General features: G+C 55.9%; 1 protein-coding gene across 1 annotated transcript; it reads left to right on the top strand.

Moving 5' to 3' along the window:
• The first annotated feature begins 26,778 nt into the window (after positions 1 to 26,778).
• CALCOCO1 (calcium binding and coiled-coil domain 1) lies at positions 26,779 to 43,475 on the top strand. The gene is given in 16 exon segments (XM_055337167.1): positions 26,779 to 26,999; positions 29,183 to 29,362; positions 29,692 to 29,794; positions 30,595 to 30,785; positions 32,958 to 33,116; positions 33,893 to 34,041; positions 36,008 to 36,098; positions 38,382 to 38,537; positions 38,763 to 39,017; positions 39,474 to 39,599; positions 40,060 to 40,155; positions 40,490 to 40,598; positions 40,750 to 40,946; positions 41,323 to 41,429; positions 42,411 to 42,463; positions 42,466 to 43,475. Coding segments are annotated over 15 exon segments (2,070 nt in total). The 5' UTR covers positions 26,779 to 26,999; positions 29,183 to 29,206; the 3' UTR covers positions 42,588 to 43,475.
• Positions 43,476 to 53,618: the final 10,143 nt, after the last annotated feature.

Below are 53,618 nucleotides of genomic sequence, written 5' to 3'. Positions count from 1 at the left end.
ATTTATCAAGTGCCTCATCCCGAAGGAACTCACCTTGAGACCTGGAAAGGGGGTACCGCTGAAGAGTGATGGAGGGACCTTCCCCCAGCCCATCCCCCAGCGCCCCGGCAGTCGCCTGCCCACCCACCTTGCTTATTGCTCTCCACAACCCCCAGCAGGAAATGAAAAAGGTACAGGAAATTGCACTTTAAATCCCCCAGCTCCTGGCTCCCTCCATCAAGCCAGGGAGCTTGGGGGGGACTAACCTCACAGGCCAGGCTTTCTGTTTGTAATTAGTAAGCAGCCGCGAGGAGCCGAGGTGCCCTGCAGAAAGAGCCCCTCCCTCCAGAACGGCTAAGTGGGTTATCAGAAAACGTGGTGTTAGGGGAGAGCATTTGGGTTTGGGGAGAAGGAATCAGAGGATCTTGAGAAATATAAAGAGGGTCCGTGAGACACCAGGCTGGACAGGGGATAGCCTCCTTTCTGGAAGGGCGGTTAGAGCGCCACCCGTGGCAGGGCGAAAGGTGTGTAGCCAAAGGCTGGGACGGGGACGGCGTGTAGGACGAGAACCCTCCAGAGAAGTCCTGCAGGCAAGACCAGGGAGCAAAACCCACCAGATCCATCCCACCCCCACGGACACTCAGAAGTTTAATAAAGTGCAGAACATCCAGGGCTTACATGTAATTAAAGCCAGGAGCCGGGTAATTCCACTTCTCCAAGTTCCACCCTCTACTCTCCTCCTCCCCCTGGACACACGCCTTTTATGAAAGACACTGAACCACATACGGGACTTTGAAAAGTGCACTGCCTCCACTAAAGATGGGCTTAACTTCAGCAAAAGAAATTTAGAATCCACTCTGGAAAGGATTCCTCAGAGCCAGGGTTGGTAAAGGCTGGAAGAAGATAAACATACGCATGCGAACACACGCAGGCACACACGTGACCCAAACAGGAAAAGGAAAGCCCTCCCTTGACTGCTCTTCCTTTTCATGTGGGATTGACCTCCAGATGAGGTGTCCCACATCAGGCCACAAAATACGGTCGCTCTAAACACTAGGAAAACAATTCCCCTCTAACCCTTAGCCCCAGGAGGGAGAGGACTGTTTCCCTCCCCCAGTCAAGGCAAATACTCCGAAGAAGGATGACACAGCCTGTAGGTAAGAGCCCCACAGGCTGACACCTAGTTTGCTGTCCTATCCCCCAATGCCTCTCCTGCTTGGACCTCTCACTGTCCATTCTTTGGACTCACCCTGTGAACCCGGCCCTAGGGGGAAGGAAGGCATCCCCAGGAAGGACAAGACAGGGCCCTGTTCTCTGGGATGTGAGAAGAGAGACACACGAGACAAGAAACCCTGGCAGAGGGGATCCCTGGGTGGCTCAGCGGTTAGGTCTGCCTTGGGCCCAGGGCATGATCCTGGAGACCCGGGATCGAGTCCCACGTCAGGCTCCCTGCATGGAGCCTGCTTCTCCCTCTGCCTGTGTCTCTGCCTCTCTGTGTGTGTGTGTGTGTCTCATGAATAAATAAATAAAATCTAAAAAAAAAAAAAAGAAACCCTGGCAGAGAAAAAAAAAAACACATATAAGTTAATAAAGTGTAAGCCAGATCCTTCAAGCCCTGAGGGACCTATGGAAATAGAGATTGAGAATATAAAGCAAGATCAGAGGGAAGGAAATGCCAGATTCAGAGGCTGGGGGTTACATAGGGCTTGGGAGACAGGAGGCTGATGTGCTCAGCGGGTCTGGAGAGAAGCTGAGAAGGTATCAAAGATGAGGATGAGGATGGTTTGAGAGGCCTAACATCTGTGGATTTATAAAGCTTTACAACTATTCACAGTTCTTTCACACAGATCTCATTGCATCCTCGATAACAAACTACAGAAGCAGGTGTTACGACCGCTATTTTACAACTAATGGAACTAAGGCACAGAGAGGGTCAGTAACCACCTCAAGTCACAGAGCTGGTAAGGGGCAGAGCAAAGAATCAAACGACTGCATTCGTGCCCCCTCCTGCAGGTTCTGCCCTGGGAAGCAGCCAGGCTTGGGGTTCCGTTGTAGAAGGGAGAAATCACCACCCAGAGGGCGAAGACATGCCTGCTGGCACCCTTTCCAGCATATTCAGCCCAGGAGCGCTTTGCCAAGTTTAGGCCTCATCTGCACACTGGGGATATAATGCCCCTACTCTCTGAAGATGAAAGGCTAAGCCAGATCATTTACTGAATATTGTTTAGCTTTAAAACACATAATTCAATCTACGGAAAGGCCACGTAAAGGGGAGAGCCAGGATAAAAGTCTCAAAGCCTTCAGTCTTCCCGCGACCCCTCCCCATCCCCATCCCTGCCTCCCTCTCCCTCCTTCTGCCTACTGACCCCCAGAGGCCTCTTCCCCACATTTCACGGCCTGAGCAGCTGTCTCCACCCAGCCATGGCTCACTAGCCTATGAAATCCAGGCTCATCCATCCTCCCAGCGTATGAGGACACATCAAGGCCAGGGAAGTCGGCCTAGCTTCCCAGCCGTGGAGCTACAAGCTACACCCGTGGCACATTTCTGCATCGCCGCCCCACATCCCCCACCACTGCCACCCCATCACACCGCACCCCTGCGGGGACGGCCCTCCAGGCCATCTCAGCCCCAGCTCTCTGCCCCTCTCTCCGGCTCCGGCTCCCTGCCTCCTCTGGCCTTCTGCCTCCAACACACACACACACACACACACACACACGCACACACGCACACACACACACACGCACACACACGCACACTTCCTCCTCATCTGTCTCCAAGGTTTATATTCCTTACCCGCAAGATAATGCGCTTACTGAGAGCTCTGACTTATGCGACGGTCTCCTCTCAATTTTCCTGCTCCTTGTAACTAACTGAGTATCATTCTCCTTGTCTCCTAGGAAACCTTCGAGCCCTCTGTGTCTTCTTCCATGTTCCCTCCTTTGGTCATTGCCAGTCTCCCGTCAACCGCGTCATGGGGCCTGGTCCAGTTGCCCTTGACCAACTCGGTTCACGAACACTTGCTGGGGGAGCGCCCAGGGCACCGGGCCTCTGCCTCTCTGTCCGGTGGCGTCAGAAGCTCCCCCAGGGCAGGGCCCCTGCTCCTCCCTCTGGATCTCCCCTAGGTGTCCAGGACACACAGACAGGGTAGAGTGGGGGACTCACGGATTCTGCTCCCTAGGAGAAAGAAGGGAACAGAGGGGGGAAAAGCCCCAAGCAGGAGCAGCATTCTGAGCCTCCACTGCCTTGTGGGTTTAGTGTCAGGGAATGGCAGCTGCAGGGAATAGTCCATCTCTAGGGGGTAGTGTTTCCCCTTAGAAGCCCCGGGGCACCTGTGTGCATGCATGTGTGTGTGTGTGTGTGTGTGTGCATATGTGCATGTGGGTGTGTCACATGCATGGAAGAGACAGGAGGATGTAGGTCTAAGGCTCTCGGAGTCCAGGTCCTGTCTGTAGGTGAGAGTTTGGGGGAATCTAGGCTCCCAGACCCACTGCAGCCTCACAGCAGACACAGGCCTGCGACCACTCGCAGAGGGCGGCCAGTGCAGGCGGCCGGGCCTCCGTCCTGCCTCCGTATCAATCTGCTGCGTGCGAGGCACCAATGGTTGCCCGTGTTCTGGGTTCAGCGCAGTCCCCAAGCTCCCTTCTTTTTTTTAATTTTATTTATTTATTTTTTAATTTATGATAGAGAGAGAGAGGCAGAGACACAGGCAGAGGGAGAAGCAGGCTCCATGCACCAGGAGCCTGACGCGGGACTCGATCCCGGGACTCCAGGATTGCGCCCTGGGCCAAAGGCAGGCGCCAAACCACTGCGCCACCCAGGGATCCCCCCAAGCTCCCTTCTTGTCCACACTCACAGGCATTTCCTGTGTTCAGACCGTAGAGCACGGTCAGGCCGAGCCCTGTGAAATGCCTGTTATTTGAGCGGCTCTGGCTTATACGCTCGATTACTTTGGTTCTTCTCTCCTCTAAACATTTTTTTTTTTTAATTCCACGCTAAGGACAGAGGGGAGCAGACTGAGGAAGGGCAAATCATGAGAGTCAGTGTTTATCGAGCGCCTACTGCGTGCCAAGTGTGTTACATTCCTCCCGTGGTGCCGATTCTCACTGCAATCCCACCGAGCCCCTAAAATGATTTCCCCTATTTCACAGGTGAGCCAGTAGGTCCAGGTTAGGAGGCTGCATGGCGAGGAACAGGGTCAGGGTCCGGACTCAGCCCAACAGCACCTTCACCCGCGCCACCCCCAAACAGGGCCAAGTCCTGGCAGCGACTGAAAAGCAGCAAGCAAGGCCTGCAGCTTCACAAAAGGAAGGGGGCGCAACTGGAGCTCGGCTGGGCCCCCAGGGCCCTGGGAGAGGGCAAGGCCCAAGCCCAGGGTCCAGAAAACACACGGAGGCCGCGAACCCGCAGAGCGCGGGGGGGGGGGGGGGGGGAGGCGGGGGGCGGGGGGATGTTCCAGGAAGGACCCGGCGGGTGTGGACGGGCCCGGGGCAGGGACCCGAGAGGCGAGAAGCGGCTACGGGTCAGCGGCGGCCTGGTCGGGGGGAGACTAAGTGGAGGCTCAAGGCCGACCGCGGGGGAGGGAGGGAGAGCCCCGGGGAGGAGACGCGGGGACTGCGGCAAAGGGAGGGGCGAGGCCTGCAGGCTGCGGCCGCGCAGGGGGAAGGGGAGCCGGTCCGCAGCGCAGAGGGCGGGAGAGGGGGGCCCCCAAAGCAAGCCCGGAGACCCCCCCCGGCCGGCTGGCGTCGGGGGGTCGGGGGGGTCTTCATCTCAAGGACAGCGAGAAAGGCAGATGGACGGGGGGGGGGGCGGGGGGGCACCGGCCTGGCCTCGCCGCCGCAGGGTGGCCTGCCCCGCCTGCAGGCCCCGAGCGCGCCCCCGCGGACCCCCCCCGAGCGCGCCCCCGGCCCCGGCTGCGGCCTGAAATTGGCTGCGGCCGTAAGGATGGGCGCGGCGCGGGGGAGGCGGGCCGCGGGGAGCCCTGCGCGCCTCGTTTGGCTTGTTTATTGTTCAGGCCTAATTAAAACGTTCCGCGCGCGGCGCTTACATCCGCCCCCCGCTAAGGAATCCTCGCCGCCGGGCGATTTCGGAAACTGCCGCGGGCGGAAGGGGGGCGGAGGTGGCGCGCCGGGAAGGGGGGAGGAGGGGGCACACGCGCGCACCCTCCCACGGCCGAAGGAGCCCGAGCCCCGACGGAGCGCCCCGGGCCGCGGCTCTGGAGCTCTGGAGGGACGGGAGGCGGGGACGCAGGGCCGGAGGGGGGCGGCGGAGGGCGCGCGACGGCCCGGGGGGCGGGGTGGGGGCGGCCTCCTGCGCGGGGCGGGCCCGCGGGTGCACCTGCTGCGGGGAGGCCCGGGCGTGCGGGCCCTGCTGCGCCCTCTCCGGGCGGGTTTCTCCCCCGGGGAGGGCCCGCGGCGCCGTGCAGCGTGTCCGGCCTGCGGGGCGCAGCGGTTTGCAGTCTGCTGTTTGCCTCCTTGTCACGACCTCGGCGAGGGCAGATGGAGCCAGTGGAGGGAGAGAGACAGACGCGATGCTTGGGCAGCCAGGGCTCCCGCCGCCGCTCCTCCCGCACACGCGCACACGCGCACACACACATGCCCGCACTCCAGCCGCACTCCCCCGCATGCAGCCAAGTAAGACACACAACAAGCAACCGAGATGCCATCCATACGTGGCCGCATGGAAACACACAAATGAACAAACAAACACACTCAGACGGAGCAACATGCCGATCACGCGCACAGACGGAGGGGTAAGAGCCTGGGGCACAAAGCCACCTGGATGTACACACACACACACACACACACACACACGACACGCGACACGCAAACTTCAGTGCTCTCTTCTCCAGAAACTGCGCGCACACATCACCGCCTAACACATGTGGGGGCACCCTCCCCTGGGCACCCTCTCCAAATTCAGATCCCCCAGCCTGGCCTCCAAGATCTGCCCCTCTCCATCCCCTGCACGCTGCTTCCCCAGCCCAACGGCGGCGTATTCCAGGCCAGCAGAGCCCCTGCCCGGCTTATGGGCTGCTCATCCTGCTTCCGAAGCAACAGGGAGAGGTTCTCTTGTTCCTTTCCCACCCCACTCCGGCCCCGGTGGATTTCCCCTTCCTCACGGCACACGCTCTCCTCCTCCAGGCAGCCTTCCCTAAACTAACTGCCCCTGACTCTGAATAGCCCTGGTCCTTTGCACTTGTAGATCGAGCTGGGTGAGTGTCTCCACGTTACTTTGCGTAGTAGTTGGCAGGGAGGGGGACTGTAAGCTCCCCAAGGGCAGGACCCTTTGACCAAGTATTTCATGCGAATGCCAGACCCTGCTCCTCCAGTGACAGGCCTTGGATGATCCCCCAAGCACTACTGCGGTTCTAACAAACAGAAAGAAAAATTAAACTGGGGCTCGGGCAGCCACCAGGAATGTCTCCTGTCACATGCTGCAAGCTTCTCCTTCAGAATGACCTTTCAGAGCTCTGGAGGAGGGCGCATCCTCCACTCTGCCTTCCCACGTTCACTTTGTTTTTAACTGAAAATACGGCTTCCCAGCTGGGTCCTCACCTTATTCTCCAGCCTCGGAGAAAATGGCAATTTTCAAAAATTAGATCCCTCCTAAAGGATAAAAATTGGCCTCTGGTGAGGATGCTCAGAGCTGTACCGCAGGCTGTAAAGGCGATCCCCGAGGAGGAATGCCAGGAGTGACCCGGGCACCTGCAGCAGCCCTTAGAAGCGCTGCCTTGAAGCAGACGCAGGCCTTGGAATAGGTTCATTGTATTTAAAAAACAGAGACAAGGTCATCCTAAAAAGCACTCGTGGACCTACCCTACCTCACCATAGGGATGTTGTACCCTGGGCTGGATGACCTGGCCGTCCCCAAAGAGGGGAGACAGGCACCCTGCTTGCTTCCTGCCCCCCTCACCATGCCCACTCCCTGCCCCTCTCTACCTCCCTGTCTCTCACCCACACACACCCCCACCCCCCCACCCCCGTCATGGTTCTTTCTCCACCACTGCCCTTCTCTGTCTTCTGTCCCTTTCCCTACTCTCTTTTCCACTGTCAGTCTCTCTCCCTCTGACCCCGGTCGGGGCCCTGTCTTGTCTTTTCCTATCTCAGTCTTTCTTTCTCTAGCCTCCACCTTTCTGCTGTCCCCCCCCGACCCGCCCCTGCACGTCTTCTGCAGTCGCTGCAGAGGGAGGGTGTGTGGAAGTCCCAGCACCTGATGACTCTGGCACTTTGAATAGAGCCCTGAATGGCCGTGTCCACACACGCACCCCTAGGGGCCTCTCTTCCCGCGAGTCCCAGGTCCGGAGGCCAGCTGAGCTCCCATGCGCAGCCTGCCCCCGCCCTTTGCCACCTCCACCTGCCCTTGTCCCCGCTCAGCCTCTGCTCCCCCTTCCCTCTCTGTGCGCTCCGCTCCGGCGTCCTCCAGCCCTGGGCCGGGGGCCAGCTCCTGTCTCGGGGTCGCTGGCCTCTGGGGGCCTCTGGGGGCCTCTGTGCCCCGCCCCGGCCTTCCTTCTCTGCTCTGGGGATGCTCCTGCTCCCGCCCGGCCTGCCTCCACCTCTCCCCGCCTCTCGGAGACCGTATCTGCCCCTCCAGGGTGCTCGGCCGGGCCCTGCTCCCCGTCCCTCCCCGGCCCTGTCCGTGTGTCCGTCCGGGCCGCGCGGGGGGCGGCGGCGGGGCGGCGGCGGGCGTCCCTTTGTGTGGGAGATTGACGGCGGCCTCGCGGCCTCCGCAGCGCTGATTAGGATGCAGCGCGGGCTCCGACTGCAGCAGCGTCCCCGTCCCCGCCGAGTGCTCCCGCCGCGCCGTACCAACCCCCCCCCCCCGCGACGCTGGCCCCAGGCGAGGCGACCCTCCGCGTCCCCAGGTCGTGCACCCGGCGCCCCTGGAGGATCTGGGAGCGCCCCCGGGGTCCCCGCGGCCAGGGCCTTCGGGGAGCAGGGGGGAGGCGGGGGGGGGGCCGCAGGGGCAGGTGCAGGTGGGACGTGAGCGGGCCCAGAGGCGCCCAGCAGCGCAGCGGCCCTCGCACGAGCACGCGTGAAGCAACAAGTCCACGGGGGACACGCGTGCGCCTCTTGCCCGCGCACAGCCTGCAACCCTTCCTGGCACAGAGGAAGCTCTCCAGCGTCCTTGGCTCCTCTTACACCCGTTCTCCCCAAATGAGCGCCCACATCAGTGCAGCCCAGCTCCTTTAGGGACCCCTCCCACTCGCCCCCCAACTCGGCCTCTGCCCTCGGGGCAGCCTCCCCCGCCAAGCCTTCCAAGCACCCCAGGGATGGTCGGGGCCCAGCTCGAGTCCCGCCTGCCCACCACTCCTGCTCCACGCTCACCTGCCGCCCCTCCCGCCTCCCCCCTCCGCCCGCCCCACCGCAGCTTGGCCGCCTGGGTTGCTCCCCAAAGACAGCCAGACGCTAATGAGCACCGAGCGCTAGAAGGGGAGGGCCAAGGGCAGCCTGGTGGGTGGGAGGGGATTCCGAGCCTAGCAAATAACGAGTCCTGTCAGCATCTGTCAAATATGCCATCTCCGTCCATCATCCTGTCTCCTGCCTCCCGGCGCCTGCCAATCCATCTCCCTGCTGACGGCTGAGCTCAGGTGCAGGTTCGCGGAGGCCGGGCGCAGAGGGCCCGCTCGGCTCCAGACCCAGGCCCCTTCCCCAGGAATGTCAGCCGCCCCTGCCGTCCGTGAGAGCGCGCTGACCCTGGGAGGCTGGGTGGGGTGTAGACGGATCCCAAGGACGAAGAGCTGCAGCTCTCCGCGCAGTTACTCGGGCTCAGCCCCAGGTCTCCACTGCACGCCCCCCAAAGCAGAACTTAAACCCGCAGGCAATGGCAACGAGGGCGAAATCTCGGGAAGGCTTCCCCAGCCTCAAGGAGGTCGTGAGCGCCTCCGAAAACCGGGGGAGCCCTTCGGGGCGGCCGACCCGAGATCGCTTCCTGTAATGCGCGCAGCTTCCACCAGGGGGCGGGCGCACGGGCCTGCGGCCTCGAGCGGGAGCGTCTCCGCGGGACGTGCGGAGGGCTCGGCGGCCACCAGAGGGCGCCAGAGACGGCTGTCCCCGCCGGGCGGCCCAGGCGGCCTCGGCTCCAGCAAGAACCCAGGGGGCTCCGGTTGGGGACACCCGCCCGCAGCCCTTTCCACTGGCATCCCTTGTTCCCTTCGGCCCCTGAAATGCCATCCCCCGCCCCAGCCCCTTTCCCTCGTCTGGTCCCCTGCACTGGGGCTGCTGGCACAGAAGGGTCACACGGCTTTTCCTTCTGCGGTTGGACAGCAGATGACATCCCAGCACAAAGAGGGTGATGCTTCACAGGATCCCACTGGGAAGCCAGCTCACAACCCTAGGTTTAAAAATCTGATGTCAAAAAATAAATAGATAAATAAATAATAAATAAAAATAAAAATCTGATGTCAGGGGCGCCTGGGTGGCTCAGTGATTGAGCGTCGGCCCTCGGCTCAGGGCCTGACCCCCGGATCCTGAGATCGAGTCCTGCATCGAGCTCCCCTGCTTCTTCCTCTGCCTGGGCCTCTGTCTTTCATGAATAAGTAAAATCTTAAAAATAAAAAGCTGATGTCAAAGCTACCCCATTCCCCACGTGATACATGTTCACGTACCTAACTGGTACACACAGGACACAGGACTCCTAACCACAGAGCACCCAGGGGTCCACCACAAATCCCCGTTGTGCAACACCCACACTCACCCGGGCCTCGGCACACACACCCCTCTGGTCCCCAGAGGCCCACAGCCCCTGCCCCTCTCTTGCTACTTCCTGAATTGCTAGAGGAACTTCATTCATCATTTGCTCCTTTCCCCGTGTTTACAGAGGCTCCTTGAAGCTGCAGACGGGGCGCATCTTCCCAGTTCTAATCTCGGTCCCTCCTACCACAGCCCTGTACACATGGAGACGAGGAGCCACCAGGGGGGCCACCCAGCGTCCCCAACTCTCTCTCCCCAAGGATCCTTTCTCTTGGGCCCTTCACTGCTCCTTGCCTCTGCCGTCCCTCTGCAGACCCGCCTACTCTGCCTCCAGATCCTTCTTGCTGCCACTGGTTCTCCTCTAACCTCAAACGCTGGGTCACTTAGGGAGGTGAGCACAGAACAGAGAGAAAAGGAAAGATAAGAGGGACGGGGAAGAAAAGCTAACTGCAGAGCAGGGGAGGGCTCTGTGCTGTTCTCTTTATCCTCAGCTGGGCAGCTCTGCTGTGGGTAGGACTCCGGTCTTCGGTCTAGCCCTTACTTCTTCCCCTGTCCTCGGAGCGAAAGGCCTGATGACAGTGATAGTAACTGGACTGCAGCATGGACTCAGTGGAATGGAGCGGGGTGGGGTGGGGGAACCTGTGCAAACTTGTGAGCTGATGGGCTGAGTGTGTGCACACAGGCCCACCCCGCCCTTTCCGCACAGCACCCCTACATGCACATGAACTCCATGCTCTTCCCCAATCCGGGATTCCTTCCTTATAAAACAAGATGAAGAAAGAAAAATAAAAACCCACAGGTCAGCCTCTCAAACCCCTTATTCTAACTTTCATCCCACAGGGAAAACCGGAAAAGACAAAACCCTCTCCTTTTCTTTACCTCTCCCCATGTGCCCCCCCCACCCATGTTGGCTTTTGCAATTCCCCCCTCGACCCTCTGGGTGCAGCCCCCACACAGCTTCCCCAGGAATGGAAGAGGCCCCAGACAGAGCCTCCTCCCTGCAAAGGACTGAGACAAACGCCAATCAGGCTGGGGCCTCTCACGGTGCCCATTGTGCTATGAATTCCCAAGGTCAAAACCATTCTGGTGTTATTAAAAACATAAATGTTGCATACCAGGCAGCAGGGGAAAAAATTATAAGGCAGCCAGACGAGAGGGAGACGGAGGGGCCGGTAATTGTCTTCGTCTTCCCAGAGTCAAGCTCCACGGGGCTGGAGCCGCACACAGAACATTGCTTTTTAATTTAACTCAGTAAGGTCAGCGGCAGCAAATGAGGCAGAGGAGGAATGGCACCTCCGAGGGAGGGCGGCGGGCCGCGGCCCCCACCCTGGGCCCTCAGAGCCAGGGCTCCGGGCCAGGATCTCCGAGCAGTGATGGAGAAACGGGCGGGGGGGGGATTCGAGGACCCTCAGCCCCTTGGCTGCTGCTAGAGGGGGCGCGGGGTGGAGGAGGAGGAGGAGGAGGAGGAGGAGGAGGAGGAGGCATCACCGTGAGGGCTCCTGGGGGACGGGGATGTGGGTGCCAGGGAAGAAAACGTTTTCAAAGGGACCCTGAGTGAGACCAGAGGGACTCAGGCCCCAAGCCCGCTCCCCGAGATGCCCTCTGCAGGAGACAGCAGGGAGGGTCTGGACTGGAACTCAGAGCTTCCCACTGCCCCGGCACCTGTGAATCCTGAAGCCCAAGCAGAGAGCGGTCCCGGGTGAAGGGTCCCAGTCCGTCCCACCTCCTCCGTCCCCAGGGATCCGATGGGCAGGGGAAGAGGCTGTGAGGGAAACCGAGGCAGCACCGCCCTCCCTCAGAACCTTCCTCACAGGGTCCCTCCTCTGGCCACCTGCCGTCCCTCTTCGTCCTGGTCCTGCGCCACGGGAAGGACCGCAGCTAGAGCAGAGAAGGGACTGCCCAGGCCGCAGCCACAGGCCGGCTGCGGGGGCCAAGCGGGCTGAGCAGAGATCAGGGGGCCTGGGGAGGGCGGGACAGCTCAGTGGGAATGGGGGGGGGGTCTTTGCAAAAGCTGCGCGGCTGTCAGAAGCAGCGGCATCCAGGTACAATTTGGGATTTACGGGGAGGTTCTCCTGCAGGCCAGGTATCAACTCCGGCTGTGGTTTCAGACCGTCTCCCTGTCAGGGCTCTTTTGGGGAGGGGGGTTGAGCAGGAGCCTGAGACTGGCGGCGGGGGTCTCAGTCCTCTCTCCGGCTGGGTGTCCTCGTCCCTGGCCTTCCTCCCAGGGCCCTGCTCCCGTCGGTCAGGAATCCCAAGGCTCCCGGGAAACCTCCACGGTCAGTTAGGAATTCTAAGGCCGCCGCCCTGGAACCCCCCCACCCCCACGCCCTCAGCCCCCCTCCCCACCCGTGCGCGGGGACCCCACCCTGCAGTTCTCGATATGGCCACAGGGTGGCGGCCAGGGCCTCGCGCGGTCCCAGCCGGGACCCTGTCCTGCACCCAGGCCTCTGCTATTCCCACAACACAGAAAAGGGCCCGGTCAATTGTCCTGCAGTCCTAATCCTCTCGGTGCATGGGGAGGGGGGGGGACCCAGCCCTGCCTGTGGGGGAGGCACAGGCCCTGGGGACGTGGAGGGGGTGTCAGAGGAGGGAACAGGGACAAGGAACACAGCCAGGAAAGAGAAGAGAGAACAAGAGGCCCTCAGGCACCTTGGCAGTTGTCTGGAAAGAAAAGATTTGGGATCCAGCACGGGGAGAAATAATCAAGGAAGACTTCCGGAGGAGGAGGAGAATAGGGGGTTATACTGCAAAGGGCCAAGAGGCTGGTCCGCAGGAAGAGGAGGAGAATAGATGGTCCACACCGGACGCTGGGCTTGCGGCGCAGGTGCAGCTGAGAGGCCAGATCCAGGGCAGGCAGGGAGGGCAGGAGGGAGGGCAGGAGGGAGGGCAGGTGGCAGCGGGCCAGAGGCCCTGAGGCCCAGTGCAGGAGTCACTAGGATCTTAAGCAGGAGGAAGGGAGACGGCCTAGTCTTGCCTTTCTCGCCATCACATCCGGCCTAGAGGATGGCACAGAAGCAGGGGCCTCCGGATGGGGCACGGAGAGGACTCTGGGACCAGCAGTCGCGGCAGACACCGGTGCTCCCACGTGGAGGGCCTCGGCTCCCATCCGGCAGGCAGGCTGCTGCGCCCGCGCTTCTGAGCTCCCGCGCCCGACACCGCCCGCGGACCGCTGCCCTCCCGCCCAAGAACGGCCTGACCACCCGGGACCCAGCAGGCCTTAGCCCCCGTCCTCCTGGGAGCCCTGTACTCCAGATCCACTTTCCTATCCAGGGGAAATGTCCTCCATGCTTGGTGCTGGGTTCCAACCTCTTCACAAACTCAGCCTGGGCTTATTTGGCACGAAATGCAGCAAGGGGGTTTCGGGTTAGACTCAGCAAGAACTTCCCAGCACAAGGGGTCTGACCGCTTGCATGACCTTCAGGAGGAACGCATACGTGGCCTCACCAGAGGCCTCCAGGAGACGAGGACCCGTCTCCGACCTGTCTGGGTAGTTCTGACTCCAGAGAGAGGTTTTCACTGGGCTTCTGGCCGTCCCAGTGTCAGAGACGGAATATGGGGACTTCTGGGGACCCTTCGGTTAGGAATCGCAGCCTCCTTAGAGCATTTCCCGAAACCTGGTGGCGGGGAGAGCAGGCCCGGACCCTCCACTGTCTGGCCCTCCCACCCTAGCCCCCCTTCTATGCCCCCCACCCCCCATCAGCGGCGGCCTCTGAGCACTTCCAGTGCAAGCCGCGAGGGCAGGCTCGGGACCCAGTGTCCACCCAGCCTCACACTCAGGACCCTGACGCCATGCCCCCGTGCCTGGCAGGGCAGGGGTCCCCGCTGCTCAGGCTCCCAGTACCCCACGTCCCAGCACAAATGGCCTTCCTCTGGTGGCCTCCCACCACGTCCCAGCACATACCACAGCCTCAAACCTGCTAGACATTTGGGCAAACCAAATCAAGGACATCTTCAGCTCGGAGTCCCAGGCCCCCCTGGACATCGCACACATGTACACACACGCCTGACACATGCAGACACACACACATGCTTACACTCATACATATATACACACTCTCAAAATACGTACATATACACACCCAGAGGTCACAAGCGTTCTCACATGTGTGCAACACACATACCCACAACCTCATACATTTACAGACAGGCATCCACAAGCAAAATTACAGACACTCAGACACAAACAGCCTTGTGCACATATACACATGCAACGCCGCTCCTTGATTCTAAGGGTCCAGAGCCCCGTCCTGTAGATTCTAGGGGTCTGGGATCCGGGAGAAAGCAGGGAAACCCACAGGAAACCTATTTCCAGTTTCCTGACCCCCCGTTGGAACACTTTTGCTCTATTCCTCTTCCTGCCACCAGAGTCTGTAGGACCCTGGGCCACGCCATGGAAGTGAAACCTGCAAAGATAATTTATTCCTTCATGCAGTGAGCATCTGTGGGCACCTGTCTGCCTCCCCCACACAACCCATCTCACCCCCCACCCCAGGTCTGAAGCTGAGGCAGACACATGGGAGAGTGAGGCTTTCTGCCCTCTTTCTGGAAAGAGGAGTTAAGAACCTGAGTTCATATCCTGCCTCTGCCTCTTAATAAGCTTGTTACCTTGGGCTCTCTATGCAACCTCTCTGAACCTCAGTCTTGTCACCTGTAAGGTGGGGTTCCTAAAGTTGACCCAATCATTCTGCGAGGATTAAAAGACAGGGAAAGCTTCCATCAGCATCCTGTCGGCCGGCCATTGAAAGCCACCACATTGCCATCCCCAGCCCCCTGCTGAGGTCTCCCCAACACCTTTCCCAGCCTACTCCCACGTCCTCCAGCCTCAGACCCCCAGGTGCGCACACCTCGGGCAACCTGATCTCCACCTCGGCCGGCTCCGACCCCTGCCCACGGCCCAGCCCCCGCCCCTGCTGGTCCATCATGCCTCTCGCCCGTTTGCAGGTCGCGTTTTCCGTAATAACCTTTAATGCGGCTGGCCGCGGCCCAAATGTTCGCGGTGGAGCGCCGGGCCCCGCGCATCAGATGGACGATGAAGTGTTAATCATCCCCCAGGGAGCCGTCCCGCGGAAAGTCGTCATTAATTTCTCTGAATTACACCAATTCCGAGACATTCTTTATGGACAGACAGTGCGGGAGACAGTTATATGACAGGACTTGCTGTGCTAAGCAGATGTGGGAGAGATTGCGTCGCCCCATGAATACTAAACAATCGCTAGGAAGAAACCCCACCAGCTCCTGCGCTCCGAGCTGGGAGGCCGGCCTGCACCCCCCCCCCACACCCTGCAGGTGCCTTGGGCTGGGGGGGACTCGCACCCCTACCCCTGCGTCTCAGGCGCCTGCTCAGCTCCCCCCAGAGTCAGGCCTCCACCCACCCGAGCGGGCAGTGGCAGTGGAGGTCTCACCCTCACCTTCCTGGGACCCTCCGAGGACCTAGACACCCCTGCCTTCCCGGCCGCGGCCTGAACGCCCCGCTGGACCCCTCCGGGGCTCTGACCCGCCCGGAGCTGTGGCCTCCCCTTGTCCCATTCAGGTCTTCCCCACCCTCCCCCCTCCAAGTCCCGGGCCTCTGTGTTCCCGTCTGGTGTCGCCGGGTCCTGGTCCCCGCACCCCGCCCCGCCCGATAGCCCCCCTCCACCCCCCAACCCCTCACCCCCCCCTCCTGGGGTCCTGGTCCCCGCACCCCGCCCCGCCCGATAGCCCCCCTCCACCCCCCAACCCCTCACCCCCCCCTCCTGTCCCTGCTCGTTCTCCTCGCCCACAGCCCCACCTCCCGGAGGGGCGCCTTCCCACTGCCTCCACCTCCCCAACCTGCTGCATCCCCCCATTTTGCCCCATTTCAGGTCATTTCTACATCGGCGTCCACACCTCTCCGCCCTCCCGCACCTGGGGAGGAAGAGCGGGGTTCAGGGCCGAATGAAAAGAAGGAGGGGGCCCCCTTCTCTCTCCGCTCCCCCCGCCGACCCCCCTGCCCCTTCTTCCGATGGCTCCAGACGGCCCCAACGGGAGCTAAAGAGACCTCTCCCCGCGGCGGGTACCGGGCGGGCGCGGAGGGACGGGGTGACCCGGGCACACCCGCGGGGCCGGCCCCCCTCGCAGGGGACCCTCGCAGCCCGGGGACCTCGGGGCAGCCCGGTGACCCGGCCACTGCAGAGCCACTCGCTCTGGGGGAGGCCGCCCATGGGGCCGTCGGGCCGCCGCGTCCCTCGGGCTGGAGGGGCTCCCGGCGCGGGCTTGGGGGGGTTGGGGGGCGCGAGGGCAGCGCGCAGCCTCGGCGGCTCCTCTCCTCGCGGATAATTTATGTCTGCGGCCGAGCAGATGGCGGGTAATTTAGCAATTACCGTGCGCAGGAACGGGCCGCGCGCCTCCCTCGGAAGCCCAAGATCCCGCCGCAGGCTCGTCCCCCTCCGCCCCTGGCTCTGCTTGTCTCCTCCCCCCGCACCTTGCTGAATCCCAGCACCCAAGGGGAGAGGACCTCCCTCCACGGGTCCCCTCTCATCCCGAGCCTTCCCTGCATGAGGCGAAGGGTTTCAGCTCCAGAAGCCGAGTGGCCCCGGCAGATGCTGGAAGTTCTTCCTCTGCTCTCACTTTGACCTTTCTTGCTGCCAAAAGTAATGATACTGTCCGGGGAAATGCGGGGCCCTCTCCCAACCTTCCCCTTCCTCCCCCCACCCCCGCCCCACTTCTTCGGGTTCTCCATGGGATGTCCTGAGTATCTAGGTGCAAGATTCCAGGCTTTAGAGGAGGCCCCTGGGCCCCCAGATCAACCCCGGGATCTGCGAGGGCAGCAAGGGGACGAGGGGACGGTGGGGGTTATTGAGGTGGGAAGGGCCAAAGGGGAGCTCTGCGTGGCAGTGAGTGTGAAAGGCCTGCTGGGAAGGGGAGGTGCAGAGGCGCTAGCGTGAGTGGGTTCTCTCATCCCATCCCAGCCCCCCCCCCCACCTGGAGAGAATGTGCCAGAACACAGGCCTAAGCGGAGCCTTCCTTAGGCCGAGGGGGTGCCCTCCCCCTGCGCCCACCTCCACCAAGAGCCCAGGCCACACTGTCCCCCCTGCCGTGCACACACCCCCTCCAGCCAGGGCTCCAGGACACGGCCCTGAACCCCCCCATTCTGCCGGAATCCTAGGTGACCCCTGGCCTCTGAAGAGCCGGACTCTGGGGCCTTGAGACACCCCCGCCCCTCCTCCCCCATCCTCCTCATTCCCGACACCAGAGGAGCACTAATTAATTAGCGTGTGCAACCAGCCATAGGCACCATCTCGTTACTCACCACGGGGACCCGCTGTTAACACGCCAGACCCCCGGGACGCGGGCACACACCAATTACACAGCCAGCAGCTCGGCTAATCACCGCTCCCGGGGACACTGGGGCTCACGAGGAATCCCCAGCTGCCCCGGCGCGCCCCCGCCCAGCCCCTGCCTCCCAGGCCCGGGATGCCGACCCGGAGGAGGCGCAATCTGCTGGGGAGGTTGACACTTGCGGGGGACAGGGGGCAGCCGCAGGGTAGCTGGGGGCCCTGGGAAGGGAGCTCCAGAGGAGCATGTTGCCACCGACCCCTTGGGCTGTGAAGGGCCCTCTGAAGTCCGGTCACTCGGTCACTCGGGCAAGAGGAGTGCTGGTTAGACTGTGAGAAGGACTTCCTTCGGGTGCCAGCGCGGGATGCGGCTGGGCAGGGGCCGCCTTCCTCCTTAGGAGCAGGAGGCTCGGCCGGCAGGTGTCCAGCCCCGCGGCCGCCGCGCTCCCAGGGTCCCAGAGCAGGCCCCGCACCGCAGACGCGGCCGCGCCCCCACGCACGTCCCATTGACTTTGCCGCTCCGCTGTCACTCCACGGCTTCTCCGAGATTTAGCATATTGACTCTCCGAGCTGCAGAAAATTGAATTTTCTTCATTACGACTGTCTCCCGACAAAAGCAGCTCATAAATTCTCCATCTTTTTCAGCCTTCCCGCCCCCTCGCCGCCGGCATCTCTGGGGTTCGCACACGTGAACACCCCGCTCCCCCGGGCCGCCCTCGCCGCGCTTGCGGGGCGCGGTCTACACCCGCCCAGGCCTCCACTGCCGGGGTCCCCGTGGGTGGTGGCTGTGGGCCCCACGGAGCGGGTACAGCGGGTGCCTCTCCTGGGGCTGAGGGCCCCACGTGTGAGCCTGTGCTTCCCCGCACCCTGTAGCCTCAGCTGTCACCCCCACATGGGGCAGACTGGGGCACCCCGACCTGCGGTATTCACTCCAGGTCACCCTGGCACTGTCCCTCCACCAAGGTCCCCTCCATCAGGGATGGGAGCCCTGCCCGCAGCCCTCCTGGGAAACAGGGGGGGGGGGGCACAGGCTGTGCGCAGACCAGGGGGGCCTAGTAGGGAGTCATCCCCTCCTGCACTGGGGGAGCCCAAGGGCACATCAGGTGCTCCCCACCACCACTCCAGCCTCACCCTCACTGCCCTCCCCGGCCTGCAGCGCCCCTTTCCAGCACCCAGGGCTTTGTCTCGGTATTGGTTTCGGGCCCAGCGTGTCCTCTCTTCGTGGGACTCCCCAGCACTCTGGCCTCGGGAACAGAACTGGGGGGAGGGCAGTAGAGTTCCTTTTACTACCTGTGCCAGCCTGGCAGCTGAGGCTCTAATGGGTGGGCAAGAGGCCAGGCTGATGGACAGCACCATGTGGCTTGTGCCAGGGCCAGCTTGGGGCGGGAAGTAGTGGGCCAGGTGCCCGGGCACTCCACCCTCCAAAATGCCGCACAATCTGTGATGGAAAGAGACAGAAAGAAGGACTCAGACAGATAAAGACAAGGACATGCCCTGAGACCACGCTAAGCTCATCTCCATCCCTATCCTGGCCCCCTTCCCCCCACAACTCTGACCCAGGCACAAAGGAAAGGTCCCCCTCTTCTCACAGGAGGGACCCCAACTGGTTGCTTCTTTTCAAGCATGACCAGCCGGACTTTAAACAAGAACTAGGGGCTGCGGGGGGCATAACTGGAACAGAGGAGGAGGAGGAACTCCAGGTAGGAGAGGGGCTGAGACTTGGGGGGGTCTCCATGTATTTTTATGTGTGCTAATTAGTGTGCAAATGTTACGCACAATGCAGATGAACATCTATTGTCTTTGCAATCCCAACCTGCTCCTAGTGGTCTTTACACACACACACACACACACACACACACACACACGCAATCTTTCCCTGTTTTATCGATGTTTGGCTCCTCTGCTTCTCCCAGCATCTACATATCTGAACCACCCTTCATCGTCTTTAAGAGCAAGTTTGGAGCTTCAGAAAGATGGCAGGTGGGGGACTGGCTGGCTGGGGGACTGGCTGGCTCAGTCAGTAAAACATGGGATTCAATCTTGGGGTCGTGAGCTCAAGCCCCATGTCGGGTGTGGAGACTACTTAAAACATTTTTTAAAGATTTTTAATAAAAAGAAAGATGGCTGGGGAGGCTGAGCTCCACAGTACCAGGGATGGCCTTCTGAAGACCAGGAAGTATTTAAAATTCCTATATCCAGAAGTAGAGGAACAATTTCCCCCATCCCAATTCCACCAGACCCACCCCAAAACCTGCTCCCACCAAATGCCCTATCTCAAAGAGGGACCACCATCCGTGTAGCCACAGCCAGGAACCTGTGATCAGCAGGACTCTTCCTTCCCCTTGGGTTAGAGATGGGACAAGACACTCTGCTGCACACGTTAAGTGACTTAAGTGGCAATTTTCTTTTTTTTTAATTTTTAAAAAGATTTTATTTATTTATTCATGAGAGACAGAGCACAGGCAGAGGGAGAAGCAGGCTCCATGCAGGGAGCCCGACGTGGGGCTCGATCCCAGGATCTGGGATCACGCCCTGAGCCAAAGGCAGACGCTCAACCGCTGAGCCACCCAGGCGTCCCAAGTGGCAATTTTTTTAAAAGCTAAAAGTTGAACTTTTTTAGGGTCACACAACCACAGGCATCAAAATGACTTCACAAATCAAAATGCCCTGCTCCCCTCTCCCTCACCGCCCCCACACCTGCCCACCTACCTCCTAAATCACTCTTGAGTCTATCCACTTGGCTCCATTCTCTAGCTGAGGAGGAGAGTGAGTTCTCAGCAAGACACCTGAGCTACCTCCTGCCAGTTTTCCCAGGCTCCAGAGTTAACCCTCTCCCTTCCCCCTGTCCTGGGGAGGCCAGGGAAGCAACAGTTTCCCCCGAGGTAAGTGCTGTGAAACCCCTAGAGAGCTAATGGAACTGTCAAGGACACGAAGTCAGCCACTTAAATAGGGACCGACCGCCACAAAGCTCTCGTCTGTGTTCTGCAGTTAAACATTCTCAAGCTTTTCAGTAGAGCATAAAAACAAACTACAGAACGAGGAGCCGCCTCTTGAAGGGACAAGACCACTTCCATCCGCAGTCAGCCTGGGCCTGATGCCCCCAACACTTTGGCTGCCTGGGCTCGGCTGCTCTTCAGCCAGGGGGGCTTTGCCTGCGAGTGGCTCACAGGCTGGCGCTGAGCTCCGGCGGGATGAGTGAGACACGGATGGGGCCTGAGCGGGTGGCAGATTAGGATCGCTCTCTGCGGAGGCCTCTCTCTCCCAGGATAACCCTATCAACTCAGGAATGTTAACTCAACCCAGTGTTGATAGAGAGTGGCTAAATTTGATCTCCAGCCGCTTTGGAGGGAGGGCGAGGCCATAGAGCTGGTTATCGCCAAGGGAATACACATGTCCTGGCCGAGGAAATGGAGAGTGGTGGTGCCCTCCCCACCCGTTGGCTGGGTGACACCTGGGCCACCTGAAGCCACATATTTAAGATGGCAGATCCACAGCTTGAACAGCTCTGGACTCCTGAGTTACCTGATCACAAATATCCACATTGGACTGTATAATACATAAATCTTTCTCATGTTAAGCCACTGAAATCTGAGGATTGTCCTTTGCACCTGTAACTAATACGTGAAACAAGGGGAAAAGGTCATCAATGCAGGCAGGGAGGCCGCAGGCACTGCAGAATTTGGACTGTGATGGCTGTGGAGGGCAGAGGAGAGCACTTGGAAGTCAGAAATTCTTGATTTGAATCTCATCCTAGCTGTGTGACTGTGGACAAGTTATTTAGTATTTCTGAACCTTGGTTTCTTCAATGATGGAAAAAAAGAAGGCATGGTAATAATATAACCCACTTCGTGGTGTTGGTTGTGAGGATCAGATGAGTCCAAGAATGTAAAAGGCCTTTGACACCAGACCGCTGCAAATGTCAGCTGTTATTCCAACAGGTGACACGTAATGCTTATTTTTAAAAAATCTGTTGAATGTGGGTACCTGGCTGGCTCAGTTGGTAGAGCATGTGACTCCTGATCTCAGGGTCATGAGTTCAAGCCCCCACATTTGGTGTGGAGCCTATTTTAAAAATAAATACAAAATGAATAAATACAAATTTAAAAATAGAAACATTTTTTAATCCACTGAAAAATAGATGGATGAGTCCTCGGAGCCATATCTTGCTCCCTACTAATAGAGGAAGGACCAAGGCAATCTGAACTCTGTGAGATTAGAGTACATCTGTGGGTCCATGAGGCGAAGCAGGACCTGAGAATTAGTGAGAACCCCAAAGCACCCTTCCATCCAGCCTAAGGAAAATGAAGCCAAAGAACTAGGGAGACAAAAGAAAATGGGACAGGGGCCCTAAAGAAAAACCCGAAAGAATCAGATTTTGCCCTACAATGATGATGTTTTCCCTACTGTTATGGACGGCACGTGTGCACCCCAAATCTGTATGTTGAAGCCCTAAAGCACAATGTGATGGGACTTGGAGATGGGCTTCTGGGAGGTAAATTAGGGCCAGATGAGGTCTGAGGATGCGCCCTCACGATGGAATTGGTGCCCTTACAGGGAAAGACCAGAGATGTCGCTTCATTGTCACTGTCCTCCACGCGGGGACACAGAGAGGAATCAGCTGTCCACGCGCCAGGATCAGGGTCCTGGTCAGGAGCGGAACCGGCCAGCACCTCGCTCCGGGACTCCCCTGCCGACAGCTGGCAGTGTGAGCCACTCCTGCTGGGTGCCGCCCAGCACCCACCGTGTCACGCAGCCCGGGCCACTCCCCACTACAGGCCGTGGCAGGCACCCAGGGGCCCGAGCCACTGCGATGTGTCAGGAGCGCCCTGTTAACACCGGGAAGGTCCGGGCTCAGGGTGGGATCGCTGCGAGGACCCTCGGGGGCGCGTTCGACTCAGGGTTCAGCTTCAGTGTGAAGCTCGCCAGCAGCTCCCGGGTGGGGGGCGCTCGGCTGGGCACCCCGAGGCCTCCAGGAGCCCGGCACCCGCTCGCACCCCATTTGTCACAGGGCAGGCCCTGGGCTCAATGCAGCAATGCCGGAGGGTCGGGGCTTCCACCAACAGAGGGAGGGGACCTCAATCCTCAGGAAGATGGGGTCATGTTGCAGCAGCCCCTTCCACGGCCTCGGGCCAGACCTTCAAAGTCCCATCAACCTAACCCCAGCCGGTCAGGACTTCCTCTGTATCCTGACAACCCCGACAGCCCCAAGATCTCACCACCTCACTCGGAAAGCGTTCTTCAGGGGCGCCGGTGGCTCAGTGCTTCAGCGCCCGCCTTGGGCCCAAGGCGTGACCCCGGGGTCGCAGGATTGAGTCCCGTGGCGGGCTCCCTGCAGGGAGCCTGCTTCTCCCTCTGCCTGGGTCTCCTCCTCTCTCTGTGCCTCTACCTGTCACTTCCACTGGTCTTCACGGTATTATTTCTCTTATTAAAAAAATCACTGGTGGCGTGCCTGGGTGGCTCAGGGTCAGAGTCTTTGTTTCAGCTCAGGTCGTGATCTCAGGGTCCAGGAATCCAGCCCCATGTCCGGCTCTTCACTCAGCACAGAGCCTACTTGACATGCTCTCTTTCTGCCCCGCCCCCTACTCTCTCTTAAATAAATTAATTAAAATACTTTTTTTTAAATTTTTATTTATTTACGATAGTCATACAGAGAGAGAGAGAGAGAGAGAGGGGCAGAGGGAGAGGGAGAAGCAGGCTCCATGCACCGGGAGCCCCATGTGGGATTCGATCCCGGGTCTCCAGGATCGCGCCCTGGGCCAAAGGCAGGTGCCAAACCGCTGCGCCACCCAGGGATCCCTTAAAATACTTTTTTAAAAATCTAGGGCCCCTGGGTGGCTTAGTTGGTTGGATGTCAGACTCCTGTTTCGGCTCAGGTCATGATCTGCAGGTGGTAGGATCGAGCACCTGGAGGGGCCCAGCACGGTTCTGCTTGCCACTCTCCCTCTGCTCCTCCGCCCACCAGAATAAATGAATAAATAATATCTTCTTTAAAAAATCCTCAGTGAGGGACGCCTGGATGGCTCAGCGGTTGAGCGTCTGCCTTCAGCTCAGGGCATGATCCCGGGGTCTGCGAACGAGTCCCACATTGGGCGTCTTGAGGGAGCCTGCTTCTCCCTCTGCCTGTGTCTCTGCCTCTCTCTCTCTCTCTCTGTGTCTCTCATGAATAAATAAAATCTTTAAATAAATAAATAAATAAATAAATAAATACATACATAAATAAAATTTAAAAATAAAAAATCTTTAGTGAATAACTTCCTATTCCTGTTGGGAATCAAATCCAACCTTTTTTTTTTAAGATTTTATTTTATTCATTTATTCATGAGAGACACAGAGAGAGAGGCAGGGACACAGGCAGAGGGAGAAGCAGGTTCCACGCAGGGAGCCCAATGTGGGACTTGAGGCCAGGACCCCGGGGTCACACCCTGGGCCAAAGGCAGGCGCTCAACCCCTGAGCCCTGCCCCCGGCGTCCCAAATCCAAAATTTTTAACTTGATGTACTGGTTGTGAAAACATTACTATAAAACAGAAGGCCCCAAATTTTAGTGTTGTGACGAAGAGAAATTGATTTATTAAGTGAAGTCCAAAACTCATGCTTCTATCAGGCAGTTCTCTGCCAAATGGTGGCTCAGGGAACTAGGTTCCTTCCAACCTGTGGGCCTACCATCTTTGACCTTTGGCCTTCAGGGTCACTGCACTTAAGGTCACATTCATCAAACCACAAAGGAAACAAAATGAAGGATCTCCCTTGGGAGGCTTCCTGGGCCAAGCCTGGAAACCGAATATATTCCTTAAAAGGAAACTAAAATTTGTGGTCCAGTTCTATATCCAAGAACAACAAAGAGGTTATGATAAACACGTAGCAGTCTCCCCCTCACCTGGCATGCAAGATTCCCCACACTCTGGCTTTCAAACTTGATCTTTTTATTTTTTTAAGATTTCATTTATTTATTCATGAGAAACACAGAGGGGGGGGGCAGAGACCTAGGCAGAGGGAGAAGCAGGCTCCATGCAGGGAGCCCAACGTGGGACTCCATCCCGGGACCCCGGGGTCACGCCCTGGGCCGAAGGCAGGGGCTAAACTGCTGAGCCACCCAGAGATCCCTAAACTTGGTCTTTCAAACTTGATCCCATTACACAGGCATGACTATTGGTCAGCTTTGCTGCACTAACAACCAATCCCAAAATCTCGGTGGCTTACAGCGATAAAGGTTTATTTCTGACTTATGTACTGAGGCCGTGGGCAGGCTACAGCTCTGCTCCCCAGGTCTTGTCATTTCAGGACCCAGGCAGGAGGGCCCTCGTGTGGGATGCACCCATTCTTGTGGCAGAGAAGAACAAGAAAGTGGAAACTCACACGCACAAACATGGCATCTGTTCACATCCCGTGAGCCAATATACAAAACATGATCAAGTCCACAGTCAATGAAATGAGACATATATTCTCCTTCTATAGGAGGTACCTCAAGTCACATAGCAATGGGCAGGGAGGGGAGAGCAAATAATTTCAAACAAGGCAATCTATTGCAACTGCCATCTTCCTTCGAGGGTAGCTGGCAGACATTACTAAGTAATCCCAGCACTCTTTCCTCAGAATCCTTCTCAGCGCATTTCAAGCAGTCATTGCCAATAATCTGAGTTTGAAAAAAAAAAGCTGAAATTTATATACTGTTCTTATATGACCTCCTAGGCTCCAGTAAATATTATAAATTCCCACTTCTGAATCTTTGCTTCAGGCTGGAATAAGCTTTGCCTTCCTAGACCTTGTCCTGCCAAACTATCTGAATCCAATCCAACCTTCAAATATCTGTATTTTATATTCATTCTTTTTTAAAATTTTAAAAAATATTTATTTGAGAGAGAGAGAGCACGCGCATGTAGGGGAGGGGTAGATGGGGAGGGAGAAGGAGAGGACAATCTCAAACAGACCCGGTGCTGAGCCAGGAGTCCAAAATGGGGTTCGATCTCCTGACCCTGAGACCATGACCTGAGCAGAGACCCAGAGAGTCCCACACTTAGCCAACTGGGACACCCAGGTGCCCTTTATATTCGTTCTTTCAACAAAATCAATTGAATACCTAGCATAGTACCTCACACACTTATTTCTTGAATTAATCACGTCATCTGTGCCCCTTGCACATAAATGCTTAGTGAACATTTGTCCCTTGATTGACTAATAGCACCGTTCCTTAGAATAATGAGTTAATATCACATACCAGCAGTTTCTGGGGTGGGAGCCTAGGATACTGACTGCTTGTGCTTGAATTCTGATTCTACTGCTTACTAGTTAGATGATGGCAGGTAAGTCACTGTAACTGTGCCTCAACCCTCATCATATATAAAATGGGAATAATAACAGGACCTACCTGTCACAGTAAACGGAGAAATTCTTGGCATAAACACATTGTAAGCACACAAAAAAATGGAAAATATTGTGGGTTTTTTGTTTTTTGGTTTTTTTTTTAGCTCCAGCTGAGACTGATTTTTTCTTCCAAGCCTTTTTTCTAGGTGGAAGACAAAAACCAAGAACACATGAGACTTGGGTCCCTGAACAGGCTCCACTCTTAACCCACCCCAGGACCTTGAGCCAGCTCCTCATCCAGCAGCTTATTCCCTAACTCATAAATCCTGACTAATGACACAGACATGTCACCTTAATGTTTGCGAAGCCCAGTGACTTATTGTTAAGTGCTTGGAGATCTTCAGATGAAAGGCACCCAAGGGCAGGCATCAGACACCCTATTCAGTCATAAAAGCAAAATACTACCAAAAAACTTGGGAAAGGCAGAGGCTCCATAACTTAGGAAGCAGGGAATTAAAGCAGGCACCCAAGAAGAGCAAATCAATCCTCAGACTGCAATCCCTTAATGCAGAGACAAGGAGAGAGATCATTTGGAAGGCCTCAGACTACCTGGAAGGTCCTGGGGGGGTCCAGGAAGGGGGAGGCGGGAGGATGCCCAAGCCTTTAACTTGACTTAGGTTGTGGGAGGAGTGGGAGTCTCTTACCTCTCCTAAATAGAAACAGGAACAATAACATGTATTGTCATCCTAATTCATTTAAGCCACTTAAAAGGCTTGGGCTCTAAGTGGCTTGTTTGTGAGTTCTGACCAATCCTGAATTGTGTCAGGCTCCCCTTTCAGCCTCATTCTTTCTTCACCTCCCCACGCGCCCCCCGCCCCCGCCAACACCACCTCAGGCAGTGGGCCCTCTTCCTAGACCTACAGGCCACTTGAGGAGAGGCCAGGCCAGGTGTATGAATATTGGCAGGCCCCTGACACTGAGACCCTCAAGATGGGGGGGGGGGGCATATAGTGGTGCAAGGCACAGTGTTCACAGGGGCTGCTGCTGAGGTTGGAGCAAAGAAGAAACTGCCCTCCCCACCCCCACCCCCAGCCGGTTGTTCGCGTCCCTAAATAGCAGGTTAGCTGAGATGCGGTGGCAAGAGCACCGCACTCGGGAGTCGTGCACCGGAGTTCTAGCTCCGTGGAGCTTGGATGCTTTTAGACTGGTTCCTTAAATATCGGGGGCTTTAGTGTCCTCCTCTACAGACTGTGAGTAACACCACCAGCCACCCCACGCCCGCTCCGAAAAGCAAACAGCCGGCTGCAACGCAACGGGTCCAGCCCCGCAGCAGGCATTACGCAGGAGGTCGTTAGGACCCTAGCCCCGCCCACCAGCCCACCCACCACGCACGTTACAAACCCTCCGTCCCCGCTAACACAGACCGCCCCCTCCCAAGGAATCCTGGGGCGTGAAGTCCTTTGGGGGCCACACCCTCGTTTACAGTCCCGGAAGCGAGAACTACACCTCCCAAGATGCCGTGAGGAAGCCGCCGCCACGGCCGCCCTCTGCTCCGCCCTCCTCGCGCACAGCTTCCTGGGATGTGTAGTTCCAGATCCCGGCCGGCGCGCGGGTACAGGGGAGCGGAGGAACCACAAGCCCCAGAAGCCCTCGCGCCCACCCGCCTCCCTCCCCTCCGAGAGTCGGAGTGCTGTTTTTGTTGTTGGTGGAAGGTGAGGGAACAGCTGATCCGTGTGTGGGTAAGAAACTTGGCCTAATTTGGGGGCTATCTAATGCGGGGCGGGGGGGGTCACCCCACTTTCCAGTGTGCGAAAGGATAACCTAAGGGAACCGTAGAAGGGAGGTGGAGGAGCGTTTGGGTTTTAACACTTTGCGTACTGGAGAAGCCGACCGCTACTGTTGGAAGAGTTTGGGGTCTCCGGGGGCCGCGACCAGGATGGTGCGCCCTCCCTGTTCGCACCGCTCCCTCGGCCTCCTCTATAAAGCTTGTTACGCTTAAAGTATTTGGGAGAAGCTGAAATATTTACTCATTCTCTCTCCGGCAAGACTCGACCCTCACAAACCTTCCCTTTCTCCTGACCCTCCCGCCCCAAGCCAGAGGCCTTTACTACGCTGAACCCCCGGGGGGGGGGGACCTTCCAAGTGGTAGGTCGTTAGGAACTCTGGAGCCCTACAGAGTTGGGGGTGATGGGACTCTCCCCTCCCCCGCGAACATTGGAGTCGAGCTGCACACATACACTTTAGGCGCCCAGAGCTTTGTTTCGGGACGGATGAATGTTTCCAGCTGCTCCGGATTTTATTTGTGGGGCATATTGGAGGTTCCCCAGGCTTAGATCTTTGGGGACAACTCATCTTCACTTAGAAGGCCAGAAGAATTGTATTTGGAGAAAACGCGGGCTGATTTTTAGCTGGGGATTTTTCGGAGCTGAAACCCCAAAGCCAAAAAAAAAAAAAAGAAAGAAAGAAAGAGAGAGAGAGAGAAAGAAAGAAAGAAAGAAAGAAAGAAAGAAAGAAAGAAAGAAAGAAAGAAAGAAAAAGAAAAAAAGCACCTCTTGTCCTGCATCCAATCCATATTTTGGAGGGAGAAGTTGCTTCTTTTTTGGAGAACTGGCTCACCTTTCCTTCTCTACTGAATTTCTGTTGTTTTTTAAAGCCCCCGCCGTGGGTTTGTGATGTTTAGGGGTGTGCACCTGACTAGTGGCCATGGCTGATTGGACGCCGTCCTCTGCGGTTGGCATAGGATGAAGATGAGTGGGCTGGACGGGAGCGCTGACGAGGGCCATCTCACAGCCTTAGGCTGAGCAGTTCTGTTGATTATTGTCGTTGTGTCTCACTCCATCCCCACAGTTCCCACCCAACTGGGGACACCACTTCCCCCCAGTTCCATCTCACAGGATGCCTCCAACTCCCCATCCATGCACTTAGCATCGAGGCTGAAGTGGGCAGGGAGAAAATGGGAAGGAAAATACTACAGCTGGGTTAACACAGCCAACGCAGCAGGTGTCTAGTTCTGCTCCCGGCAAGACCTAAATAAAAGAACGTGAGGTTCTTTTTACATTATCTCTCCCTCCTCTCAACATCAAATATATATTTCCCCTTCTCCAGGGCCCTTACTTCCCACCTTCCAGCCTATCCCCTCCCCGGGAGTGGGGCTTTCCTGGCTCCAGGCTCCCACATTCCATCTCCCCGCACCACCACGTTCCTGCTGAGTGTTTCAACTCCACCCTTGAAGCAGCCGCCTCCAGAATTCTTGACTTCCTGGAGTAACAAAGTGGAGAGACAAAACCTGTCTTCCCCCATATCCTCCCTTTCCCTTTGTCTCCTGAGTGAGACCAGAAGCTTTTTTTTTTTTTTTTTTTTTAATTCATGAGGGTAGACGACTCCGAGAGGAGAGAATTGAGACCTCCAGGGCCTGAGGATTGGGCTGTTAGTCCAGCCGTTTCCCAGCTCTAAAGGCTCAGTCATTATTTTAGGGGGGGATTTAGGTGGTTTTTCAGGGGTCATAAGTCATCCAGGGTATGGTGGGAGTGGGCAAGGAGACCCACTCAAAATGAGGGGGCCCCACACCTCAATTGAATTTTGAATCCAAGAGCCAAAAGATATGGGGGCTGAGATGGGGAGGTGGGATCTGAAGAATTTGGAATGGTCAGGATGTTAAAAGGTGGAAAAGGAGGGACTTGGGGGGCAGAGCCTGGGAGACTGGGATCGGTCAAAGATGCAGTGTGAGACAGCATGGGGACTGACTCAGAAGGTCAGACCTATGTTCTGGAGACTAAAAATGATACCTCCTCAGGGACTGGAAACGAGATATGCCTTCATCTCCAGGTGTAGTGGGAGGAGCTGTGAGTGGGTGGGAATGGAGCTGTGGGGAAGAAGAGATGGATTGGAGAGATCTTCAGGATATTAACACTTTCTTCTGTAGGAGGGCAAATAGCTTGAGGGCAGGATGGAAGAATCATCACTAAGCCGGGCACCTTCCCGAGGTGGAGTCAACTTTTTGAATGTAGCACGGACCTACATCCCCAACACCAAGGTGGAATGTCACTATACCCTTCCCCCGGGCACCGTGCCCAGTGCCAGCGACTGGATTGGCATCTTCAAGGTATCCTTGAAACCCCTTTTGGCTCAGATTTATGGGCCATGGGTTGGTTGGAATAAGGGGAATGACTTAGTCCTTGGATTTTCAACCTCATGTTGATAGAGAAGGGAAAAGCTGTTACAGGGAACAGAGGCCATCTGTGTAAGCAAAGCTCATCTCCCCATCTTGGCCTTGCTCTCTCCTGCCACAGGGTATCCCTCTACTTTCCCTGTCTCTTAACCTCGTTGCCCCTGTAACAGCATCCTGTCCCCTGTTCAATCCCTCAGTCCTTTCTGCCATCCGTAGCCTGTAGTTCTATCACCATCCCCCTCTCCCGCCCTGGGCCTTCACAGGTGGAGGCTGCCTGTGTTCGGGATTACCACACGTTTGTCTGGTCTTCAGTGCCGGAGAGTGCAGCTGACGGGTCTCCTGTCCACGCCAGTGTCCAGTTCCAAGGTACAAGGGAAGATGGAAGGTCCAGGATGGAAGAGCCAGGGGGATAGAGGTTTAGAGCAGGATAGTGGGCTCAGAAACAAAGGTTAGGTACTGATGACAAAGAAAAATAAGTGCAAATAAGAATTATATCCAGTAGGGCTCAGCAGACATGGAATCATGGGATTATTATAGAATCAGGGACTGAAGGATGGAAGGAGGGCCACTAATCCTGCCTCCTACCAAAAAAAAAAAAAAAAAAAAAAAAAGGAAGTCCTCTTAGGGAACTGGGTGTAGGGAAGGGGGAAAGGTGGGGTCATAGATTGAGAAGGTGGTCATTAGATTCCGAAAGACCTGGGGTCAAAGGTCATCTCTAATACTTAAAAGCTGTTTGACCTTGGACAAATTACCTAATCTCTCTGTGTCTGTTATTTCAACCGTAAAAGGGGATCTATGGCTTATAGGTACAATATGAAGGTTTAAAATGACACAGGTAAAGAGTTAGCATAGTGCCTGGTACAGGGTGGGCACTCAGTAAGAGGTAACTCGCATCATCATTATCATCATCAGTATTATTTTTGTTATTGAGGAGGGTAGGTTTAGGAAAGAAAGAAAGGACAGGAAGGCAGAAAGGAGGGAGAAGAATATCCCAGGAAATGGAAATGGCCCGTGGGAGGTGGAAAGAGACCGGTCTGTGGAACAGGAAACGAGGGGCTGGCGCGAAGGACAGTGGGCGATAAGACGCATCCAGGGGAAGGGGGACCTGCCAAGCATTGAGGGCCTGGGATCATGGTGGGGTCTCGGGTTCATTCCTCTTCGCACAGCCAGCTACCTGCCCAAACCCGGAGCCCAGCTCTACCAGTTCCGGTACGTGAACCGCCAGGGCCGGGTGTGTGGGCAGAGTCCCCCTTTCCAGTTCCGAGAGCCAAGGCCCATGGATGAACTGGTGACCCTGGAGGAGACCGATGGAGGCTCTGACATCCTGCTGGTTGTCCCCAAGGCCACTGTGCTGCAGGTGAGAACAGAACAACAGAGCTGCTCCTGGGAAGGAGAGTGGGAGGGTCGCAGGGCGAGGGACCCTTTTCTGCTTCACCCTCCCCTGGGCTGTGGCCTCAACCGAAGACCTCCCTGGGAGTTACACAATCATGCCATGAAGAAAGTCTCAATCTAACATAGACACAAACACGTAGGGCAGGAAAGCAAGCAAGCAAGCCGCCCACAGGCCAGTGTCACTCAAGATTTCAAAAGTACTTTTCGAGCATTCCTCCCAAGTGCCACGTCCTCTCCTAAGCCCTAGAGGAAGATCTAAAGGGTGGAGGGAGGCCACTCTAGGGGAGGGAATGCTCAGAGGGAGGGGAGAATGAGACCCACTTCCAGGGCAGGTGAGGAACGAGGCAGATAGTAGGGCCCCAGACCTGCACAGTGCAGTCCTGGGGGCTCTTGAGCACTTGAAATGTGACTGGTCCAAATTGAGCTGTCCTACCTGGGTGACAGACACAAAGGATTTTGGAGACTTAGTATTAAAAAAAGTAAAAGATCCCTTTTTTTTAATATTGATTCCACGTTGAAATGATCAATTCGGATAGACTGGGTTAGACGAAACATCATTAAAGTGAATTTCACCTGTTGCTTGTGACTTGTGTGAAGTACCTACTAGAAAATTTAAAACTCTGCACGTGGCTTATATTCCTTTCCCGTTGGACCAAATGGACCCAACTGAGGAGAATTAGGATGAGGGCAGATGTCAGCAAGGCCTTCCTGAAAAGAAAGGACAGGGATGGGTGGGGAGGAAGTACACCCCCCAGACCAGAGGGCAGACTTGAGGAAGGCCCAGGGGGTGAGAAGGGGCAGCTCGTCTGTGATTTAAGTAAATTCTTGCTTCTTGAACCCTCTAAACACGTGGAATCAACGCAAGAGTAGGAAGATGTTTCTATCTTACATAAGCCGGACATTGTGTGAGCTCCGACCCCAGCTTCTGTTTTTTGTTTTTTGTTTTTTTTTTTTTTTTTTTTGAATTCTAGTTAACAGACGGTGTTATATTAGTTTCAGGTGCACAATACAGTGACTCAGCAGTTTCACGTCTTCCTACTCGGTGCTCATCATGACAAGTGTACTCTTCATCCCCTTCACCTATCCCCCCATCCCTCCACCCACCTCCCCTCCGGTAACCAGCAGTTTGTTTCTCTTTCTTTTTTTTTTTTTCCTGTGCTCGTTTGTCTTAAATTCCACATGAGTGAAATCCTATGGTATTTGTCTCTCTCTCCGACTTAGCATTAAACCTTCCAGCTCCATCCATGTTACAAATGGCAGGACCTCATTCTTCCTTACGGCTGAGCGAGAGTGTGGTGTGTCTATACGCCTCATCTTTATCCGTTCATTGGTCGGTGGACACTTGGGCTGCTTCCATAGTTTGGCTATTGTAGCTGATGCTGCTGTAAACGTCGGGGTGCATATATCCCTTTGAATTAGTGTTTTCATACTTTTGGGGTAAATGCCTAGGAATGCAATTACTGGATGGTTAGAGTAGTTCTATTTTTTACTTTCTCAGGAGCCTCTGTAGCATTTTCCACAGTGGCGGCACCAGTTTGCGTTCCCACCAGCAGTGCAGGGGTTCCTTTTGGTCCACATCCTCATCAACACTTGTATCTTGTGTTTTTTATTTTAGCCGTTCTGACGGCTACGAGGTGATAGCTCATTGTGGTTTTGATTTGCATTTCCTTGATGATGATGTTGAGCATCTTTTCATGTGTCTGTTGGCCAGCTGGATGTCTTCCGTGTTCTGTTTTTACATTCATTATTCTTATCACAATCACCTTTCAACAGTCTAGGCTAAGAGATCACTTTACAAATGAGGACAGAGACTCAGAGAAGTTAAGTAACTCGTTCAAAGTGACACAGCTAGTAAAAACTAAACCTACATCTGTGTGGTTCGGGAATAGATATGGTAAGATTCAGGGAGCCATCCCTTTTGTCTGCATGGATTGAGAGAGACTTCTTCCAAGGGTGTCAGGAGCTGGTGTGTCTGCCCAGTGGTGGGCAGGATTCAGTAACACACAGAGCCTCCCCTTGCTCATCTCTTTATAGCTCCTACTGGCGTAACTTCTAGCCCCAAGTGTCTATGCATCTGCAGAGTGACAGGGCCGGGACCTTCACAAACACAAACACCCCTTCATCCCACCCCCTGTAGAACCAGCTGGACGAGAGCCAGCAAGAGAGGAATGACCTGATGCAGCTGAAGCTGCAGCTGGAGGGACAGGTGACGGAGCTGAGGAATCAAGTACAGGATCTCGAGATGGCTCTGGCGACTGCCAGGCAGGAGCACGCGGAGCTCAGGGAGCAGTACAAGGTGGGAGTTGGGCCAGGGGGGAGGGGAGAGCAGGGCTTGGCTGTCACCCGGGGTCCAAAATCTGAACCCAGTGAAGATGGGAGAGGAGAGACATGAGTGGGTTTTTAAGGTGGTTCTGGCATCAAAAAATAAGGAGGGGCACCTGGATGGCTCAGTGGTTGAACGTCTGCCTTTGGCTCAGGTCGTGACCCCGGGGTCCTGGGATGGAGACCCACATCAGCCTCCCCCAGCAGGAAGCCTCCTTCTCCCTCTGCCTGTGTCTCTGCCTCTCTCTCTGTGTGTGTCTCTCATGGATAAATAAATAAAATCTTTTTTTAAGATTTTATTTATTTATTTATAGAGACACAGCTAGAGAGAGAGAGGCAGAGACGCAGGCACCATGCAGGGAGCCCGATGCGGGACTCGATCCCGGGTCTCCAGGATCATGCCCCGGGCTGCAGGCGGCGCTAAACCGCTGCGCCACCGGGGCTGCCCAAATAAATAAAATCTTTAAGATAGCTTTAAGGAGTAACAAGTGGGATTAAACTTGAAGTGCCAGGGGACACCTTGCAAAAGTCATGTAATGAGACTCAGTTCTTCGCACACAGGAGTGCTGAGGTAGGGTGGAGGTGGCCATATTCACCAGGAAGGGAATGTCCCCTTGCAGTTTCTTTTTCAAGGAAGGAGACAGGATAGGGGGGTGACGGACCCTCAAATTCTGGTATGCTCCTCCTAAGCCCTTGTTCTGTTCTTTGAGAGATGTCCGCTTCATTCTTCTGGGGTAACCTTAATTGCAGGGGCTCTCCCGGTCCCACGGGGAACTCATAGAAGAGAGGGACATCCTGAGCCGACAACAGGGAGACCATGTGGCACGCATCCTGGAGCTGGAAGATGACATCCAGACCATCAGTGAGAAAGTGCTGACAAAGGAGGTGGAGTTGGACAGGTGAGTGGACCTCCTCTGCCCCCATTACTTCCTTTCGCTTTCCATCACCCCCAGACTCCAGCCTCTTGTTTCAGACCCCTGCTCTCTGTCTCCCATGGTTATCCTCCCCCCTGGGGAAATCTTTTCCTGCCTAGCTCTCTCCCATTTTTCCTAAGCTTGTTTTGTATTCCTCACCTTCAGAAGTAATCAGAGTTACTATTTTCGGTATGGCAGAGGCTAAGCAGGAGCTCAGAGTGGAGGATTTGGAAGAAGAGAATGGATACAACAGTCAACACAAGAGAGGATGGATGTCAGATTTTACTGCAGCAGAGGAGATTAGAGGGGCACCCGGCTGGCTCAGTCAGTAGAGTGGGTGACTCTTGATCTTGGGGTTGTAAGTTTGAGCCCCACGTTGGGCATAGAGATTACTTAAAAAATCTTAAAAAAACAAAAAGAAGGGGCACCTGGGTGGCTTAGTGCCTGACTCTTGATTTCACCTCAGTGTCATGAGTTGGAGCCTGCCCTGCGTGAGGCTCGGCGCCCAGCATGGAGTCTGCTTGAGCTCTCCCTCCGCCCTTCCCCCCCACTCGAGCATGTGCCCATGCACTTTCCTTCTCTTAAAAATATTCATAAAAGAACTGTGTTAAAAAAAACAATAAAAAGTAAAAATGAATTTAAAAGAAGATTATTAGACTCCATTCTCACTGTTAGGAAATGTTTGAACTGGTGATCCAGGAATGTTACGGGATCTCTCCTCCGGAAAAAGGTGTAAGTCTTAAATGTGAGCGCTGGGAGGAATATAAGGTACCTGAGGGGATCACTACTGCAGAAGGCAGCCTCTTTCAGTATCAGACAGCTGCCATCATGTCTCTTGGATTGAACCAAACTTTCCTTCCGGTAACTCCCTCCTCTGACTTTCCTCCACTGGCCCTCGTTTAGACCTCTGGAGCCACACAGAATGAATTTCTTTCTTCTACGAGACAACTATTATTTCTACCAAACAGCACGAATATTGACCACTTCCCATGCCTGTCCTTCAAAGTTTCACCAGGAAAACTGTGCTAGTTCTTTCTTCGAATCACACAATTAAGTCTCTGCATTCAGCGCCAGTGGATTTTATGTATTTTTTTAACTCCTTGAAGAGGCATATTATCCAAGGGCCAGAGTAAAACATGAGTTACTCCCTGAGACTTCTTCAGTGCAGAATATGTTAGTCTTGCCCTAGGGAGATAATAAATGTCTAGGTTCTAAATCATGGAATAGAAAAGCAGGCATCAGACTGAGCATCTGGAAAAGATTAGGGACTGTCTAGACCAGGGGTCAACCCCAGCCTGTGTGCCAGATCTAACCTTGCCACCTGTTTTTGTACAGCCTGCGAGGTGAGAATGATTTTGACAATTAATGGTTAAAAAACGAAAGAAGAAACCTATTTTGTGATGTAAAAATTATACGAAATTCAAACTCCAGTGTTCATAAATAAAGTTTTATTGGAACAGCCATGCTGCTCATGCACATGATGTCTGTGGCTGCTTTCACACCACAGTGGCAGAGTTGAGTAGTTGCCACAGAATCCTCCTGGCCTGCAAAGGCCGAAGTATTTACTGTCAGGCCCTTTACAGAAAAAGTCTGCCAACTTCTGATTTAGAGCCAAAGTTCGTAATCAATCACAGCTGTCCCTTGTCTAAAAAAAGACCGGATTCTGGTCTCTTGATTGAATGAAAACAACTAGGAAACCATCAGCAGAACCTTCCTTAAAGTGATACATAAAGAGCAAAGAAAAGCTTTATTTCTAGATTGTGCTCTAGAACCAGGAACCTTGGGTACTTGGGGCTTAAAACGAGATCACCCTGGTCTGGGAATTTGAACACCTCAAAGACAGGTGGAGGTCAGGGCCTACAGGAGCACCAGTAGAAGAGCTCGAGACGGAAGTCCGCATCATGTCTTCTCTGGTGACCAGTCGGGTGACATTCCCTCTCCCCACACACAGGGTGAGGGACACGGTGAAGGCCCTAACTCGGGAACAAGAGAAGCTCCTCGGGCAACTGAAAGAAGTGCAAGCAGACAAGGAGCAAAGTGAGGTAAGGGCTCCCAGTTGGTTTGCTTTCTGAATTGTTCATCCAGCGTTTATTAAGTCCTGAGTGCCGGGCACCAAAGGGTAAAAATGTAAAGAGAACATCGTGTGCCCTCTCCTAGAAACATAAAATGCATACCCAAATCGGGATGAGTCCAAGCGGAACATGCCAAGCATCGCCAGGGAAAAATAATCAAGCGTTATGGTGGGGGGCACCCGGCGGCTCAGTGGGTCAGCGTCTGACTCGTGAAGCTCTGCTCAGGTCTTGATCTTAGGGTCATGAGTTCAAGTCCCACGATGGACTCCACACTGGGCGTGGAGCCTAGAAATAAAGTAAGTGAGTGGGTGCAAGCACATCTTTTTAGGGTCATTAGGGCTTTTAAAAGGAAGGGCACAGGGTTGCCTGGCTGGCTCAGTCAGTAGAGCATAGGATTCCTGATCTCAGGGTCGTGAGTTCAAGCCCTACTTTGAGCATAGAGCTTACTTTAAAAAAAAAGAGAGAGAAAAAGGAATAAACTATCCTCGTATTTTCTAATGGTTTTAGCTTTCCTTCCCACCCCCCCACCCCCAGTAAAGTTTTCCATCTTATGTGGAACCTCACTGAAAAAGCAGGGATGCCTGGGTGGCTCAGTGGTTGAGTGTCTGCGTTTGGCTCAGGGTGCGATCCCAGGTACAGGGATGGAGTCCCTGCTTCTCCCTCTGCCTAAGTCTCTGCCTTTCTCTGGGTGTCTCTCATGAATAAATCTTTTAAAAAATAGATAAAAGCAGTATTTTATTACTATAAATTTATTTTTTTATAAATTCAAATATTCAATGTTGACTTGTAAGAAAAGTAATCAGGTAATCCTGATGCATGCCAAACCTTGAAATCAGAGGTTATAGGTGATAGTCAGCCTCAGCCACTAATATACGTGTGCATTGTGTTTTGGTTGTGCAGTACTGAGAACACTGAGTCTCACATGCCATAGCAGCAAATGACAGCCATTGTTGAACTGTGCACCTGGCCATCTCAGTGTGCTGTTCAGTTCAACAGAAGATCCGATAGAGACTTCATTCTGAGGTTTGCACAAAAATAAATTAACCTAGAAGCATGTGTCAGTGGATTAGGACTGTTAACTTGTGAGTTTGTGTGCTGTTTTCATGTGTTTTTTAAATAATTTAGAAGAAATTCAAATCACATACTCACAGAGCCTCTAAATGGCTTCTTCCAAACCCTAGGTTTCCGTGGAAAATTATTTAAAAACCATTTGTTCAGCGATAAGGAGTAAGGAGAATTTGAGTAGACAGATGAGAGGGAGGCTGTTCTGGAAACAGAGAAAGACGTGAGCAAAGGCTGAGAGCCCAGAACACTCAGAGCAACTGAACGTGTGGGTTTGCAAGAAGGCCTAGGTCAGATTGGAGAGGACCTGGAGTTTAGTCTGTGTCCTGTAAGCAGAGTGAGAGGCATCAGTGATTTTCAGGAGGGCGACGTGTACTTAAGATTCATGTGATTTCCTTGTGGGAGATGAACTGGGTATGAGATGAGATTATTCAATAATCCAAGTAAGAAATGGCCAGAGCCTGAGCTCATACAGTTGCAGTGATAATGGAAAAAAAGACGGTTGTGAACGAGGTGGAGGATGGACACGCAGAAGGCTTTCCGTGGGTCACTAGGGAAAGGATGGAGCCCAGCAGCCATGGCACCGGCAGATCCAGCTGGAGCGGCTGGGAGAGTAGTCAGTACCACGGGCGGAGTGAGAGTGGAAAGGAGTGGAGCGGGAGGTGGAATATGCTGAGTTCAAGGGCCTTGGGGGACATCCAGACTGAGTTTTGATCTAAAAGGTAGAACAGAGGGGCTCCTGGGTGGGTCAGTAGGTTGAGCATCTGCGTTCAGCTCGGGTCCTGATCCTAGAGTCCTGGGATCGAGCCCGAGTCGGGGACTGCTCAGTGGGGAGTCTGCTTCTCCCTCTCCTCCCTGCTCACTCTATCTCTGTCTCTCCCTCAAATAAATAAAATCTTAAAAAAAATAAAAGGAAGAACAGAGAAGCAGCAGTGGTACATGGGATACCTAGATCCATGTAAGACCCTGCCCTGGCTGTGATGCCGCTCTGTGTTGGGAGCCAGAGACTGGGCGTTCGGGACTGAGCGGCTGTGAGCGGAGGCCCCAAGAAGGGCTGACCAGAGCTGAGTGCTTGAGTGTGTGTTAAGTCTGGGAAGCAGAACCTTGACCTCTCTCATCACAGTGGATCACCCTGTCCAGCCACCCCAGATGCACGTACCGCTTTCCTTACCTGTTTACCGCCTCCATCAGGCTGAGCTCCAGATGGCACAACAAGAAAACCATCGCTTAAATTTGGAGCTGCAGGAAGCAAAGGGCCGGCAGGAAGAACAGGGTGCTCAGGCCCAGCGGCTGAAGGACAAGGTGGCCCAGATGAAGGACACCCTAGGCCAGGCCCAGCAGCGTGTGGTGAGTGCCTCTCCCTTCCTAGGCCATAGGAAGTAGGGGAAGTTCCAAGGGCTGGCTGCAGAAAGGTCTGGGGAAAAGACAAGGCTATAGACTGAACAGCGCACACCTTGAGTCCTGATGCGGTGGCAGGTGGCACGGAGCCTGCTCACCTTCCTGGCTCAGGAGATCAGGATTCACCGGGAGCTCTCGGGGAGCCCTAATCTCCATCTCCCCCTTTCTTCTGAGGCTGAGTTGGAGCCCCTGAAGGAGCAGCTTCGAGGAGCCCAGGAGCTTGCAGCCTCAAGTCAGCAGAAAGCTGCCCTCCTTGGGGAGGAGCTGGCCAGCGCGGCGGGAGCCAGGGACCGCACCATGGCCGAGCTCCACCGCAGCCGCCTCGAGGTGGCTGGAGTCAGTGGCCGGCTGGCTGAGCTCAGCCTGCATCTGAAGGAGGAAAAAAGCCAGTGGAGCAAGGAGCGGGCCGGGCTGCTGCAGAGCGTGGAGGTAGAGGGATGGGGACCTGGGAGCTCGCGGCCGCCGCCCCACCTCCATGTGGCCAGATGCCCTGGGTGGGCAGAGAGGAATGAGGACCTGGGAGGACTCAGGGATTGGAGGCGGGGCTCTGAGGGAGGTACAGTTCACTGTCCGGGGACAACCTGTCCCTGAGTAGGTGTCCCAGTCCTCATCCTTGTAGCACCTTCCTTGGTTACCATCTGGTTCAGAAACATTTACTGTCCGTGGCCCCGGGCCCCGTCTGTAATGCCCGTTCCAGGTCGGCAAGGCACCTTGCTGGCGTGTTCCTTCCTTCATTGAGACCACAGGGAACGAGGAAGCCAAGATGGGAAACTGCTCCCAAAATGTTCATTTAAATAAAGGGACACAGCGAGAAAGGTGCTGTTGCCAGTAGCGTCTCTTTCTTTCCCCTTTCCCCTCCCGTGTTCCTTTTCGGCCGTGTGGCAGGCAGAGAAAGACAAAATCCTGAAGCTGAGCGCGGAGATACTTCGACTGGAAAAGGCAGTTCAGGAGGAGAAGACCCAGAACCAAGTGTTCAAGACGGAACTGGCCCGGGAGAAGGATTCCAGCCTGGTGAGGCTCGCGGCCACCCGTAGTCGCGTCCTGCGGCCTCCGGCGGCGGCCAGTCCCGGTGCTGCCTTGGGCGTGGGCTCGGCAGTGCCGGGTGCTCACTTCCGTGCGGGGTGGCATGTTCGCTGCACAGGGCCCACAGCTCGTTGGTTTGAAACGTACAATGTCCCTTTCTGTCCTCAAGACATATTCTGGGCCTCATGGGGACGCCTTAGGAGAGAATTGTAGTGTCCCTGCTGCGACCAGCGTCCAGGCCCACACTCGAGGGGCAGAGCCTGGGACTCAGGCGACTGTCTCCTGTGACCAAGACAAGGGACTCCTGGAAGGAGATGCCTTCGGGGCTCCCCCTGTGTGTCGGGGTGGGAGGGGCACGCAGGCACAGGGGGACGTGGCTCCGGGTTGGCCAGCCCAGGTCGCAGAGCCTGGGTGCTTAGGGGTGATTCGAGGCTCCCCGTGCCCCCAGGTGCAGTTGTCAGAGAGCAAGCGGGAACTGACGGAGCTGCGGTCAGCCCTGCGCGTGCTCCAGAAGGAAAAGGAGCAGCTGCAGGAGGAGAAGCAGGTGAGAGCCTGGGCCTGGGCTCCCGGATGCCGGAAGGGAGGGCTTGAGGCTGGGGGCTCCGGACCTTGTGTCTCTCGGCTTAGACACGGAGGGCTGTGAGGGGCCCAGAGGCTCCTCTCGTGGACAGAGGAGGACTACCGGGGGAGGAGGGATGCAGGGGCATAGGGGGGCCCCTGGGGGACAGGAGTGAGGCTCTGCTTTGAGCGGCCCCCCACTCTGAGGACGGCGTCTGATCATGAAGAGCACAGAGTTCTCCTTTGGGTGCAAGGGAGGGCGGTGGGGCCGCGGGGCGGGCGCCCTCCCAGCCTCCCCCACCTCTCTGCTCCCCCTCCAGGAGCTGCTTGAGTACATGAGGAAGCTGGAGGCCCGCCTGGAGAAGGTGGCGGACGAGAAGTGGAGCGAGGGCACCGCCACAGAGGATGAGGAGGCGGCTGCAGGGCTGAGTCTGTACCCCCTCCCTCTGCGCCCCCCCCCACCGTGTTCCCTGCCGGGGACAGCTGGTGTGGCCCCGCGGGGGTCTAGGGAGCGTACCCCTGGCCGAGGAGGCAGCCCAGCGGCCTCTAACAGCGCGCTCCTTGCCCCCCTCACCACCAGGCTGCCCAGAGGCTCTGACGGACTCCGAGGATGAGTCCCCGGAGGACATGCGGCCCCCCTCCTACGGCCTCTGCGAGCGCGGGGACAGCGGCTCCCCCTCGGGGCCACGAGAGGCTTCTGGCCGGGTCGTGGTCAGCCAGCCAGCTCCGGTGGCGCCGCAGCTCTCGGGGGCCGCCGAGGACACCAGCTCTGACTCAGTGAGCAGGGCAGGGGCAGCGGGGGGCAGGTGGGGGGCCGGCGGGGCCTCCTCCGGAGCGGGCTGCCCCAGCCTAGATACAGGGCTCTGTTTCTCCCTGGGGGAGAGGTAGGCTCGGCCTCCCTTCAAGGCCCTCCCATGGACAACACCCCCAGATCCCGTCCAACCGGGAGCTCACGGCTGCCCGCCCCTGCTCCCCATGCTTCCCTTCTCACCCGCTGGTCCGCGTCAGAACTCCTGCCGGCCTCACTCCCACTGGAGCCCACTGTCTGCTGTCTGGGCATAGACTGCTCTTCCCTCACTGGCTCCTGGGGGCTGCTCCCCTATCTGGGGGTGCTCACTACCCCCAAACCCAACCCTATCTCTCTGGTGCCCAGGAGGCCGAAGATGAGAAGTCAGTCCTCATGGCAGCTGTTCAGAGTGGCGGTGAGGAGGCCAATCTGCTGCTTCCTGAGCTGGGCAGTGCCTTCTATGACATGGCCAGGTGAGCGCAAAAGGGGGGTCGCAGGGGGGGTGCCAGTGGAAAGGGCGTCCAGGTGAACGGCCGCCATGCCCTTCCCCCAAGCTCCCTGCTCTTGGCCCTAGCCAAGGAAAGGAGACCTAGGTATGGTTGGCTCAGAAAACCACCCACCACTCCAAAGCCCAGGTGCCTTCAGGTAATTCCTCCCCCATCTTACCAACGCACATGTGCACTCAGAGGCCCTGCCTTTAACTGGCTTCTGTGTTGTTCTAGCACCATCTTCCGTGGAGCCCAAATTGCCCTGCATCCCCTCTCTCCTGCCCCTCCCCCTTCCCCAACCATCAGGTAGGTACCTAGGCTCCATGTGGGGTGGAGGGGAGGTGACTGGTACCCCGATACCCTGAGGGGTGGGATCACAGAGAAGCCTGGGATCCGGCGTCCCATCTGGCCAGCCCTGAGAGGTCCCTCTTCCCTGACCCTCTTCCCTCGCTCCCCTGGGAGACCCTCTGGGTGATGCAGGGGCAGGGGCTGGGGGCTCAGGGATCAGACGGCCCCCTCGGCTTGGCTTTCCCTTTCCTTCCGCAGGTCAAAAGGGGAAGGCAGGGGAAAGAGAGATTTTATCATGTAGCCCCCAGCTTTCCTCGAAGTGAGATGGGCTCAGGGCAGGGAGGGGGTGATGCTGTCATCCTTCTCAGCTGGAGCAGGAAGATGAAGGACGATGTCAGACTCATTTTCAGCCTCATTAGGCAGCAGACGGAGATGGAGGGAGGAGAGCAGGGGTGGGGGATGGGCCGAGCCTCACAGCCTCTGCAGGGACTAGGGAAGGAGGCCGAGGAGAGAGGAGAGCGTGGGGAGAAGGATGCTGGGGAGGTCAGGGGAGAGCCAGCAGGGAGCTGCCCGAGGGGGGGGACCTGGGAGCCCCGAGCGTGGGCCCCTCTCCCCGCGGTCCCCAGGGCAGGAGGGCACTGCAGCGCCCTGACCGGCTCCTTTCCCCGTCTCCCGCAGTGGCTTCGCAGTGGGTCCCTTGTCAGAGGCCAGCACTGGGGGCCCCGCCACCCCCCGTGGAGGGAGTGCCCTATTTGTAAGGAGCGCTTCCCAGCCGAGAGTGATAAGGACGCCCTGGAGGACCACATGGATGGACACTTCTTTTTCAGCACCCAGGACCCCTTTACCTTTGAGTGATCTCACCCACCCCCACCCCAGGACACGCACAGATACACTGACACACACACACCCTCATGCACAGACATACACTTAGGCTCACGCCTCTTCTGACACACTGGGCTCCATGGCATTCTGGTCCCTGAGAACCGTTCCCGAACCATTTTCATCCGGGGCTCTGGCCTTCATCCTCTCCCACCAGGCTCGTTGCCCAGGCGGGGCCCTTCCTGGAAGCAGCGGCTGACTGTACCCCCTGAAAGCGGTTTTGGAGGAACCAGGAGGAGGCCCTCCCCAGGGGAATAGGATCAGCCCCTGGTTGCTCTGTCACTGACACCAGCTACCACACCACCACCACCACGTACACACACACACTCACACTCACATACACTCTGATGCCCCAAAGCCAATTCCTGGGGCACCCCACCCTCTCTCATTTGGGGTCTGTGTTGGTTTACCCGAGTTTTCTCTGGGGCCTGCATGGAGGCAGTAGCACAGATACCACGGCCTCTTGGGGTCTCTCGGTTCTGAGCTTCAGTGGTTCTCTCTGCCTCCCGCCCCCCACCCCCACCCCATTGCCTTCTGCACCCCACCCTGGCCTTTTCCACACCATTAGATATGAAGTTTGGAGGTTTCTTTTGTATTTTGAGGTTTTCTGTATTCCGTCTCCTGCCCCTCCCCGCCACTTCCCCCCAGTGTCCTCACATGGAAAGAAATAATGCATTTGTGCCTTCTGTGAGGGATGGGGGGAACAAACGGTCCCAGGTGTCCCCATTTCTCAGTCCTTCCTCCCTCTCCAGGTTCCCCCACAGCAATAAGAGCTTTCCTTCATGATCCCTCCCTCCGTCGGTAGTTGGGACAAATATATTTATATGATATGTATAACGATTCTAATAAAATGTGTTCTTCTCACGAGGTGTGACAGCAAGGAAGGTCCGTGCCCCTGGCCCCTAGAGCGGAGGGGGGGGGGGTGCGCCTGGCCCTGCCTGCCTGGGGCCTGGGCTCCGCCGCTGCGGCTGGGGCTCCGGGCTGGGGGTCCGGCTCGGGGACACTGCGGTGGTGGGGGGAGCGGGCCTGGGTCCCCGTGGACCGGTGCTGGGAGCTTCAGGCCTGGGGGGGCGGGGGCCAGAGCGGGTCAGGGCCAGAGGCGGGCGGGGCCAGAGGCAGGCGCTACTCCCAGGAGTTCACACCTTTGAGGAGCCCCAGAAAGGCCTGCGCCCCTGCCTCCGAGGCCTACTCCTACTCCTTCCTCCCGCCCCGCCTCGCCCTCAGCCCGGTGCCTCCTCACCGCCCGCCTGCGCTCCGGCTCCGCAGTCACAGAAGCGCATCCATCCCCTCGAAGCAGCCTCACAGGCTACACCCGCGCGGGGGCATCTCCTGAGGCCCCGCGTGCTCACCAGGCCCTCGGCCTCCGGAGCTCCGTCACCAGCCACCCTCCTCTCCCTTCAGGGCCCCTCTCTCCACCCACCTGAGCCCCCCCTCCAGCCCCACCTGGATGACATCTTCCATCCTTCCTTCTTCCCTCCCGTTCTCTGTCTCCTAGCAACCCCATGTCGGTCCCTGAATCCCTTCCAAGGAAATTAGAGATAATGGATCTCTCCCCTCTCCATCTCAACTCCTCTTTATTGATCCTCCTTTAATGAAAGTTAATTATAACAATGATTTAATTAATAGAATCCCTCTCTTCCTTTATTGCTTCCCGTATTAAGACTATTAATAAATACGAGCTGGGCTGACAGAGGCATCCATCACCCGCCCGGGATTCCCCCCACCCCTCCTTTGTCCCTCCCCCGCGCCCCTCCCTCGCTTGGCCTATAAACTTGCCGGGGTAGTGGGGGTTAATCAGAGAGGAATTATGAGCCAACAGACCCCGCAGGAGGTGCATTTAATGAAATCACTCGTGATTTATGTCTGGGGGAGGCTGGGGAGGGAAGGATCTGGAACCCAGGCATCCTGGCTTCTGAAAGGGTGTCGCCCCTAGAGCAAAAGGGGAGGAAGGGAGACAGCAAGGGGCACGCAGAGCCCGGGCGCCCCGTAGTCCCTGCCATGCCCGCCCCCCGCCGCCCCCCGCAGGAGCCCCGGGCAGGGGCGAGGCCGCTGACTGGCGCAGCTAAACCCCTACGGGCTGGGCTGCGGCCTCCCATCTTCCCTCCTCCAGGGCTTGGCCGCCCACTCTCGTGGCCCATCCTCCCCCCGCGGCACGGCCCCCTCCACGGAGTCGCCCAGGTGCCCAGCGCTCCGGCTCTCCTGTCTGCCCTTCGCCCTAGAGCCCCCCCCCCCGCCCCCAGGAGCCAGCACCTTGCCGGGCTCAGGGGGGGCAATGAGACGCCCGGGGGGGGGGGTCGGGGTGGGCAGTGCGAGCCCTTTCTCCCACTCCCCCGGGGCGGGGGCACCGCGGCGTCCCGCTCCTCTCCCTCCTGGAATGGGTTCGCCCCCGCACCCCCCGCCTCCAGCAGCTGTCCAAACCCCCGAACCCCGGGCTCTGATGGGGCCCACGGCGCTCGTGCGAGGGAAGAGGCGGCCCAGGCAGCGGCGAACGGGAACTGAGGTGTCAGTTGGGGCGGCAGAGACGCCCCAACACCTCCCGGCTCGGCTCGCAGAACCCCGCGGCTGCCGTCACCCCACGGGTCTGCGGCGCGGGTCCCTAGGGTGCAGGTCAGGGCCTGCACCAGCGGACTCTCGCTTCCTCTGCACCCCAGCGTCTCCGACGCCCTCCGCTATCCTGGCCCGCCTCGGCGCCCGCTTTCCCCACAGCGCGGAGGACGCCTCCTCCACGAAGCCCTCCCGGACTTCCCTCCCTCACCCCCTGAGGTTGCCCTGCGCATCACTTCATAAAAACACGACAGCGTGTTTACGAGTCTTTCTTCTCTCGCAGCTCTAAGCAGCTGGAGGGCCGGCTCTGTGTTTGCACATCTCATGTTCCTGAAGTCCAGTACAGAGATCGGGACATGGGGCCAGTCCTTCCAAAAATAAAGTGGGTTTTTTTTTAAAGATATTTATTTATCCATGAAAGACAATCAGAGACAGGCAGAGACACAGGCAGAGGGAGAAGCAGGCTCCCCACGGGGCTCCTGATGTGGGACTCGATCCAGGACCCCGGGGTCACGCCCTGAGCCCAAGGCAGACAGCCAACCGCTGAGCCACCCAGGCGCCCCCTAAAAATAAATGTTTTGATTATTTTAATAAAATATCTCATACATACAAAAGGATATATATGTCCTTGTATAAGAGATAAAGGATAACATCGTGGGCATCATTGGACTTATTAGCCAGCTTTAGAAAAAATTACCAATATTGTTAAAGTGCCCCGTGTAGCCTGAAAGAGGAAAACGTGGTGTCATCCGGGACAGAGACATGTCATACACTAATTGAGAGAACTTTCTGGAGTGCTCTTTATGGGTCCAGTGCTGGGAATAGAGATGGAACAGTCAAAAACCCTGTCAAAACAGTCAAAAACTGCCCTCGAGCAGCTTCTAGTCAACATAAAGTCATAAAAACAAGAAGGCAAAATAGGCACTGCTTTAGAGGTCCACACAGCAGGCCATGGGATCCCAGGGAAAGGATACTTAAGCAGGGCTGGGGGACACAAAGCTGCCCATCGGAGACGATGTAGACGCTCAATCTTTTTTATTTATTTGTTTAAGATTTTCATTTATCTGAGAGAGAAAGAGCATAGAGGGAGAGTTCGAGGGAGAAGCAGCCTCCCCACTGAGCAGGGGGCCCAACACGGGGCTCGACCCCAGGAGCCCGGGATCATAGCACAAGCTGAAGGCAGATTCTTAACCAACTGAGCCACCCAGGTGCCCCGAGCCTCAATCTTAAAGAGACAAGGAAGAGAATGTGGAAAGTCATAACTGGCTCAGAGACCTAAACACTCAGGTAGGGCCGCTGAGTGAAGGTCACACCGTGTGAGGTGAGGCCGGGAAAATGACTGAGAGATACATACTCAGACGTCCGCTCAGCAAATATTCATTGGGTGCTACCACGTGCCGGGTGCTGCTCTGGGCACTGGGAAACAGCCCGGACAACACATTGCCTGCCCTTACGAAGCTTATGCCCTATGACAGATCATGAAAGTCCAGAGAAACCAGTTAGGAACCCTTGTACCAACCCAGGCAAAAATGGCGAACACTCAGATGAGGCAGTGTCAAGGGGACAAGAACTCTTTAGGACGCAAAATTAATGGGACTTGGTGATAATGAGACATGGGAAGTGAAGAGGAGTCAGGTTGATCCCAGGTTTCTTGTTTCATTGACCAGATAACCAGTAATGCCATTCACCAAAGAAATAATATGAGTGGAGAAGCACATGAAGGGAAAACATGACTGGTGCAGTGCGGACATGTTGAATTTCCAGTGTGTTTGGGATCTTCCAAAGGAGAGAGAGAGGTCCAGTGGGCAGTTGGATAGATAAATGTAAGTCTAGAGCTCAAGAGAGCTTGAAACTGAAGACAAGAGACGTAAGATCCTTGAAAGTAGAAGGAAGAAAGATCACCCAGGCGTCCCTGCATGTAGAGTGAGAGGGTAAGAGGGCCAAGGGCGGGACCCAGGTGACCATCCCCATGGAAGGCAAGTTCAGAGAATGAGAAGTCACAGAGACTGCGAAGGATCAGTCAGAGGAAGGACCGTGTGGCAGGTGCAGCAGAGAGGCCAAGGAAATGACTCCTGGAAAGCTCTGGATTGGCAGCCCGGAGGTCACTGGTGGCTTGGCCAGAGGAGCTTGAGGGAAGTTCTGTAGGCTTATTGTGCTGTGGGACTTCATAGAACCTGTAGCAGTTACACAATGCCGACCCGTGGGAATTGGGAATGTGTCTCCAGACTCACGTAGAAACAAGGACTTCTGAGTCAAGGTGTAAGAAAAATCAAGGGCAGGAACCGAGATGTCCTGATCCAACATCAAAGAATTCCCACTGGTTCTGACGGGCCAGATGTGAGGCACACTCTAGGCCTGCACTGTCCACTATGGGACACTGAACACTTGAACTGTGGCCAATCCAAATTGAAATGTTGTGAGTATAAATTGCATAACAGATTTAAAGACTTTGAGCCAAAAAAAAAATTTAGAATAATTTTATACTGATTGCATGTTTAAATGACAATAATTTGGATATATTGGGTCAAATAAAATATGTTGTTAATTTTACCTGGTTTTTTTTTTTTTTGAGAGAGAGTGAGCGAGAGAGAGAGAGAGAGAGAGAGAGAGAGCACAAGCAGGGACAGGTGCAGAGGGAGACAGAGAAGCAGACTCCCCACTGAGCAGGAACCTGATGCAGGACTGGATCCCAAGGACCCCAAGATCATGACCTGAGCTGAAGGCACACGCTTAAGGGACTAAGCCACCCAGGTGCCCTGGGTTTTCTTTTTAAGATTTTATTTTTAAGTCACCTGGATGCCCAACATAGGGCTCAAACTTACAACCCCAAGATGAAGAGTCACATGCTCTCCCCACTGAGCCAGCCAGGCGACCCATCCCTGATCCTTTTTACTTTTTTTTAATGTAACTACTAGAAAATTTAAAACTATGTATTAAATTTCTACTTTACAGTGCTTATGAAGCCCTCCCCCAGAAAGGGACCCCTGAAACCTGGACACCCCTAGACTCCCAGCATCCCTCCTTGCAGGGAGATACATGCCTGTAATTTCCAAGACTGCATTCTAGACGCACCCCTCTGCCCCGTGCTCCTAAGGCCATAACCTAGGGCACGAGATGCCAGTGCTTAGGACCCCATCTCCAGTTGCCAATCTGGGCCCCTCACATTTTTTTCTTTCTCCAGGTCTGTTAATCATCAGGTGAGATGATTTCATCATCTCTGTTTTCCTTATTTCTCAGCTCCTATGCTTTTCTAAAACTGGAAATCTCCCAGATCGGTGGAATCATGGTGCTGCGGCGAGCACTTAGGTGCTAGAGGTCTCCAGATTTAATCTGTCATACATCCTAACCATGTGACCTGGAGCAAAACACTCCATCTCTCTGAGCCCCTACCCACAAAATGTGGGTAACTCCCACCTAGAAAACTCATTGTGATGATTATACGAGAACAAATGTGTAAAATGCCTTGTATGGAGCCAGGCACATGGTAGGTATTTTATCATTTGGGGCGTTCTGTTTTGCATCTTATCCCTGCACATTTGGAGAAAGAGCAAACTCAGGGTCGTATATGTGGGTTGATAGGGCCTTAAAACCAAAAGGGCGCTCAGACGTGTATTTCCAACCTCTCATTCAGTACAGAAATTCCCTGGACTGCATCCCTCATTGGTAGTCATCCAACCTCTGCTTAAACATCTCCGGGGGCCATTCATTGGTTCACTCAATAAATAAGAACAAGGCACTGTGGGAGCCACAAAGAAGGGCAGACACAGATCTTACTGTTAAGGAGCTTCTGTATTCGCAGAAAGGATATGTAGGGGAACAACTGTCACGTAAGGCAAATGTGGTGTGTGCCAACTGAGGCGCCATGAGAGAGTCTACGACCTTACAAGTCAACCCATGTACAGCCGAAGGAGAGCTGTAATGTTACAGTCCCTCCCGAGCGTCAGAGCTCAGCTTTCCCATTCATTTCGTGGAAAATGGGACATGATTCTTCCACCCTAGGTCATGGGTCATCCCTAAGGAGGACATTTCTGTAACAACCTTAAAATTCCAGGAGGCTGGGACGTCTGGGGGGCTCAGGGGTTGGCTGTCTGCCTTTGGCTCAGGTCGTGATCGCGGGGTCCTGAGATGCAGACCTCACCGGGGGGAGCCTGCTTCTCCCTCTGCCTGTGTCTCTGCCTCTCCCTGTGTGTCTCTCATGAATAAATACAATCTTGAACAAACAAACAACTCCTGGAGTCTGCGGCCCTGGGAAAGGCTAGAACGGATGAATGGGAGCACAGGTGTGGGGAGAACTGCAAGTTTAGCTGCAAGATCCTCCAGGCTCCTCTGGGTCATAGAATTTCTGGGAGCCCCTCGATGCCCATCCCACCCTCTGCGGAACCAAGAAATCCCTGCCCACCTGGAAAGCCCAGCACATCCCTACTCTCAGGACTTATGCAGATGTGGTTCTGTCTGCTTTTTCTCTCCCTTCTCCCCCATCTTTATCACATTTTCATCTTTTATCAGTATCTCTATAATTTTCTTTGTGTCCATCTCTGCTTCGGTCTGTCCCTCTCGTTATTACATTCGGGGTGTCTGTTATTCTTGAGGTCTCTCTGCCTCTGTTTCTGTCCTCCTCTCTTTGACGCTTTCTCCATTTCTTGGTCGGTTTCCACTTTTCCGCCTCTGGCCTCGCCGGCTCCCCAGCTGCCGCAAGCTATAAAGCAGCCGGCCCTGCAGCAGGCAGCCGCCAATCACTAGGCTCCAGGAGTTGGGGGAGGGGGTGCCGGGAGGTGGGGGCCTGGGCAGGCCGGGGCACTGTTGCTACAGCAGGGGAGGGGGGAGGCAGAAAGAGCGGAGAGATGCCACTCCCCGAAGGCGGCCGCAGCTGCCTCCGGAGCCAGTGTCTGGACCCCCTTCCTGCAGGGAGCAGACACCTGGCCTTGCTGTCGTGAAGCAGGGTCCCTGGGTCCCTCCCATATCCTCCCCAACCCTCCCCAGCCTGGTTTCTCATGCAGAACCATTGGCCACAGGTCACTCCCTGAGGGATTGGCTTCCTCCTCCACTCTTAGGCCCTCCCGAGACCAGGGAGCTAAAGGCCCCGGGGCCTGAGGATGTCTGGGACAAGTGCTTAGTGAACTAGGACAAACGCTTTTGTGAACACCAGGACAATAAATGCTCCAGACACGGGAAGCGAAGGAGGCTGAGAAGCGATGGGCCCTGGGGAGGCCCGAGAGGAGGGAGGGGCCTAATGGGGCAAGGACGAACCCGGAGGTTGGGCACCCCAGGCTTCTTACCAGCCCCCGGGCCACTCCTAAAGCAGGACTGGCGGCCGGCATCCCGGGCCCTGGTCCAGGGCGGGATTGGGCAGCTCGGGGTGCTGCCTTAGCGCATCATCGGAGACCTACGGCGACGGGGAGAGCGGTGGGGGGCGCCTGGGAAAGGAAAGCAGCGAAGGGGAGGGGTTGGCCAGAGATGTTAGGAGCCGAGCAGAGGAGAGGAACGCTTGGATCCCGCAGGACGGGGACCCGCCCGCACGCCCCGATTCCTGGTGTGCCGGCGACCCCTGCTGGCCGCGCTCGCCACCACCTGGGCGCCGGGCCGGGCGCCTGGGACGCTGCGCGTGGGAATGTCCCTGGACGCCGTGCCCGCGCGCGTTCGTGCTACCCGTGGTTCTGCGGGGGCACCCCTGGGTGAAGGCAGAAACGCGACTGAGCACAAGGCCACGAGGTTCAGGCCCTGAACCCCGAGGCCCCGGCGGGGAGTCTGGGTGACTGGACAGGAAGCCTGAGGTCTTGGGCGCAGCTCACATGGTCCCTGGAGTGGTCCAGATCCACTCGGTGGGGCACCGCCAGCATCACAGTAAAAGTAATCAGTCCAGGGCCCGGGGGCTGGGGGAAGTGGGGGTTTGGGACTCAGACATCCCTGAGTTTAAGTCCTGATGCCCTGGTTGCGACCTGCATGACCTCAGGCAAGTGACCTTAACTTCTTGGAGCCCAATCCCCTCACCTGTAAGGGCCATAATAATGCTGCCTCGCGGGGCTACCCTGAGTGTTTAGCACAGTGCCTGGCATTTAATGGGTGCTAATTTTCTGCCTCCCTCTTCCTTTATCTGCTCCCACCCCCAAGGTCGAGGGGGGATCTCAAAAAGGCAAATAAACTGAGGATGATGTTGACGATGATGGTGGTGGTTTATATTTACATCACTCATGCAAATCATTTTAAACATATTTTTAATACACGGCTTTTTTCCTTTTTATTAGCCAAGCACATCATGATCATGTTTTATTGGGACAGAAATATCCCGGTGTTATGGCAGGTATCTAGAAGGATGGCCTTATGAAGTGATAACAAGGCATGACAAATCTTTCTTTATTGTGATACATTTTCATTACTCAGGTTAATCAGGAATTACCCATTAGAACAAGGGCTTAAGATAAGTACATGACAATCATCTGAGGAGATCAAAATCTCCTGATTTTCCAATGGGTCTCTAATTGTTATTGCTGTTGTGGGGGCCGATTAATGCTTTGATTGAACTGGTCTTAAAACATTAAAATAACTCAAGGAGATATGACAGGTAGTTAGAAATGGTATATTCTGAAATTAAAAAGAAGATGGATTTCGGTTTCCATGAAAGAATATTCTAATCCCGACAGCAGCCCAGCGATGGGGCAAACTGTTTATGAAGTAAAGAGCTCCATTTCAAGTAGAAGGATGGAGGCAGAGGCCGCTGACTCCCGGGCAGGCTTCCTGGGGCAGGAGTGGAGGCTGCGGGGGGAGCCTGGGAAGAGGCCCTCGAGGCCCCTCCACAAGCACACCCCAGCGCAGAAGTAACACTCAGTGGCAAAAGTGTTGTTCCAAATGGCATTACTGCCATCCTCATGGTCATTGTTTGTCACCGTGGGGTGGAGGCGGCAGGGGGAGGGGAGGTCAAAATAACAACCGTGTTCTCCTCTCGGGGACTCTGCTCTTCCTAAGGAAAGGCAAGGCTCCAGGATCTTTCCTTCTCTAACCATCCCCACATTCTGCAACTTTTGTTTTTCCCGGTTTCATGGGATCCACCTGCAAGTATGTTGAAGAAAACCTCAAAGAAAGGGCTTTTTTTCATCCTTTAGTTTTCTGTCTGCAAGAGGGGCAGGCCGTGGGTGCGGGCGGAGAAGGGGACAGACATTTGCTGAGCTCCTGTTTAGTACAGATGCTCTCGTATCAACCTTTGATTAAGAGCCGAGTGTATCTACTGTCACGCAGGTAAATGTGCGGATATAATGTATATGTTGTTCTGTAAACGTGGACATAAATGCGATGCTTCTGCAGGAATTCCTTGCCGGTCAGGCCTGTCTGAGGAATTTGTTTGGTATCTAGCTGCCTGTGGGGAAATCTGTGTGCAGCTCCCCTGAGGATTTCAATACCTTCCGTGGGCACATAGACCGGCCAGGAGTTACTCTTCCAGCTTCAGGATCTGTGTACATGATCCCAGGCCCCAACTTCGTACCTTGCCCTAACCTGGGCACAAAGGTGTCGTCACATCAGGACCCACCTGCCTCTTTACCATGTGTGACATTGCGTTTCCCATCTCTGTCACAGTGCACACAGATGCATGTGCCCAACTGGACCCCCATGAAGCCATCTATGTCCTACAGCTCCTCCTCCCACCTCTGTGGAGAGTCCTTGGCACCCTCCCCTCCTGGCTACCCCCACTCCCCACTTTCCATGCCAGGAGAGATCTAATTACACAGAAATTAGTACAGAGAAGGATCGTTTGCTTTTATGGCATCAGCACCAGGGCAGCTGTAAATCTGGGGCTGCTGCTATAGCCGCCTCTGGGCACTGTGCGGGCTGTAGGGGGGCTCTCACCTCCACACCCCACTTTGTTCCATCTCTGTCTGGGCCTCTACCCCTGCCCAGGGAACCAGAACTCTATTTGGTACCATCTCAGTGGGGTAGGGGGAGGCCTGGGATGGGGAGAGGGGGTCAGGGCATGGCCAACCAAAAATGACACAAAATAAGTGTTCAACTAATGTTCCCTGAACCATTAGAGAGGGGTTAAACCCAGCAATGCTAACAACACCCAACTACCCAGACCAGTGGCCAAGGGATGAATATTCCTAGTAAGCACTTCCTTACAAGCCCAGGTAAAGTAAATGGGGTGTTTTGTCATCCCGGCTTCCACTTTTGAGACCCTAAACTCCTTCTCAGGCAGCATCAGTTCATGAAGATAGTCCAGGGTTCAGATCTTGATTCTTCTGTTTACTGGCTGGATGACCTTGGGTACCCTACACGCTCTCATCTGACCCTTGGCTTCCTCATTTGTGAAATGGGGGTCATGAAACCTACCTCTCAAGTTGTGAGACATCAACAAGAAAACACCGGACCAAGAGGAAAGTGGTCCACTAATCATTACCGCTGTTAATGTCTTGCTAGCTAACCCTTCCATTTCCCCATCGCCTCTTAACTAGCCTTTATCCCAAACAACTCCCTCAA

The sequence above is a fragment of the Nyctereutes procyonoides genome, unplaced genomic scaffold (genome assembly GCF_905146905.1).
Source record: "Nyctereutes procyonoides isolate TBG_1078 unplaced genomic scaffold, NYPRO_anot_genome, whole genome shotgun sequence".
Classification (NCBI taxonomy): domain Eukaryota; kingdom Metazoa; phylum Chordata; class Mammalia; order Carnivora; family Canidae; genus Nyctereutes; species Nyctereutes procyonoides.
The sequence above is the reverse complement of the archived record's forward strand: the minus strand, read 5'-3'. Positions and strand labels throughout refer to the sequence as shown.